Here is a 72089-nt window from a genome sequence, read left to right on the forward strand (position 1 = left end):
TTCAGTTCTGCCAAGGTGCCAACCTTTTGTCGTCTCCCCTCTGATTGTGAGCGCTGTCACCTCTAATTTTGCGCGGCCCTTCGTTTGAATGTGCGCGGCACACCTTTATTTTTTTGTCACTTGCCCTTCGGGGTCACCGTAGCTGTGTCACCATGGCCAACAAACAAACGGAAAACCGAATCCAAAGAGCCCCGTCAGCAGGCATTTCCGATTTCTGTCTCCACTTTTCATTACAACAGTCAGGAACCAAATGGACTCTCGGTGATCTCAAAGCCTTTGTAAAATAAATTGTTCGTAACTGAATTGTGCTCTGCAGTCTAAACGCAGGGGGCAGCGCTCGGGGGGTTAGGGTTTGGGCTTCACTGGGACGGAGCTGGCGCTCCACGATCTCCATTTTAATTTCTCATCCCGTCATTTCACTTCGCCTTGGCTTATGCTGTCAGCCATTTTAGTTCTTCTTAAAACTACACCGCTGTATCCTAAAAAAAATTCTATTAAAATAAAAATACTGTAGACCCCTTAAGATGCAAACAACGGAATTCGTGAATTTGATAGATAGATAGATAGATAGATAGATAGATAGATAGATAGATAGATAGATAGATAGATAGATAGATATGAAAGGCGCTATATAATAGATAGATAGATAGATAGATAGATAGATAGATAGATAGATAGATAGATAGATAGATATGAAAGGCGCTATATAATAGATAGATAGATACAGTGGTGTGAAAAACTATTTGCCCCCTTCCTGATTTCTTATTCTTTTGCATGTTTGTCACACAAAATGTTTCTGATCATCAAACACATTTAACCATTAGTCAAATATAACACAAGGAAACACAAAATGCAGTTTTTAAATGATGGTTTTTATTATTTAGGGAGAAAAAAAATCCAAACCTACATGGCCCTGTGTGAAAAAGTAATTGCCCCCTTGTTAAAAAATAACCTAACTGTGGTGTATCACACCTGAGTTCAATTTCCGTAGCCACCCCCAGGCCTGATTACTGCCACACCTGTTTCAATCAAGAAATCACTTAAATAGGAGCTGCCTGACACAGAGAAGTAGACCAAAAGCACCTCAAAAGCTAGACATCATGCCAAGATCCAAAGAAATTCAGGAACAAATGAGAACAGAAGTAATTGAGATCTATCAGTCTGGTAAGGTTATAAAGCCATTTCTAAAGCTTTGGGACTCCAGCGAACCACAGTGAGAGCCATTATCCACAAATGGCAAAAACATGGAACAGTGGTGAACCTTCCCAGGAGTGGCCAGCCGACCAAAATTACCCTAAGAGCGCAGAGACGACTCATCCGAAGAGGTCACAAAAGACCCCAGGACAACGTCTAAAGAACTGCAGGCCTCACTTGCCTCAATTAAGGTCAGTGTTTCACGACTCCACCATAAGAAAGAGACTGGGCAAAAACGGCCTGCGTGGCAGATTTCCAAGACGCAAACCACTGTTAAGCAAAAAGAACATTAGGGCTCGTCTCAATTTTGCTAAGAAACATCTCAATGATTGCCAAGACTTTTGGGAAAATACCTTGTGGACTGATGAGACAAAAGTTGAACTTTTTGGAAGGCAAATGTCCCGTTACATCTGGCGTAAAAGGAACACAGCATTTCAGAAAAAGAACATCATACCAACAGTAAAAATATGGTGGTAGGTAGTGTGATGGTCTGAGGTTGTTTTGCTGCTTCAGGACCTGGAAGGCTTGCTGTGATAGATGGAACCATGAATTCTACTGTCTACCAAAAAATCCTGAAGGAGAATGTCCGGCCATCTGTTCGTCAACTCAAGCTGAAGCGATCTTGGGTGCTGCAACAGGACAATGACCCAAAACACACCAGCAAATCCACCTCTGACTGGCTGAAGAAAAACAAAATGAAGACTTTGGAGTGGCCTAGTCAAAGTCCTGACCTGAATCCAATTGAGATGCTATGGCATGACCTTTAAAAAGGCGGTTCATGCTAGAAAACCCTCAAATAAAGCTGAATTACAACAATTTTGCAAAGATGAGTGGGCCAAAATTCCTCCAGAGCGCTGTAAAAGACTCATTGCAAGTTATCGCAAACGCTTGATTGCAGTTATTGCTGCTAAGGGTGGCCCAACCAGTTATTAGGTTAAGGGGGCAATTACTTTTTCACACGGCCATGTAGGTTTGGATTTTTTTTTCTCCCTAAATAATAAAAACCACCATTTACAAACTGCATTTTGTGTTTACTTGTGTTATATTTGACTAATGGTTAAATGTGTTTGATGATCAGAAACATTTTGTGTGACAAACATGCAAAAGAATAAGAAATCAGGAAGGGGGCAAATAGTTTTTCACACCACTGTAGATAGATAGATAGATATGAAAGGCGCTATAGATAGATAGATAGATATGAAAGGCGCTATATAATAGATAGATAGATAGATAGATAGATAGATAGATATGAAAGGCGCTATATAATAGATAGATAGATAGATAGATAGATAGATATGAAAGGCGCTATATAATAGATAGATAGATAGATAGATAGATAGATAGATAGATAGATAGATAGATAGATAGATAGATAGATACTTTATTAATCCCAAGGGAAAATTCACAAAATGTACGAGTGGGGTCGGTTTGCCCCACTGGGTGTGTTCATTGCGGCGGCTGTCGTTGTGCTGACATTTAAATAAAGAAAGAGCCCTGCGGACAGTCAAACAAAATGCAATGACCTCACTGAAAAAATAAAATTAAATAAAACTCGATGGATGTACATAATAAATGAAGACACGTGTTTCAATGTAATTGAACGAATTACTTCTAATATACAACTGATGTGCACACCTCATGTTCTCGTCTACTGTTATTACAACGAGAGTTTAGTGAAAAATCCATCCATCCTCTTCCGCTTATCCGAGGTCGGGTCTCGGGGGCAGCAGCTTGAGCAGAGATGCCCAGACTTCCCTCTCTCCTGCCACTTCTTCTAGCTCTTCCGGGGGAATCCCAAGGCGTTCCCAGGCCAGCCGGGAGCCATAGTCCCTCCAGCGTGTCCTGGGTCTTCCCCGGGGCCTCCTTCCGGTTGGACATGCCCGGAACACCTCACCAGGGAGGCGTCAAGGAGGCATCCTGATCAGATGCCCGAGCCACCTCATCTGACTCCTCTCGATGCGGAGGAGCAGCGACTCTACTCTGAGCTTCTCCCCCTATCTTTAAGGGAGAGCCCAGACACCCTGCGGAGGAAACTCATTTCAGCCGCTTGTATTCGCGATCTCGTTCTTTCGGTCACTACCCATAGCTCATGACCACAGGTGAGGGTAGGAACATAGATCGACTGGTAAACTGAGAGCTTCGCCTTGCGGCTCAGCTCCTTTAGTGAAAAATACGTATTCTTAATAAAATAACTAAATAAATTATACATCTACTTAATGAAATGTTTTATTATCTATTTCTATTTCACTGAATTCCGTTTCCCTAACCTAAACCAAGGGTGTACATCGAATGTTCAATGGGTGCATAACCGTTCGTTAAAAAGAAAAAAAAAATCACCTAATCATCACGTAATAATCGTCTTTTTCTTTTTCTTTGTATTATAATTCTCTCCACCTCACAAAAAAACCATCAAAAAGGGGCCGAGGGCGGAGTCCGGTGGTCGATTTCAGGCCAAAAGTGAAATAAATAAATAAAATAAAAATAAATAAATAAATAAAGATTTTTAAAGATTATGACGGCATTCACGTGATTTAAGAAACAGCGCGCACACACACACACACACAATAAGTCGTTAAATAAACTCCATTCAATCTCGGACTGCTGCTCCACACGATGACTTCGAGGAGTTTTTAATTCGATTTTTCCTTTCCAGTTGATGTGTTTACTTTATGACTTACTTACAACAACTTAACTGAATATCTTTGTGTAGAATTAAAGAAACGGAATCATTTCGTTTAACTTCAGTTACGTGTGATTATTAAACGTTGTTTTTTATTTGTAGTTGAAGTTCCTCTTATTTTAAGTCAGTTCCACTAAACTGATTTCCCTGCGTGTGAATGAGAAGAGCGGAGTCGAGTGGATGAAGAGACGCAACGTACAGAACACGCGAGGCGCTCCTCTCATCACCGCATACGTTTATTATAAAAGGACATTTAATCTACATAGTACAAAATACAAGGTGTGTTTAATGTAGAATTGAAGTTATGTTTTGTTTTCAATGTTTCATGTAATTTTAACATTATATTTGAAACAAATTAGAAGACACTTTTCAGATGCACCGTGGGCGACGTGTATCAAAGTGTCCCATAAATCGGCGCTCACGGGCCCACAAAACAACCGGCATTTGGAAAAAAATCAATTTAGTGAAAGTCCCGAACCGTGGACACCCTCGGGGTGAGTTATTGACAAAAACATAGTACTTGACGTGAAATATTTATACAATTATGGGATGGTCATTTGTATAAAACTGGGTTTTTTTTAAGGTAAACCAGCTAAACGAAACTGTGTGTATGTAAGGAAAATGGCGATACCTCCTTTAGAGATCAGAAAAGGGTTCGTTTTGGGTGAGAGGAAAATCAAAGAGCGAGTGATGCCAACAGGCCGCGACACGCATGGCGCTCTGCAGAATAACACAAATAATCGGACTGCTTTGATTCAACGTAAAGTAATGGAGTCAGTGTGACAGCCAGCAAAGTGAAGACAATAAGGTAGCTAGAAAACGTCAAGTGAGGGTGGCAACGTAATTATTAGAATGTACATAAAGTGAACAGAGCCAGTAGTTCATGTTTGTACTGACATGTTGTTATGCAAGTGTTTAATCCACAAATAAAACGAATGAAAACGTCATTAACGGACATTTGGGCTGAACTCCTGCAGCATGCAGGCTTGAAAAGAAGAACATGCGAGTAATAAATAAGACTTTGTGACCAAGACCCTCGGAAAAACCCCACAGCACCCCCCCCCCCTCCTTATTTCTTATATATTGTCTTGGGTCCCTCTAGTCTATCTATCTATCTATCTATCTATCTATCTATCTATCTATCTATCTATCTATCTATCTATCTATCTATCTATCTATCTATGTAATCCTGCCGACTATACTAAATTTAGTTCTATCTATCTATCTATCTATCTATCTATCTATCTATCTATCTATCTATCTATCTATCTATCTATCTATCTATCTATCTATCTATCTATCTATCTATCTATCTATTAGTATTGTAACAATTCATCTCTAATAACATTTGTTCTTTTTGAATGTTCTGCATCCAACCCCCCCCGACCGATGTTTTCTTGTCTTTGTCTTTTTCATTTTACAGTTTTATTTTGCAGTATTTAACACCATAGCGTAGATTCCTGGTGATCTTTTTGAAACAAGTACTCCCCACTGAAAGAGTCCAAGATGGCTGCCTGATTTGCCAGGCCCTCGAGCAGATGGTAGAAATGAGGCAGGCAGGTAGACAGGCAGACTGGCACCCCTGGTGTGCCCGTGCAGATTGGGAAACCCCAGTGAGCTCCCATGGCAGGTGTGTCCTGCACGGTGTACGCGAGGACCCCAACAACGACAAGTCCAAGTGTCGCGATTCGTGCAGCATGTTGGCGACACGTGAAGGACCTGCCGCGCTCACCCACCCGCTCACTCGCCTGCAGTTTTTACTCGCACGTCCATTTCTGGATGTATTTGCGTGTTCATTGGTCACATATCACTGAAAGGAAAAACTTGGGTCTAAGTTGTTTCAGCTTTAAATGAGTTTATTTAGCATCATATATACAGTATATATATATATTTAATTATGAAGTTACTGATGTTTAACAGCTTAAGCAACACAATGTACGGGCATTCATTTTTTAGATTAATAATTACATTGTCTCTACTATGTTTTTGTTTATTATTAATAATAATATCTTTATCTTCTTTATTCTTTACATGTATTAAACACGATTGGGGGGTGCGGGGGTCGTTTTGTTTTGCGCCTGCTCACTGAGTTTGGTTAGAGATTACATTTCATGTCAGTTTCTTTTTGAATGTCTCAGTTCGCTCAGCACAGTAAGTTTTACAGTAAGCTCACTGAAGAACTGACTAAGCTGTCACATAACGTGCGGGTACAATCGCGATGTTTATTACCAGTCATCTTCTCTTCATCTCCTTGTAATCAACACTTGATGGTGAAGTTGTGGTTTTTTTTCCCCTCCGTGCCAAGCGCCATTTTCTTGTTTCGCGATAATCTCCAACTCACTCGATCGAACAGTTCATTATCCGAAATGTATTTAGGGAGTCGTGCAGCTCTTCTTATAAGTTTAAAAAATCTTCATGGAAAATACCTGTGTATTGTGTGTGTGTGTATTTTGAATATAAAATAAAAAATTAAAATAGATCTCAGTAAAAAATAAATAAGTCTCTCATACATCACTCGTAAAATAAAAAGGTGGGCGCTTTCGCTAAGATTTTAAGAAGTGTTCTGTGAACGTTGATTGATGAAAAGCGCTCACCTTTTATTTTACGAGTGATGTATGGGAGACTTATTTTTTACTTTTTAGTGCACTTTTTAACTTAATATAAGCGTGGTTTTTAAAAAAGTTTATATATATATATACTTGTAATATATGTATAATACGTATATACAGTACTGTGTAAAAGCTTTAGGCAGGTGTGAAAAAATGCTGTAAACAAAGAATGTTTTCCAAAATGGAAGTGTTAATCATTTATTTTCATCAATTAACAAAATGCAGTGAATGAACAAAACAGAAATGTAAATCAAATCAATATTTGGTGTGACCACCCTTTGCCTTCTAGGTTCTTCTAGGTCCACTTGCACACAGTTTTTGAAGGAACTCGGCTGGTAGGTTGTTCCAAACATCTTGGATCTTCTGTGGATGTCGGCTTCCTCACATCCTTCTGTCTCTTCATGTAATCCCAGACACACTCGATGATGTTGAGATCAGGGCTCTGTGGGGGCCTTACCATCACTTCCAGGACTTCTTGTTCTTCTTTACGCTGAAGATAGTTCTTAATGACTTTGGCTGTATGTTTGAGGTCGTTGTCCTGTTGCAGAATAAATTTGGGGCCAATCATACGCCTCTCTGATGGTATTGCATGATGGATAAGTATCTGCCTGTATTTCTCAGCATTGAGAACACCATTAATCCTGACCAAATCTCCAACTCCATTTGCAGAAATGCAGCCCCAAATGTTCAAGGAACCTCCACCATGCTTCACTGTTGCCTGCAGACACTCATTATTGTACCGCTCTCCAGCCCTTCGACAAACAAACTGCCTTCTGCTACAGCCAAATATTTCAAATTTTGACTCATCAGTCCAGAGCACCTGCTGTCATTTTTCTGCACCCCAGTTCCAATACTTGAGTCGCTTGGCCTTGTTTCCACGTCGGAGGTATGGCTTTTTGGCTGCAACTCTTCCATGAAGACCACTTCTGGCCAGACTTCTCCGGACAGTAGATGGGTGTACCTGGGTCCCACTGGTTTCTGCCAGTTCTGAGCTGATGGCACTGCTGACATCTTCAATTTCGAAGGGTAATAAGCTTGATGTGTCTTTCATCTGCTGCACTAACTTTCCTTGGCCGACCACTGCGTCTACGATCCTCAAACGTTGCCCGTTTCTTTGTGCTTCTTCAAAAGAGCTTGACAGCACATCTTGAAACCCCCAGTCTGCTTTGAGATCTTTGTCTGGGAGAGACCTTGCTGATGCAGTAGAACTACCTTGTGTCTTGTTGCTGTTGCTCCAATCTCGCCATGACATGAAACTGTCTTCACAACCTCACCTTGGTAGCAGAGTTTGGCTGTTCCTCACCCAGTTTGAAGCTGTTTCTGTTTCAGTTAATGACTGTGTTTCAACCTCCGTGTGACATTGATGATCATTAGCACCTGTTTGGTAGAATTGGTTGATCAGACACCTGACTAGAATCCTACACAATCCCTGACTTTGTGCAAGTGGACCTATAAGAATTGATGCTGGTTTGAAGGCAAAAGGTAGGAACACCAAATATTGATTTGATTTCGATTTGTCTTTTGTTCGCTCATTTTGCATTTTGTGAATTGATAACAATAAACAATCATTATTTATATTTCTGAAAGCATTCTTTGTTTACAGCATTTTTTTCACACCTGCCTATAACTTTTGCACAGTACTGTATATATTATTTTCAATCTTTTAGTCTTGAGTTTGTTTTAGTATAATTTTGTAATCAATATTTTAACACCTCCTTTAAAATTTCTATCCGTTACTAGCGCCATCTATTGGTGAAATCTTGAACTATTCTTCATATGAAAATTTCATTTCTTAACATGGATTAATCGAACAATTAGTGAAATTGATTATTGATTCATGTATTGTCATCGGAAGTGGATAAGTGTACAAAATTTCAAGTAATTTAGACAATAGGAAGTGGGTTAAATATCGATTACAAGATTTGTACCAGACAACAAACAGGTGAAGTTAAAAGAAGTGTGTTAATAATAATAATAATAATAATAATAATAATAATAATAATAATAATAATAAAGAAAAGCCCATTTACTTTCTCACTTTCAGAACCGCGAAGTTAGGACACGTCATCATCGCAAAGTGACAAATGGTTGACTTCAAGAAGACCGCACGGCGTGTGGTGTCTGCGTCATCGACGGCTGCTTTACATTTCCGCACAGCCACTGACTGACAGCCCATGCAGTATAAATGGGATTATTTGTAGGAGGTCTTCATTCTTTCCTATCTGCGTGTTTAAGATTTGCGCTTGGCTGCTGGTACTAACAGATAATACGAGATGTCTGGTAAAGATAAATGAAATCATTTCGAATTCTAAAATGATTTTTGTTATTTGTTTACTGTTTTCATAAACCAAGGACACCGCCACACTTCATACAATAAACCGTCTGTGTGTTTTTAACTGGTGCCTGCAGGGAATGCCAGCACAGTTTTAGTCGCCACTGTAAAAAATAATGCGTTGAAAGTACTTAAAAAATAAGGCAACAAATTACAAGCAATATTTTTGAGTAGATTTAATATTCTGCACTATTGAGTAAACTTAATTTATTAATTTACTAAAATTTACCTAAAATAAATGAATTTGATTAAATATAAGTAGTGGGAAAAATTGTTTTATTTTACTCCGATTTTCATTTAAATTACTAAAAAAAAGAGTAATAATGCAACGCGGGACAGTAATGACTGTATAACAAATAAATGCTAAAATTCCATATATCTTTATTTATTTGAACACACACAGATAGTCACAACAACGGAGTTACATTTTCAAAGTGAAATTAAATTAAATGTCTGAGGATAATTTTTACTGATATTCAAAAGTTAATGCGAATTTTCTTTTTTTTTTAATTACACAAAAAGTATCTCTCAATCAAATAATGTCCCAGGAATGAGAGGTAAACGGGAAGGAAACGTAGAGAGTTGGAAGAGTGAAGTCCTGCGCTCTTCAGACACGTCCTGTTATTGACGCCAGCGTATCCCGTTAAATGAATGGCCGCCTTTTTCACTACTGTTCAGTATGCGATAGCGAAAATCCTGAAATGAAATAGGACGTAGGAAATCAAACATCGCTAAATAAATCACAGTGTTAAAAAATAACCAGAAAATACATGACCTGTGCAGAACACTAATTAAATAAGAGGTCAAATAATACTGTGACGGTTAGGCAAATATCTTTTTATGTTGTTTACAGGTAGGACAAACGCCATATCGTTCTCAAACTTATGTCAAACTGTCATTTTTCTTTTTCTGTGTAAAAAATAAAAGTTTAACACGATAAAAAAAAAATGAACACACGTAACTATCAGAGAAATGTGCCTGCTTTTTAAAGCAAACCAACGAGGTAGGTTGTTAGAAAGATGCTACCTCGCCCACCATGTTACCCTGCACATGAAGGGAAAGGTTTCGTGAAAACAACAACTGCTGACGTCTGTAACTTAAGGAAATGAAATACTAGATATTATTTATTGCGGAATTAATATGCGTTATACTTACACATTCGTTGTAAAATAGCTCTTATTATGGATAAACGTTACAGCGGAATGCGTTGTTGTAAAGACCAAGAAATCGATGTGAGAGGAAGTGCGGCGTCATTAAATTTAACTTAACTTAAATGTGTTCAGTTCACAATGTTGTTTTTTTTACTTACAATAAGTTGTAAAAAATGTTTACATTTTAAGAAAAATAATACATTATTCTTAATTTTTTTATTGAATTAAAATTAAATAATCAATAAAAAGGGTAAAACCCTAATTTTTATTAATTAAAGTAATGATTATTTTGAATATAATTATCTATTTTTTGTTATTATATTTCACATAAGATTAATTTTTTTACAGTGTAGTGTCCGTCTAAAGTGACGTGTAGTGCCCTTTAATGACGGACATCGCGCTCTTTGTATTTGGAAATGTCGCCTTCTCTTCAAAGGCCTATAAGCGCAGCCTTCATCGCATGCTGGCGACGGTGACACTCAACCGCCCGCGTTTATGTCCCCAGATGGGCCGATCTCGCTCAAAATTGTAATAATAATAATAATAATAATAATAATAATAATAATAATAATAATAATAATAATAATAATAATTCATTACATTTATATAGTAAATGCACGCGGGACACACGCATCTCGACATGTCACTCGTTACACTGAAATACATGCATGACAGATTATATATCTATATATATATATATATATATATATATATATATATATATATGTATGTATATACATCGGCTGCACATAATAAAATGTTTTTTTTATCAAAAATAATGTAATTATGCTTATATATCATGAACATATTTTTATATAAAATGAATTAAACTTTTCATTCTCTATTAAGTTAATTATATTCTGTTATGTGAACATGACTCATGTCAATAAAGCATAATATTTTAATAATTGTTTTATAAACTTTTTAAAAAACGCACCTCGCCGAGTTTCTTGGCTATAATCTTTTTAGGCTGTCAATTCTATTCGGTCCAGTATCATTTTATAGTTCATGTTTAAAGTTATTAATAAGAAATAAACAGGTTTGCTTATACCAAAACAAATTTTATTTGGTAAAAAAAATACAAACCAACAAAAATACAAAAGATTAATATTGAAAAGCTGAAATGTCCAAGAGTTGTACAAGAACACCGCTGCTTTAGCTGGGCCAGAACTAAATATGAGCACAAAATGCACCTTGGATAGAGAGTGATATTATAAAATACATTCATTTATATTGATGTAACTTATATATCACAGAATAAATGTTAAATATTAGTCAAATATAAAGTGCAAAAATTGCTGCTTATCCTCTTTAATTTTATTTTCAACGAGCAAATTCGGCGACTGCATTGCATTGTGTTGTCAGTTTTATTGATTTGTTGGTATCTTGATCTGGTTGAGCAGTGTTATGATAATACTGATGAACAGCAATGCATATTGTAATTTCAAGATGATTTTATTTAGTTAATATAAGGCCATCCATATTTGCTTCTCAAATCCTAAAGAATTAAACAGGATTGATTACATTTAGTGTAGTTATTCCAAACTGTTTAGATTTTATTGATCAAACTCCAGTAAAATCATTTCACTTAAACCACTCATTAAATGTTAATTCAATATTTTTAGTTTATGGTAATTTTACACTTTCTAATTATGTGACACATTTCCATCCAATTCTATCATGTCACTCCAACTAAATAAAATTCATTAAGCTTGTTCCACTCACAAGAATAATTCAAATTAACACTTTATTATATTCATTTGAAAAATTAAAATGCCACAAGCTTATTAGCTGCTCATTTGCTATTTTCTACCCTTATTGCTTTATATCAACAATATGAAAAAATAAATAAATTAATTAATTAAATAAATTAAAAAACTATAAAAAGATAAAAAAATAAAAATAATAAAAACCCCCACAAGATTCAGAGGACGAGCCTGAAGCGCCGCTCAATGGCCGACTCTGACTCAGCAGTTCTCTGCCTACGAGTTTCTTGTCCGTCTGCTGACGAGCGATATACGTGATGAATGTGTGACAATTCCTAAATATCTGCTTAAACAGATGTCTTTTTTTTTTTTTAACATAAATCACTTCTTATTTTGCACTCCATAACAGAACTTTCTTGTGGTTTTGTTTCAGAATAACATCTGCAATCTGCTTTATAAAGTGTAAGTGACGGCAGAGAAACAGAAAGTTGCATCTCAATGAATGTTTGTTTGTTTTTCAAGATGTTACATTTATTTACACAAAATACAATCACATAAATTCTTAAAGCATTTTAATCTTTCAGGATGTCTAATAAGCAGGCCAGTAAAGTAAAGATGCTGATTTCTTCTGTGCAAAAACAAAAACCAATTCACAAATTCCATTCAGTGGTCAGAGGCCAAAAGCTGCACAATAAAATACTTTTGAAGGAAGCAAAAAAAAATCTGCCGGTCTAATTTGTGTTTATCCTTTTTGTAATTTGGAAAAATCAGAATGCAAAAGAAAAAAAAAAAGAAGAATATTATCATTGTGTGTATGATGATCAGTGAAGGAGTTTAATTCGAAGAGCTTGCACTTTTGGAGAGAGCTCTGCCCATCCACGTTCAGTTTGAGCTTCTCACTGAGTTCACATGTGAACTTTAAATCAGCAGGACCTCAGCGTGAGTGCCAGGGCAGGCCAGACGCCATGACAGAGTGGAGATGATGTCCTTTGACTCCTCCTCGGTGCCACCTGCACCTTCTCCTCTTGTTACACACCTGGTGTGTCTCCATGGCGGCTTGTTTTCTGTCGCCATTCTGAGAACACAGAAGCCCCAGCAGAAATAAGATTAGCAGTAATCAGATGTAATAAATTATAATACCCTTTACTTCAATACCCGATATGTCTACTGGTTTTCATTTAAACCATTTCAAACTTTAAATGGACTCTAGAACATAAATAAGAATTCTGGTATTTGACAAGTTTGTAGCTTTATGTGTGTGTGTGTGTGCACTGTAAAAAATGTTTTGTTGGATCAACCTAAATAAATTACTTCACAAGGTAACAAGCAATTTAATTGATTTCTTTCAAATTTTAAAAAGTATTTGAGTAAACTTAATATATTTGAGTTTGTTTTAACCTTTTCAAAAACTTGAATAAAAGCAAAAAATGTATTTAGCTCAAACCAAATTTCTTTAAAACCTCAAATTAACTGCGGTGGGCTGGCGCCCTGCCCGGGGTTTGTTTCCTGCCTTGCGCCCTGTGTTGTCTGGGATTGGCTCCAGCAGACCCCCGTCACTCTGTAGTTAGGATATAGCGGGGTTGGATAATGGAGGGATGAACTCAAATTTAAAATGTTGTCCATTATTGTATTCACTGTAATGGCATCTTAAATTCTATATATATATATATTCACAAACTCGAGCAGAGTCATATAAAGGTTTGGGGCAGCCACCCATATAATTTGGTTTCCTGGCTTTTCAAAATACACAACACTGATGTGCACAAAACCGAGTCCAAACAGAACTGAGGGAACAGGGAAAAAAGGTGAGGCTTTTAAAGGGGGAGACAGGAAGTGAAGTCAAAGGGGTGGGGCTCATGTAGGTTGGTCTGCCATTGGTGCGAGCCCGGACGTGACATCAAAGGGGTTGGAGCCGGCCAGGTCTCCAAAGTGATTTTTTGCTTTAGACTAAATAGAAGAAGTGACAGCAAGGTTTTTCAATTTGAAGTAAAGCAAAAAATTATTTTGGGTGAACAAACATATTAATACAGTTTATTACAACTACTAAAATTACCTTAAATCAAAAAGAGCCCTTTTTCTTTTTTTAGAGTGTGTGTTTGGGTCAATCCTGTTGTTAGAAATTAGCTCTGTTGAATGTTTATATGCCAACCAGCTCTCTTTTAATTAGTCCTGAGATTGCCCACACTTGTTATCATGTACTCAGTGTCACGTCAATGCCACTGAAGTGATGCTTTATGGTTTGTAATCTTTGTGCTCTGATCTTTAACTGTCACTGTGTGTAGCAGTAGAGTGTTGTGCCGTGTTAGCCATACCTGATACTGAGAGACACTCACTCGCCTGATGAAGGGCCCTTAGCTGCCGCCTCGAAAGCTGGCATTTGGGATCTATTCAGTTAGCCAATAAAAGGGGTCACCTCATCCTACCTTCTGCTGATATGTTGATTGATAACATCAAAATATGTGGAGATGATTTTCAGGACTTTGTCTTCCAGAAAAGAAAACAGAAGAAACAGGAGATGTTTGGAAAGAGATCGTAGCATCGAGCGCCTTTATATATATATAGAGAGAGAGAGAGAGAAAGAGAGAAAGAGAGAAAGAGAGAGAGAAAGAGAGAGAGAGAGAGAGAAAGAGAGAGAGAGGGAGAGAGAGAGGGAGAGAGAGAGAGGGAGAGAGGGAGGTGTGCACTCTTTTCTATTATTGTACATTTCTCAGATATTCTCTTAATATGCGAGTTCGGGCGGATCGACTCTGTCTCTGGGTTGTGTAATTATGCGGTAAAGAGAATTTCAATTATTTAGAAACCGCACAATTCACACAGTTGTGCTTAATGCAGTAAAAAAGAAACATGTCTGCTTTTAAATGTATGACAGGTCATCAGCAGAAAAGCAGTCGTGCTTGACAGCAAGCGCTGTGTAAAATGACAGCCGTCCTGTTAATTTTAATGGCGAGCCGTCAGCATTCGGCGTGCAGGGTGTGAAGTGACTCCTTCCTTCATCGTCTTACTGCCCGCGGTGATTCCCTGCCGCCCGTTTGTATCCAAGCTGCTCGAGTTTACTCAGATGTGGAGCCACCGATCCCAAAATGGCACAGGAGCGTCATGGCGTCCTGCAGGTTGCTACGTCGGGCCACAATGAAGGACGGTCCGCGGCTGAGTCAGTCCGAGTGTTTGATTCACGTTGCTCAACATGTGAAGAATCAGGAACTCGTTTCGTGTGCGTTTAGGAGATGCAATGTTGTGAGAAATGTTTATGGAACTGTAAGAGTCAATCTGTGAAAATTAATGTTTGATGTTAAATTCACAGCTGGGCGCTGTTGCGGGTTAGACGTTATGAATGTAGTGAGAAGTCGAGGAATGACACCTTTTACTGGCAAAGACTTCAACGAGCAGGCTTTCAAATATGACGTTAACTGAAATAGTAATTTTATTTTGATTTCCTCCACCATAACTTATTTTGAAACAAACAATTTTTTTTACTTTGATAGCGATCTGAAATCAAATATTTCAAGCTACAACACCAAATGACTAATCTTAAGTTGCTTGAAGAGACAATTTACGTTGAATGAACAACATCAATGTTCTGCTTCTTTCAGTGTATGCCATTCATATAATGACATACAGCGGCACTGACTTAAACGTACTTAACACTTATTTGAACATTCTTGAACTTGTTTGAAAAAGCACCAATATATCTATGTGCTGGCATACACAGTCAGTGTATGACATATATGTACAGTATGCCCACTTTATGTGTTTGGGCACCAGGCTCCATATGTGTGTCATCTTTATGGCGTCATCTTAACCATTATGGTCATATTTTAATGATTTCAAATAAAATCAAATTGTTTAAATCCATTTCGAGGGTGAAATGTGTGCAATTAAGCTAAAAGGGGGTCTGGCAGGCGGCTAACTAATATAACGTATTGTGTAAGTGTGGACCACCTTCTCAAGCCAGCAGTATGGCAGTGCCACGCAGTTAGTTCTCTTAGTGGCTCTTTATGGGATGTCACCCTCATCACTTCATACACATGCCAGGGCGCCTTCCATGTGATTGAACTTACTTATCGGCGTCTTCTCCAGTTGCTCTGCCCAAATCCATTAGCCAGCTCTTTCTGATTCTACACTTGCTGGCTTGCTAGGATCTCAAAAAACATAAAATTCATCCCATTTACACCCCACATGTATTTAGATTCTGTCATTAGCCGCCTGACTTCCCACTGCCTGCATGTGGAGGCCTCTGTCGATGGGCGGCTTTTCAGTCAGCCGTTGTTGTAGTTACTCTTCAAAGTTTCCAGAGCATCGATAGACGATAAAGACTCAACGTGTCCCCAGATCCCATAAGTAAAGAGCATTTCTTCATCCATATTTGCGGTAGCCTAGAGTGACATGTTTTGAATGATTCTTGTATTTTCCTGATCTTAGATTCCAGTCAATCCATGACGCCATTCAGGTACTGAAAACGTGTGAAAGTCATTTATCCATTAAATTATTCTGAATTATTAGAGCTTTTCTGTGTAACATGCTGTACCTTTAGAGCTTATAACAAAGCACCGGTGTGATGTGACCATTTCAGGATTGTTTAGGATTCCACTTTATGGTTTGTGTTGTAAAAGTGAAGATCAGCGAGGAGTTCTTGAGAATCACAGCAGTCTGTCTGGTGGTAAAGTCTTCCCAGAATAAACTCACACCGAGGCGCAGGAGCATTTCCATCAATAAGGGAGGCGCCATACAAAAAGGAGTCCAGATGGTGCCAGGCGGGTATATAAGGACATTTGTAGAGAGCTCTAAAATGTTAAATGATGCGGTTTGGTTTCTTTTTCACAAAGCCTCCGTGTTTTAAACAGGACAATACTCTGCACAAGTGAGGAGAGCTCATTGTTCTCCGCTGTTTGATGAACCACCTTAGTGAAAATGTGGAGGATCTGCTCAAAGGTGTGAGGTAAGGGAAATAAAATAATAGGTCTCACAAATAACGCCAATGTAACATAAAACATCGAAAACCCAAGAAAATGGCCGAGTCAAATCTCAAATGGGTTTCAAAGAGAAGCCATTGGTGTCATTTGTTGGGCGATGCCCTGAGCGCTGGAGGCCATCCATCTGGATGATTCCTAATTTGAGGTTTGTTCACAAACACTTGGTGTCATTCAGAATCCATTTCTATTCAATTTTATTGCATCACAATTTGTTTGGCTTTGCTTTGCCTTAAAACCTGAGATTCAAATTCTTCTTAGCCTGCTGTACCAGTGAAGGGCAAGCAACGGTCCAAGTGAGTGTTTTGTGGTGGCATGTTATTGACATTGACATGTTATCAATCTTAATGATGGCGTTTTGTCTTCTTTAGGAGCAGAGAGGATGGCTGGTGTCGGCGCCCTGTGAGTGAAACATGAAGGAGCTCCTGAGGGTGGGATTCTTGAGGGAACTGAGGCTGTAAATAAGGTTTTGTACACTGTGACTGGCAAACTTTCAAAAGAAAAGAAAAGAAAAGAAAAGAATCCATTCTGATCTCAAAAGAAGTCGCAGTGTTAAGAGCCCGAGAGAAAGCTCTGGAAAATAAAGATAAAATGTACACTGCTATTACTGTTATTTGTAAAGAAAAATGTGCTGATAATGTTTTATACATTAAAAAGACAAAACTACACTCTTGTGCCCGTTGTGTTTGTTTTTTCCTTTTTTATGACTTATGTTTGAAACAGGTAAGAATATGAAGTTATGCTTACTAAAAAAAAAAACCGATGCCAATCAACCGCATAACCTTTTTAAAATATATTTAAATTAAAATAGTGTATCAATTCAAAAATAAACCACGAGTGAAGATTTAAACTATTAAAATGAATCTTTTTAAATTAAAAGAGTATTCTAAATTGGCCCTAGTGTGTGCTTGGTGTGTGGGGGTGTTTGTGTGTGTCCTGCGGTGGGTTGGCACCCTGCCCAGGATTGGTTCCTGCCTTGTGCCCTGTATTGGCTGGGATTGGCTCCAGCAGACCCCCGTGACCCTGTGTTCGGATTCAGCGGGTTGGAAAATGGATGGATGGATGGATATTTACAGAAAGAAAGAGTTAATCAAACGATTTCCTATTCCATTTTGTGTTCACTCAGAGAGCCGCGCTACGTTTACATTAAATATAAGATGGCAGGATACGTGCTGCCAGTGGGACGAACTTCAAAAGGGGAACGCAACTGATCGACATGCATTTTGGTTTTTTAGTTTATCCATCAAGTTATTTTTTCTGTGTATATACTGATATATTGTAACTTGTGCATATTTTGTTTCATTTATTGTGCTCCATAAAACGGAAGTCCTTTTTACGCCAGCAGTGTCTCTAGCTGGAGGTCCTCAGTGTGAGGCATGGCGGGCAGGTGTAGCACAGCACCGTATCGTTATCGACAGAAATGACATGTCCATGGGGGAAAGAACAAGCGAAAAGATATTCCAGTGCCGAAAGGAGAAAAAAAATTATATATATATATATATATATATATATTTATATATATTATATATATATATATATATATTATATATATATATATAGGCTAATACATTTAAATAAATTTACATTTGTTTTCACAATATTATATATGTGTGTGTTTTTAACAGCGCGTGTCTGTATTTCAGTACAGCGGAACTTTTACAAAGCAAAAGCACGCAACTCTTCTCAGTACTGTATTGAGACAATTCATCTGTTATTAGATCAATAATGCACAGAAGTCTTAAATTACGAGGGTGAAAACAAATACAGAAACGAAGAATAAAAAAATAATGCAATTATTCTCTGATCCGGTATATTCTACATTGTTCACAAATCTTTGAAACTGAAATTGTAAAAACTGAATTTTATTATTATTATTATTATTATTATTATTATTATTAGTAGTAGTAGTAGTAGTAGTAGTAGTAGTAGTAGTACAGTAGTAGTAGTATCAGTATTAGTATTAGTATTTTTTATTCCTGAAACTCCGGAAATCATCGTGTTTATATGGACGTATCTAATAAATGGAGACCGTTAATAAAGGTGCAGGACTCCTGTCGTTAACCCCTTCAGCCTTTCGTGTTATTTCTCGCCTCTTCACCGCCGTCGTTGTCGTCTGTCGCCGCTTCCGAGCAGCTGGCTCTCCGGGTGGCTGTGTGTAAAAAAAGTAGAGAAGACAAGACGCGGTGACGATTAGGCGGGGCTTGGAGGGGGTTTGGGGGTCTGCCGGTGGTCCGGTCGCACGGACACGGCTGGTGTGCGCAGACGGGTCTCCATTTTCTTCAGCGGGTCACGTCCATGTTTTATTTCTCTTGCGCTAATGTGACTCCATGCCGAGGCCCTCATTTTCATTAACACTTTTTTTTTTACGAGATTACTTTTTTTTTTATTAAAATAAATGGCGTGTGTGGTAATCCGATTCAAAAGCTTGTTGCGTAACGGTACAAAATGAATGATGAATGTTTGAGACATGGAAGTATTTGGATAGTTCTATATTATCTAAAATTAAAAAAAAAAACAAAACCGAAAACTACAGCACACATTCATTTTGGTAACATCTCGTACAGTATACGCTGCAAGCCACTAACTCTCGAAACCCCCGTGATAAATAACCTCCTCACTATATCCCTGCGTTGCCGTCGATGAAGTGAATTTTAATGTCGTTATCTTTCATCATATTAGATGGATGGGGCGGCTTGTGAAGAGGTGCCTTGAAGGTGACACTTGTCTCAGTGAAGATTTTCCTTTTTTATCTCTCTAATAATTTTCAATCTCAAACTCTTTCCCTCATTCAGTAATGGCTTGGAAAGGCGCTATAACTATATACTTTTAAATATGTATTTAATATGTAGCATTTGACAGATGCCTCAAAATGTGTAAACTCATATTTAGGTTTATTTAATTTCACATTTGTACTTGGTAAATTATTAATTAAGTAAAGGCCATTTTACGGGAATCAAGCATGAATGAAAGTTCAACTTGTAGAGTGGAGGAGACCTGCTAGCGCGCCGAGAGCCCAGCGACGAGGACCGAACGGCGAGTCGCACTCCACGGGGAAGCCCGCGAGCTCAGCACGCCCGAGTCCGCCGCTCCACCGGGCGCGCACGTGACCTCCACTCATCCGGACGTCGGTTCTGCTGTTGACAAAACAAAGAAGTGACGCGAAAACTGGCGACTTTCAAAAAATGAAAAAAAAAAAAAGTGGTGGTGTCGCTCTTCTTCCCACGTGAGTGTTACAGAGGCGGGCGGGGCTACGGTGGGCACAGCGCAACGTGCTTTTGAGAGGCTTCAGATAATAAACGACTGACGAACGGAGTACCCCCACATGCAGAACGTTCCGATTAAACAAAAGCATCATCTTGAAATTCGGCGGACTCCTCGAAGAACACAAATGGTGAGTGCAGCATGCATGTTATCTCGGAAAAAAAGTAAAACATGCAATGACGACGACAAAAATGTGTTATGCATCATTAACATGTCCTTTTGCTTTCTTAATTTGTCTGCACCAATAATGGGAGTTAAGAAGCAGCCGAACGGCCCGTTGATTTGCTTCGTTCCTAGGACGTTACTTCTGCTCATGCGCAGGACGTCGCAGGTCGTGTTGGGGCAAGTTGAGAAGCGGCAGCTCCGCAGCCTTTGACGGCCACCGCACGCATGGATGACCACCAGAGACACTTCCTTTCTTGTCGTGTCGTACTCGAGTGTTTTCATGCGTCTGAATTCGTTTTGTCGAAGTGAGAACTCAAACTTTGTTTTAGTGAAGGCAACGAACGAGACGGCAGAACAAAAGACAGGCGCTCGTAAGCCCGTGGGGTCGCGCCGTCCGGCCGATTTGGTGTCCGGACACCTGCAGGCAGGAGGACCGCTGAGTCAAATGCTGATGGGACAGACGGGGGTGCTGTGTGGCGGGCTGAGAAGGAGGAAAAAGTGAAAAAGAATAGAAAAGGAAAGGAACAAAGACAACACACAGAGTTACAACAGCGAGATGTGTGAGTGCGAAGTAATACAAGTCAAGTCGTTATTAGTGTGTGTGTGTGTGTGTGTGTGTGCGCGCCTTGTGACATTCTGCGAATAAGTTCAAGTTCAAGCACTTTATTGTCATTGTGTAACATAACGAAATTACTTTTTGTGACAATATAACGTGTCTGCCTCTGAAGTTCATACACTTTACCATGATGTGTGCTAATGTTTATTTTTTAATAACATCATTGACTACGGCCAATCAAACTGGAGAAATCGTTTTATTACAATATAAGGAGCACTAAATAAATTAATAAAAAGACAAGCATGCAAAGCAAGCCTCGCACTGACGAGCGTCACAGCCCGGGTCTGCTGCCTGAACATCCAGCGCTCATTGCCACGAAGGTCTTGGGCTCAATAGGTGGGCTACAGCTAACAGGGAGGGAGCGGGCGGGCGGGCGAACGGGTGGCTGCCTTCACGATGCTCGCCTATATTTCAAATGGCTTTTCAAATGGTACTTACTGCTTTATTTTTTGTTTGTTTTTCTTTCTTCTTCATCGTCATCATCGTTGTCATCTTTTTGTTATAATATGCAAACACAACAGCTTGAATCTGGAAAACTTAAACACAAAATTAAAGAAAATAGGAAAATAAAAACACTGAAAAAGTCAGGAATTGGTCAAAGGGCGGCGGCCTCTTCACGTCGGTGCCGTTTTCAGTTCTTCAGTCCGTCGAGCAGCAGACCTTCTGGACACAGGCGGGTGGCTCTGAACTTCAAAAAATTCAAAAACCTTTAAATCAGTGCCAGGTCACCCTGTAAGTTAAATGGGTCTGTGTGCGTGTAAAGACACACTGTACTGTACACACTCACACTCACCCTCACACCTAAGTGTATGGATAGACAGTACTCGTATATATGGAATACTGTAAACATCATTGGATCAGTATAGTTTATATCTATCAATATTTATTTTATACACACACACAAACACACGCACATACAAATATAGACATATACATTAAATAAATAAATATATTTATATGCATATCATTACTGTATTTGTGACTGTGAGTGTGTGGCATATTTGTATGTGTTCTCCATGTATGTTTGTGTGTATAGTGATATAAATACATAAATAACTTGTGAAGTTTGCCTGGACACCACCAGTCAGAGACCACATCTTTATCCAAATTCTTGTTTATTGTCTTCCACACAACAACACTACTCAGTCCCGCACAACTCACAGTGCCTCTAGCCCCCGTCACCCTTCTCCTGGGGCCTTCTCTCTCCTCGTCCCTGGGCCACCTGTCCTCTCTCTCCAGGAGCTTCGTCCTGGTCCTGCTCCCGACTCCAGCTCGGTGATTGGAGGGAGGCGGCCCCTCTTATCCTCACCCGGATCGAACTCCAGCTGCTCTACCTGATGTCACGTCCTGGTGTGGAAGAAGCGTCAGGAGAGCACCCTGGAAGGATCGTCCTCCATGGGTGTGGCGGAAGTAAATAAGTCCGGGGCTCCATGAAGCTCGGGTGCCCTCTGGTGGTGTATACAGGCCTACGCACAGACTTGAGTCTCCCTGCCTCCCCTTCCGTGGCCCTCCTCTGCTCCAGGGTGGTTGCCCCCTCATGGCATTGAGGATAAATACGCCACGGACCCAGTCCTTCCAGGCGTCCCGGCCGGGTCTGACCCCAGCCATGTACAACAAACTAAATATGTTACATAGACAAACACATAGACAGCTTATGCATAAATACACCAGAGGCACACTCTTTGTCTGTATGTGCATTTATATATGTGTATATATATATATATATATATACAGTACGTGTGCAAAAATGAATATAGTTAGTTGTGTATTTATATAGACATGACTGTGTGTGATCTCAGTGCATTTCTATTCATTTCTGTGTGTAACATATACATTTAGTTGTTGTGTATATATATATATTTATATATGTAAGTAATACAGAGAGTGTGTGTGTCAATGTGTATTGGTGAATATGTTTATTAGTAAAATGGAACATCCATCCATCCAACCCGCCATATCCTAACTACAGGGTCATGGGGGTCCTGCTGGAGCCAATCCCAGCCAACACAGGGCACAAGGCAGGAAACAAACCCCGGGCAGGGCGCCAGGCCACCACAGCGTGGGGTGCACACACACCAACACACACACACACATTCAAACACCAAGCACACACACACGGGACAATTTAGGATCGCCAATGCACCTGACCTGCATGTTTTTGGACTGTGGGAGGAAACCCACGCAGACATGGGGAGAACATGCAGACTCCACGCAGGGTGGACCTGGGAAGTGAACCCAGACGGGTCTCCTAACTGCGAGGCAGCAGCGCTACCACCCACTGTGCCACCGTGCCGCCCCAAAATGGAACATGTGAATTCAATTTGAATATGTATGTGTAGAGGTGTGAGTTTCTATTTAGATACTGTATCTGAGTGTGTGGACAGCGTGGGTCTCTTTGCCTGTAGGTGTGTTTAACGTACATTTGTATGTTTTGTGTATATATATATATTTATTTATATATCTGTGCATGTACTGTATGCATGTTTTGTGTATTTCTGTATTTAGCTGTGGATGTGTGTTGTATTTTTCCCCATCCTGTATATGAGTGTGTGTGTGTGTAGAGAGTGTGTCTCTTTGTCTGTACACTTGTGTGTGTGTGACATGTCTGTTTATTTGTGGTGTATTTATTTATTTTTTCATATCTCTTTGGTGTGTATATCTGTGAGGGTGTGTGTACGTGTACAGTACGTATGTTATGTGATGTGACTGTGACGTTTCTTTCCTTCTTGTTATTTCTGATTTTATTCCTGAATGTCCGCCCGTCTGTTTTATGTTTCCACCTTCCCAGATTTTCCCGTTTGTGTAATTTGGGGGTCGCACCTCAGTGACATGACGGCAGTTCTGCTGTTTTAATTCTTGTGCCATTATTTAAACATCATTGTCTAACTGGATTATTTTCGATAACATGCCCTCTTTCTTTCTTTCTTTCTTTCTTTCTTTCTTTCTTTCTTTCTTTCTTTCTTTCTTTCTTTCTTTCGTTCTCGACACAAACGTCTGTACTTTGCTGCATTGTGGCAGAATATTTGAGTCAAACGTCCAAACAGGGAGGCCGTGGCTCTCATAAAGCGGAAGTTTAATGAAATCTCATGTTGTGCTCCTTGTTTAAAAAATGTCTCTGAGAAAGCCAACAGCACTTGTCATTTCATTTGGTCTTCTCCTGGTGGTCACTCTGTCAGCCCTCGACTGGGGGTCTCGGTGTCAGGGGTCTGTCACTGATCCCAAAGCGGTGGTCCTGTCTTTGGCTCTCTGTAATGACAAACATGTCAAAGTGCCGGGCTGGGCAGCCAGCGGGTGTGTTGTGTTTGTTTGAATTTCCTGCTCATCCTCCATTTTGTCCCTCGGCTGAAATTCTCTTTTTAAAGTGACTCGTGTAATTCAAGCTGTGGGAGTTTATTTCAATTTGGTGAATTCCTTTGTAGCTGTCGGTGTGCCACTTGTCATTGTGACAGGACTCTTTGGGCTTTTCAGTGTGGGAGGACAGCAGTTACATCCTAAGTGATCCTGGTAAGGTGAGGAGTTCACCCATGGTGGGATTTATGAAAATGAGCCATCGGAAGAGCTGCGTGTTAGCGGCAGTCATTTTGAAACCCCACGTTGCTCTGTGAGCTTGAAAATGGGTGACACAGAAATGCACCACAAAGTTTGCTCCTTCCAGAGTAATATCTGCTGAATTCACAGCTGAACCAGCCCACCATGAGGCCCCCAGTTACACTGTGCCAGTATAAAGGTGCCAGGCCATCTGCCAGCACGTGTGGAGAAAACCTGAGTGGACACACAGGGAGCGAGAAGGGCAGGGAGCTCGGGGGTCTTGATGTGACACAAACTGCTGTGCCACCCGGCTGCCTCCGGGACCCCTCTGTCTGTGCCTCAGGCGCTATATAACAGAGAGATACTGAGAAATGAGAGTATTGTGCAATATGACTTTATCTGTCTGTGGCCTTCGGAATGCGTCTCTTCTTGTCACAGTGGAAGTGCTGGCAGTGAGGACTGCAGGGTTTGTGTCCCTGCCTGGGCATTATGTGTCCTCCCCGCGTCTGAGTGGGCCAAAGACATGCAGGTCAGGTGGGCTGGCAATCCAGGGGACTGGCCCAAGTGAGGGCTTGGTGTCTGTGTGTGTGTCTTTGTCTGTGTGTGTGTGTGTGTGTCAGCCTTCTGATGGACTCTCTCCTCCTATCTAGGGTCTGCCCCCCCCCCCTCCATGAGCCTGTCCACTCAACTAATAAAATAAAAAGGTGGCCGACGTTTTACTTTTCTGTCAGGCTTCAGGTTAAAATGAGACAACCCAAAATGTCGCGTCTTTTGCCTTCTGAACTTTTCACCGTTTTCATTAATCACAAAGGGTCTTTTAAGCACACAGGATGGAGTCACCCCAGAACAGCCTTTGGCGGGTCCTCGCTTGGTGGTCCATTCTGGTTTTTCAGGTTTGGCGTACACTTTATGACTAAAGTGGGCATCCTCACCTTGTTGGGTGCCATCGACATTCAGGCCTGACTTCTGTTGCTTTCTTCCCTCAGGGACACCTGATTAGATGTGAAGTCAGGTCAAGGAGCCGAGACCCCCATCATTTCTCAGGGTTGGCCCCTCTTTTCTCATCATCTCCTGAGAGATGGAAGAACAAGAAGTGAGGCCTCTGGAGTCTTGGGGTCTCCTTCTAAGACTGACCTGAGTGTCCCAAGCAGACGGAGCCTCCATTACTAGAAGTGTCTGTGAAATGGCGAGAGTGAGAGGAGCGAATCTTCTGTACAGCGCGGCTCTGAGGTCCTCGTCTGTTATCGGCACTTGCTGCTGTTTTTTCTATTGTGATCTCAAACGTGATGTCCTCAAGTAGATCATTTGCTTTTCTTTCTTTCTTCTTTCTTTCTTCTTCTTTCTTTCTTTCTTCTTTCTTTCTTTCTTTCTTTTCTTTCTTTCTTCTTTCTTTCTTCTTCTTTCTTTCTTTCTTCTTTCTTTCTTTCTTGCCATTAGAGCACTGAAGGGTGAGTTGGCAGCACCGAGAGTGTCGTGGGGTGAGACAGAGAGAGGAGTGCGCAGTATGAGTGACGTTTGGGCGAGTGACGTGGATGGGCGTGGCCAAGGCTGAATAACGCAGACACGGCGGAAACCGTTTTTAATATAATAGAGAGAAACATTTAAAAAAGAACAAAGGGTTTGAGAAACGTCTCTCATGGGTCACCAAAGCCGTCCACAATCCAAATATTCAACGCACCTCAGCATGGCACTCAAAGCTGAGGGCGGACCCCTGGGGTTCATCACACCGACTGCAAGGCCACATGAGACCATAAAAGCCCCCCGTCCAGTCTGTCAAGAGCAGAGCTAAGCCAGCAGGCATACTGAGGGCGGGGTACCCAGACGTCACAGGGTGAACACACACACACTCACACTCCCATCACACACTTACGGTACCTTCAAGTGCAAACCCATTTCCAAAAATGCAGTGCAAGATGTAAAGGAAAGAAGAAGACTGCGCTGATTTTAAGATTTTATAATTTCATAGAAAACAGTGCAAGAGCGACACGTCAGACGCTGACACCGAGAACTTGTGTTGTTTTGTGAGAAATGTCCGCTCTTGTTGAGTTTGATGCCAGCCATGCATTTCAAGAACACTGAGATGGGGCAACGAAAGCCCAGAAAAGTCGTGTACTGCGCCGATTGGTTAGCAGTGCCACCCAGCAGATCTTCAAAGCTGCGTCCTTTGTGTCACATCTGAAGGAGCAAACCGAGACCCTCTCAGCAATTTGCTAAGGGGAGTTGGTGCCACCAGCTTTGGGTTCAAACAGGAGCTGACCTTGTCCAGCTGGCATCGAGCCGCTTCCCCTTTTCTTTTCGTTTCTTCATGTTGACTGTCTGCTTGTGGTGACGTCTACTCCTTTATCTCTTCCCAGGTGTTCGGAGTCTTCTGCCATTAATTTTCCTTGGATGCTGCACCAGAGCACAAGGTCAGTTGAACTGTCACCGTTACGTTTGATTTTTTGTATTCTTTTGAATCTTTGTGAAGTTCCTCAAACCTGAATATATAAAACGCCTTGCTGTGACTGTCATTATTGACTGTAATGACCATCACGCCACTGCTCCGGTGACCCCCTTTACACCAGCGAGTGACAGCCAAGTCACCCTCGAGTCACAGAGGGGGTGGCCTTTATGTTGTGCCTTTCCATGCTGGGTCCCTAACATGGGCACAGCAGGACAATTCAGTGGAGTTCCATTCAATTTTATCTTATTGTCCAAGGAGCGAGACTCTGGGTGAGTCGATGGAGGGTCTCGAACCTGTGGCCTCATCTCTTCATGTCAGGTAGAGGGGTCCTTTCAGCGGATTGGCTGGCCCAGCACTGACTCAGCTGTGGGGAGGCGGCTTGATGGCCGAGGTCTCCAGGACTCTGAACAAATCCAAATCCTATTATGGGATGTCATCTGCTGTTGAATTCTGCTCTGTCCTTGTCATATTTGTGTTGTACTGAGGATGACTTGTGTTCTGCTCTGTGTGTTGTGTTGTACTGACGTCTTTCTCTTTGACACCCACTGGTGAGGGGTCTCTCCTTGAACTGCCTTTCCCGAGGGTTCTTCCTTCTTCCTTGTCTTCTTAGAGATTCAAGGCTGGGGGGCTGTCAAGAGGCAGGGCCTCCTTGTGTGATTTTGGGCTACACAATAATAAATTGTATTGTATTGACGCCAGGTGCCTCAGTGTTTGTCATGTGACAGAGTTACAGTGCCCACTGAGCCCCTTCTTAGCGAGGAGTGCCCCACACAAGTCCTGTGCCCATGCAGAATGGTGCATTGCCCGCTTCACAAAAACATTTGATTGCCTGACTGAGGAGATTACGACATGAACTGTTGAACGTGAAAGGCACTATACTGAAGAGAGCCTTCGGCACTCAGCACTCTGTGATATTACCATCATCATCATCGTCATCATCATCAGAAGCAGCTTTCTGTCTCCTCATGGAAACAGCGAGTCAGACATTATAAGTACGAACCTTCATATTCTGACATGTTGTAATATTGTTCTTCTGTGGTGGCCGAAATGTCCCCTCTGATTAATCTCAGCCTTGATGCTCGCTCATTCAGAGCGTCCGGCCCCTTCAGGTTTGAGTGTTGACTTTATGAGTGTTCAGTGCATGCAGTCATGCATGTCATCAAACCGTTGCTTGTAATCTAAAATGGCAGGCGTGTATTTCGGGAATATTTTTGGTTGTATTTCTGACTTGTGAGATCTGCTTTAGAATGACTTGAAGTGCGGCCGCCGTTCTTCCTCACTGCTCCTCTGTTCAAATGGACTTTGTGAATTTTATTTGATTTGATTTCCATTCTTCCAATTTCCGAATGACCCTCTTGGGACCCTGGCCACGGTTGACCATCCAGCCATTCTTAACCCCATTTGTATGAGGTGGGTACAGCAGAGGAACACACCCCTGGATTGGGGCAGCACACCAGTACAGAGTGGTCCTCTGGCCTCCATGGTGTGTGTCTGGGATGGGAGAAGATGACTGACCTCCTCAGAAAAGATCTACATGTCCACCGAGAGAACATGCAAACTCCAGACGGACGGCAGTTGAACTCCTGCTGTGCCACCATGAAGCTCCCATTATGTCCCAAACAGAAGTCTGGCATCACAGATAGCTAAGCACAAATAAACCCATTTCTGGAGGATATCAAATATGAAAGAGATAAGTCACAAAGTCAGAGGCCAACACTGACCTGCCTGACTCCAGGTGACAAGGACAGCCTTTGAGCAATAAAGAAAACTCCACGTCCGTCGGCCTTTACTTACATGCTGCTTACGTGTCTCCTGTATTGAGCACAAAATGAAGCAAAGAAAGAAATGTTTGGTGAAGACACACAGGGCGGCACGGTGGCGCAGTGGGTAGCGCTGCTGGGTTCGCTTCCCGGGTCCTCTCCCTGCGTGGAGTTTGCATGTTCTCCCCGTTTCTGCGTGGATTGGCGATCTTACATTGTCCCTGGTGTGCAGGTGTGTGTTGGCTGGTGCCCTGCCCGGGTTTTGTTCCTGCCCTGTGCCCTGTTGGCTGGGATTGGCTCCAGCAGACCCCCGTGACCCTGTAGTTAGGATATAGCAGGCTGGACACACACAATGAGCATAAACGATGACAAATCATCAGTAGAGGAGGTGCTCACATCCGGAATGTGACAGACGAGAGAAGTCCGTTCAGCCCATTGGTGGCTCAGCTGTCCCCAAATCTTCTCCTCATCCTTCCTCAAGGTGTCTGCCTCAACTCCACGGCTCAGTACTTTGCTCACAATTCTCACCCACAACCACAACTTGGCAGACGCCAGTCAGCCACAGGATCCCAAGGCAAACAAAGCACCTTGTGTCCAGTGGGGGGCGCTACTGAAGTTCTCAAACCCAAACAATGCCAAAGAAACCAAAAACAGAAGGCAGGGAGAGTTTTATTACAATTGAATAGAGAAAGTCAGAGGGCTTTGGCAGTAAAGCAAAAGTGAAAAGGCCCTCCACAGCGGCCCCTGTCCACGTCTTCTGTCCTTCTCCCTTCTGCTTCCTGTCGTCTTCTCCTTCCACCTGCCAAGTGAACTCTCACCCACACTCCACCCCATTCCAAGCTCACCATAGCAGTGGCCACTTGCCTCTTAGTGCCCAATCTCCAGACCACTTCTGAGGTCACGTTGTGGAGGTCACTCCTGTGAAGGGTCCCTGGGTCAGATGTAAACCCCCCTAGAAAACTCCTGGGGTTGTCCACCCACAGCTCCCTCTGCTGGCCGTGCCAGACTGCTGGCCCATTCGAACCAAATGGCCTGTGAAGCCTGCAGGGACCTCAACAGCAGCCTCCTGCTGGCAGCAGTTACAGGCCTGGGGGTCCGTGGGCTCTTTTATTGTGCCCTCCCCATATTTACACCCCAAGTGTGGCCTCTCCAGCTGGTGTCCCCGCTTGACCAGGATGTGCCCCCAAGTCTAACCCTGACCACCTTTCTCACCTGGACACGAGCGTAAGGACTAGCTGGCCACAATGACAGTGCGCATGTGACATGTGCTGCCTGCCCACCTGTTGGCCGATGATCCACCAATCGAAACACAGAGCACTCACTAGAGCCCGCCCCTCAGCCCAGACAGTTTGAACTCAATGAACGCAGAAATACGCAAGCAGACACGTATGTGAGGACCCTCTGAGTGGTCTCTGCTCCTCGTGTTTCCATTTGTGTCTTGTCCTTTTAACCCTTTGTGCACTGATTTCATTCATTTTGTCTGCCGTAGGTACCCCCCCCCCCCCCCCCCCCCCCCCACACACACACACACTCTGTTGAGCCTGGTTAGGGTTAGGGGCTGCATAGCCTTTTTAACCCTATAAAGCTTGACATATAAGATAAGAGCCAGAAAACTCTCATTTTTTTGAAACTAAAGTGTTTATTGAACCCTTTGGCAAAATGAATGAATAAAATTGAAAAAACAATCATTTGCATATATGATAAAGTTTTGAATTGTTTTTAATTTATGAGAAATTATTGGTCACAACATATCTTTTTTAAGAAGCAAAAACATGTATTTTGGACAACATTTGGGACATTTGAATTAAATGGCTTGGTTATTTTTTAAGGGGAAATTTTTAGAACCTTTGTTATGTTTGTTACATTGTGGTTAAAAAATGTTTCTGCTTTTGTTTGATCAAAGATGGACGTCTCATTTCCTATGGCAGACCTATGAGAAGTAACTTCCTGTGCAGGGCTTGCACTGTCTCGGGTTTCCTGTGTCATCCTTTTTTCAGGTGGCACTCTCCAAGTTGGCCTTCTGCAGGGTGGTGTTGCTTCTGGTTCTGGAGGGCATGGTGGTCTCCCACGCTTGATCTTGGCCGGTCCTGGCCTGGCGAGAAAGGTGCCAATGGAAGGGCCAGGGGTCTCTTTGAAGGCTGCAGTTTCTGAAGTGCAATGAGTGTCACTTGTGCCACCAGATGAGCATGTCTGGGATCTGAAGGTGAACGTGTAAAGTGCAGACAGCAGCAGCACATCAAGGAGGTCAAGGAGGACTTCTCGGCCAGTTGTCTCTGCACAAGTTTATCTGTTCCACAGTTTGATCAGTAACAGCGTCCAGTCTGATGTCTTGTTCCGAGGCTTCATCTGCGCCTCCTCTCCTCTCCGTTTCACTTTGGTGTTTTTGGGTCCTCAACCTCTGGGCTCGTCTGCTCTCCACTCTCATCTTGCTGGTCTTCCTCATCACCAGTAGATTGCTTTAGGAGTCCATTGTATGTCATCGTCCTCATCCTCCCCTGATCTTACAATCAGGTGCAGGGCGTCCTCAATGCTGTACTCTTTACACACCAAAATCAGTTTACTGTACAACACTCTGAATTGCTCGATGTAACACACAGATTCAAAACAATGCAAATTATTGAAAATTGATGAGAAAAATATTAGCAAGTGAGCCACTGCAACATTCAACTGATTATCATCAACAGGCTGCATTTGTCGAACATCCATAGAAATGTGTCAGTTTCCTATCTCTCTCTCTCTCTCCATATCCAAAAATGACATTTGAACCCGTGATTTAACAATCAAAACTTGATTTATATGTATTGATATAATGCAATAAAAATGACGACTGAGGGATTTATGGCTAAATGACGGCATACATCTGCAGTATCATATTAGAGACGGTCATTTTCAGAAGAATTTTACAATAAATTTGGCTATAAAATAAGACGGATTGATTTGAGGCCGCTAACCCTTCATCTTGAAGTATCGGTAACAACATAAATATTCTTCTCCCTGTAGCCTTTTCAAGCGGAGCAGAGATTTCCCCCCAGAATGTTTCTACGCCTCCACCTCAGGGATTTTCAAAATCTCATTTAAGTGCCTGCAGTGCTCAGACATTCCAGCAGGTGGCAGAAGTCACGTGTCTGCTGGCGTACCACCGGCTTCTCAGGAGCGTCTCCATCGTGTTAAAGTCGTGGAGGTCTGAGAACAAACTACAAACGGCGACATTACACAACTTCTAGTCAGACTTGAAGACTTGTCCCCTGAGGATGTCATATCACACAAACGGTAATCGCAGGACATGTCAAACTGTACGACATTTCCACAGTATCGCCGGCTCGTCCCTTTTTCTGACAGCCAGTAACGTCCTGTCTGAAGGGTCTACTGATACGGCGAGTTCCGCCACAATCTCTGTCCCTTTAGTTTTTCTCATTTTCATATAACACAAAATAGACGAGGTCCTAAACTCCCACGTTCCTTGGTCCTCGTTACTGCATTCTGTGTCAATGGTGGCCGTGTGTCACACACTCAGAGCTCACAGACTCAGGCACTGGGGATGTCACACTACATGACTGGCGGCCACAGGAGCACCGTCACCGCCTCAGGCTCATTCTACACGACTGGTCATCGCTGGCAGCGGCGTGCAATGAGACACGGCCTTAGCCTATGCCAGCGTTTCTCAACCTTTAAGTATTTGTGACCTGAGTTTTCATAACAGTTTTAATTGCGCCCCCCCCTAATGTTTTTTTGAAATGAGCCCACTAATACCAATTTGTTTTTTTTAATTAATGATATATCATAGATGTATATTTTATTCTACCTACTTTTATTGACATTTATCTAAGTCTTTATTTATTTTTCTAGTATCAGAATGTAGTTTAAGTTCATTTGTTTTGGTTTCAATAGATTCATTTTTTCCTATTTTCGATTCTTGTTTTCTTTTTTTTAACATCTTCGCGCCCCCCCTAGGGGGGCCCGCCCCACAGTTTGAGAACCACTGGCCTAAGCCATTACATGTGTGGGCATTAAAGAGCCTTATGAGATGAGGAGCCTTTCTGATGCCCTCTTAATAACGTTTGGTTTTCCTTCAGGCAGCTCTAAACTGTCCCCATGTGAACGTGTGTGAGACTCCAGAGTGGAGGTCCAGTGTTGGGTCCTGGTTTGAGCTTTGGCTCCGTCCTCAGTGACCCTAAGCTGCTAAAGCAGACTGTAAGGTTGTGTGCTGTGTTGTGGTGTGGTGGGGGGCACAGTGCCCACCACCCTCAGGGCTGTGCGGAGCCTGCATGTCCCCTGTGTGGCTTTTATCCTGAGGTGTCAGGGCACCTGGGTGGGCACACTGGAGTCCCATCTGAGGTTTGGTTTAGGCCAGCTAGTGGGTTCATAAAATGGATTTGTGGGTTCAGTAAGAAGACAAAACAGAAAAGCAGCCTTTGCTCCTGCCTGGCGGCGCCCATATCTGTAATCCGATGATTAATATTTAAGGAGAAAATGAAATTGTGTGCTGTCGAGTCTTTGTGAGGCCAGCAGCTCAGAGGTTTGTAACGTCTTTCTGTGCTTTCTTGTCATTTCAGATGTGCATGTCTGCAGTCACACAACAGCACTACTGAAGTTCCCTACCAATGGCATTCGTAACGATTGGCTAGTCCTCTACCACAACACCGATGTCATTGTGCATAGCACAAAATATAGTGAAGTGCCATTCTGTGCAGAGCCACAGCCTGAAGAGCACAAGATACATCTGTGCAAAATGGGAGATGGAAAAACACTGCATTGTGTCATAAAAAATGTAACAAACACTGACGCTGGAAACTACGAGCTGGAGTACGGTGACTCGCCCTACATAGCCAACCTAAAAGTTCAAGGTAAACCTTAAGGGGCCACGTCTTACGAGGGAGGGCATCGTGTTGTGCTGTCACCTCAGTCGTGACTTCCTGCCAAAATATTCAAAACTTTACATTAAAGAAAACTTCACTTGAGCCCGGGACAAAACACAGGACCACCCACAACAACCTCAGCAGCTGGGGTGCCTCCTCTGTGGAGCCTGCATGTCCTCCATGTCCGCCGGGTCGGGCTGCTGGGCTCCCTGGCAGTGCTGGCCATGTAGGTGAAACCCCCCCCCCAAATCTTCGTCTTGTAATAAAGTCACACATCCGAGGACAAGTTGCTAAGGCCCTGGTGGTGGGCAGCTGTGAAATCTGACACTGAAAGGCTCCCCCATGGGGAGATTTGGGGGGGGGGTATAATGAGTGCTATGTGTACGGGATTGGATAGATAGATAGATAGATAGTAGATAGATAGATAGAAGATAGATAGATAGATAGATAGATAGATAGATAGATAGATAGATAGATAGATAGATACTTTATTAATCCCAACGGGAAATTCACATATTGATTGGACACATTCTGGTAAAGTCTCGATGATATGGAGTATAAAAGGGGAAAGTCCTGGGTGACCCTCTGACGCTCTTTGCTGTCTTTATTATGGAGATGTTCCCACATTCCTGTACACATAATAATAATAATAATTCTTTACATTTATATAGCACTTTTCTCACTACTCAAAGCGCTCTCCACACAGGGAGGACCTGGGAAGCAAACCCACAATCTCCTTACTGCAAAGCAGCAGCACTACCACTGCAATGCCACCTGTGAGGATTACACGTAACACTCGGCACCTCCTCACCTTTCCCTTCTTTATCAATTAGACAGAGTAATGGAACAAGCAGGAGAAGGAGCTAGACGCTTAATCAAGAATTTTAGATAACATGTCCAAAATATAAGCCACGTAAGATACAAGTGTGACAATGACACCATTACAGCCTGACCAGCCATAGGTTGCTCGCGGGTTTTCTTCAGTCCGGCTTGGTCTTTGCTACCACATGGCCTTTGAATGGAGTATTGAAGTGGGCCACACGCCTGGCTCAGTATGGCTGCCCAGATGTCTCATCATGCTGAAGATGGCAAGAGAGAGGGAGGTGGTCTTCTCTTCATGGCCTTTGCAGACCTCCCTGTCTCTGTTGTCCCTCTGCAGCTCCTGACGCACACACACACACACAAACACACACACGTAGACCTCCAGGACATTTCCTCCAACATTCACTAATCAGGCCAGCTAAAGCCACCAGTCTGGTGCTCACCTCATCAATCAAACTCTGGGGGTAGAAAACAGGTTTGTCCAGCTTGCTGACTCTTTAAGATTGCAAATAAAGTCTTACACAACTGGTATCGACTCACATTGCTCTCTTAAACTCAGCCATCAGGGGGGCTCTTTCTAAAAACCCGTCCGCAATGAGCTCCAATCTGTGTGCAGTAAATGTTGAGGGTACAACAGAAAACAGGAGCACAGCAACATCTCACTAGTGAGCCACATTCACCCAATTTGTTAAGGCATCTTAATGGGTAATGTTTCAAAATGGAGCTCTTAAGAGTAACGTTTGATTCACGACTGCAGTTTGTATGGCAGGAATTTTAATGTACCTTATTATTCACTTAGATGTACAGTCAGAACATGGGCATCTTTGGCACCACATTGGCTCTTTCATGTGTGTTGATCACAAAAGTCCTCATCTCCTGTGGCACTTCAAAGTCCCTCGGGTGACCAAAACCCAAGCTGCCAGGTTGAAGGACTTGCCTGCTGAGCTCACCCTGATTCTCATGCTGCCAAAACAGTGAAGCCTTTTGTAATCATGAAACTCGTAAATTGAAGTCTTGAGTCTCAGGGGATGCCTGTGATTCAAACAGAGAAAATTCAGAAAAGGCACAAAATTTGGAAGTAAATAATGTATATTATATAATATGTCAAAAGAAAAAATCAAAGGAGCACACAATTCAAATAAACAATACAAGAACATATACAGCCCTGTGATGGACTGTCTCTGTTCTTCCTGCTGTGTGCCCCCTGCTGGCTGGGATGGCCTCTGTTGTGATGTGAGATTTTACATATAACTTGATGAATATTTTGTATTGTATATCTTTATTTGTAATTTAGACAAAGCACTGTAATTTAGTGTTTATCACCCCCCCCCCCCCCCCCCCCCTTAGGAATGGGTCTGTTTGAATTTTACGACAGGATTTGGGGGATGTGTGTTTTAAACCAGTTTGCCGAGTGTTTCTTTGCTAAAGTCATTTCTACCCCCGCAAATGGGCTAAGGTGTACTTTAACAGATGGTTTGGGGGCGTGGCAGGTATTGTGTGCCCCCATTGGTCTGAGGTATGGCTGTTTGGAATAATGGCTTGTCTCAGAGGCCTTTAAGTACCATGATGTCCTATAGGCTGTAGGGGTTGGACAGCACATCTATAAATGTATGTGTTTAACCTCACACTCTCTCTCTTACTAACCAACATCTGAAAGAAGCATCTCTCTTGCTAACCTGATGATGAAGACCACACAATGAAGAGCACAGCTCAGCTGCCATTTTAAACAGACATGTGGCTGAAAGCTGAGCACCAATGATGCCTTAACTAGAGACATTTAAGTAACTACAAGTCTGTGTGCCGCCTGAACTACATATCACCATTTAATCAGGTTGTATGGTTGCCAATATTCAAATGTACTTTGCATTTTGTTATTATTTATGAATATTATCAGTAATACATTATTTTATGTGTAACTTAAATACTGCTTGTCATTTTACTACATCTAATTGCCTGAGGTTATAGATATAGAAGGGAAGGTGGGGATAAGTTATATACAATAATACCTTATAAACAGTGGTAAGTCTGCGAGATTAGGCATTCTAAGGCTACATATTAATAATACAATAGGGGAAAGTAGAGCAATATATATTACTCTACCAAGACAAAACAGCCTCCAAGAACGGTGACCCTGTTCAGGACTGTAAATGACTATCTGACTCAATATAATGAGGGATGAAATTCAATTATTTTGAAACAAAAGGTTAAAAAACAGAGAAAGAGGAGAAAAGTGACAAAAGTAATAATACTTTTTATAGAAGTCAAAAAGCCAGAAAATGTAAACTGTAAACTGTTTAGACCACCAAAACCAAAACTTAACTTAAAAGAGGCTCACAGGCAGTGTGAAAAGAAAGCGAACTAAAGCCGAAGCACACTGTTTGGTCTCGGTGGAGTCCTCTGTGACTCCGCTTTCCTCTTTTGTATTCTTTGTTGTGTGGCCTTTGTCAGGATGCCTCAAATCCCATAGACGTGCCACTGTTTATCAGGTGTTGGACTTTAGAACTTCTCCCCATCTTCACTTCTACATCTCTAACCTCAGGCAATTACATAGAGTAGAGGACAAGCAGGAGGTAAGTTACACTTTAATTAATGTATGATTGATAATATCCATAAAATAATAACAATAAGCAAAGTACAAGTAAACACTGGCAACCGTACCACCTGATAAATGCTGATGTGTAGTTTCAGGCGGCACACAGACTGGCAGTGACTTTAAATGTCGTTAGTTAAGTCATCATTTCTAGTCAGTTTTCTTCAGACCGGGCCGCATGCCTGTCTCAATATGTCTGTCGAGTTGTGCTTCTCAGTGGGGTCTTCTTTTCAGTTGATGGTCTGTGAGATGCTCCTTCATCATGATGGTGAGACACAGGGAGGGAGGAAGGGGTAAAGCAACCAAATTTTTACATTCACTGTCCAAATTCTTACACCAATGAGGTGCCATGCTACAGAATGGCCTCTGATTCAAACCAATCCCAAACAGCCGTACTTCAGTCCAATGGGGGCACACAATACCTTTCACACCTGCCCCCCCCCCCCCCCCAAACCATTTGTTGAGCTGATACTTGCCAATTAGGTGGTCTGTCTTTCCTGTGGGGGTTGATTAAGAGGGTCCTGCAGAGAATCACTGGCCAAACTGGTTTGAGGGTCTTCCTCTGATCCTGTCGTAAAATTACAAAGACTCAGTCCTTAAAGGGGGGGGGGGGGGTTCTTATACATCAAACCATTGCAGTTCTTATCAATGTTATAACACTAATATGACATTTACTTTGTCTAAGTTACAAATAAAGACATACAAAATATTTATCAAGTTATATACAACATTTCACACCACAACACTCCACCCGTGATAAATCTTTTGTCCAATGTCTTTATAATATAATGACACAGCCTTAATTGTTTGAAGGGTCTGTGGCACAACTTGTGTTTTGCTTTGCGGTGATTGCTTTTCCTGTGTTAAAAGTTGTGTGTGACCATTTGTCCATTACATATCTTCTTTATTTCAAAGACAATCCGAAGAACTTGGATATGCTCCTGGTGTCTTTTATTTTCCTTGATTTGCTTCATCTGTTCCTTTAGCTTTTTTCAGTCTTCATATGTCATCAGATCTGGTGGCTTAAAATGAGACAAGTGCACACCTTCCACTAAGCTAGGCCACTGAAATTTAAGTTTATTGTGTGAACTTCTTTTGTTCACTTAAACGATATTAATCCTGTGTCTAAATGTTAGTTGGGCCCCTGTCCCAAACTATTCATAAAAGCATATACAGCTCTACTATTAACTTCAAAATTTGAACCTACCACAGGTGCCAGTGCCAACCACCTCGGCCCAAGTGAGAGCACATGTGCCACTGCATAAGCTGTTCACAAACCAACATTTGTGGCCCCTCTTCACACAATTGGGGTTGGCTTAGTTGTCTTTTGTGCTTTTCCACCTATGGTGTAACTCTTGACTGCCATCAGCCTTTACCAGTTTAGGCTGGCATCACCACCATGAGACATCATAGCTATACAGATTTCATCATTCCCCCTGTAGGCCATCCCTAGAGTAGTTTGCTCACCATATGCATACTTGATGTGCTAATCACCTCGGTTCAGAATTGGTCCACTGGTCCACTGCCTGTCCCACAGCTGACAATCTCAGCAGGGCTTCCGTGTTTTCCCAATTAGACTTTACCTAAACATCAGAGCCCATGTGACTTGAAACTTTACCAGTTGCACCTGCTCTTCTGAAAATTTTCACCCATTTGCTCAGTGAAGCCTTTCCTTAAAATTAATATTAATTGTATTAATTACCACAATGAATTAACTAACGCCCAGGTTCTACACTTTATGAGCCCAAAATGAATGTCCTTATTTTTAACATTCCTAGCTGGTTTGTTCAGTTTCCACCCCTTGGAATATAAATTTGCTGCAGTAATGAACAAATGTTTTTATTTTAAACTATGGTTATTGTGACTTGTCCTATTATTGTACAATTGTGGACTTGCTACTCACTTAAACCCCAGGCGGTGTCTCTTTCTTGCTGTCTCTTCAGTTCTTCTTCATGTCTTTGTCTTTGGTCTTTTCTGGACAGACCTCACAATCACCTGGAGATTGTGGTGCAGTGGAGAATAATTGAAGGAAACACCCTTTGTGTTGTCCCTTCCTTTCATCTTCTGCTTCTCCTCACACTCACAATCCTACTCTTTATCTGAGCTCTCCTCTGTTTCAGGTAAGTCACCCACCATGTTGTAGGGTCCCAGTCAGATCCTGTTACTACTGCCCTAACTTTCACCATGGATGGTCTACACTCCTGGCCCCCACTTGTTATCTCTGCTTTCCACTTTAGCATTGGGTGATCTACATGCTAACACTTCATATGTTTCATGCCAGCTGTTACATCTCTCAGAACTTCACACAACATGCCACCTTTACTTTCAGTCACTTTGCTATTTTCTTTCTTATTCTGATCTTCCTTATTACCAATAATACAAGATAGTAAACCTCTTATAACAGCAGCTGTCTTCTTTATACCTGATCTCTGTTTTCCTGATTGTAATCCTTCCAGCCCCCTTCCATTTTATGGCAGCTCAGCTTCTGCTTTCTCTACCTGCACTACAGGTTTGCATTTCCTAGCTTTAGCCTGCTTGCCTCTGCCACTCCATTGGAAGATGGCTGACTTTAATTTGAATTTAGGTAATTCTGAGTCCACAATGCTGCTCTAATACAATCTGCAAAATTCATTATGGGTTGGCCTACTTTTTCCCACTACCACCAGCACTAACCTCGTGACACACATGAAGTCTCAACACTTTCTTGCTTATATACCTTTTATCAAGCAAACAATATTTTACTTCCACTGCCTTTGTACACTGGCTGCCCTAAAATTCACATACATACACACACACATACATGAAAACAGTATTTGTAAACAGGGTGCATAACATGGTTACCCCAAAATCCTGCCGACTACGCCAATTGTTTTGTCTTGGTAGTGTATTATTTTACTCTCCTTTCCCCCTTTGTATTGTTAATATGTAGCCTTTGTCAGAATGCCTCAAATCTCACAGACTTACCACTGTTTATAAGCTATTGTAGTATATAACTTCTTCCCATCTTCCCTTCTACATCTATAACATCAGGCAATTACATAGAGTAAAAGACAAGCAGGGGTTAAGTTACAACTTAAATAATTTATTATTGATAATATCCGTAAGTCACCATTTTGTGGCTTTCTTCAGGACAGGCCGCATGCCTGTCTCAATATGTCTGCCAAGCTGTGCTTCTCAGTGGGGTCTTCTTTTCAGTTCATGGTGTGTGAGACGCTCCTTCATCATGATGGTGAGAGAGAGAGAGGGAGGGGTAAAGCAACTTTCTATATTCTTTGTCTAAATCTTTACACCAATAGGGTGTCGTGCTACAGAATGGCCTCTGATTCAAACCAATCCCAAACAGCCAAACTTCAGACCAATGGGGGCACACAATACCTTTTACAATACCCTTTGTTGAGCTGATGCTTGCCAGCTGGGTGGTCTCGCTTTCCTGTGAGAGTTGATTGAGGGGGTCCTGCAGAGAATCACTGGCCAAACTGGTTTGAGGCACTTCCTCTGACCCTGTCATAAATTTACAAAGACTAAAGGGGGTCTTAAACATCAAAGCATTGCTCTTCTTATCAATGATCTGTAACACTAATATGACATTTGCTCTGTCTAAATTACAAATAAAGACAATTCTCAACTTTTATACAAAATTTCACACCGCAGTGTTTGTAGCCCCCTGGTGCTGCCATTTGACCTTAAAAAGAAGACAAGTCAAGCATCCCTCAACATGGGTGACACACTGGGAGCAAAGCACTAAAAGAAGACACTGAACCAAAACGGGGGACGATAAGCAGGAGAAACTGCACACAAAAACAGCAAAGGGACACAATTCAGAGAGGGGCCTGGGATGCGGTTGGTGGTCTTCTCTGCACATTTCTAAAGCAGCTCTTTATCAACAAAATTTCACTGTCTGTATGGAAAAAATTAAGCAAGACTTGCATAGATGGTCAACCCTTCATCTCACTCTAGCTGGAAGAATTAGCATTGTTAAGATGAATATTCTTCCTAAGCTTCTTTTTTATTTCAAAACAATCCAATAAATATATATATATATATATATATATATCAATAAATAATTTTTTAAGCAATTAGATTCAACAATATCCTCATTTATTTGGAACTCAAAACCTCAACGTATCCAAAGAGCAACTCTACAAAGACCTCAGGCAGAAGGTGGCATGGCTCTACCTAACTTTCAGTTTTATTACTGGGCAGCAGACATACAAGCCATAAAAACCTGGACACAAATAGATGAACAGACACAGGCCTGGGGCCTCATGTATAAATGGTGTGTACGCACAGAAATGTTGCGTATGAACATTTTCACGCTCAAATCACGATGTATAAAACCTAAACTTGGCATAAAGCCACGCACATTTCCATGGTACCTCATACCCTGGCGTACGCAATTTCTCCACTCGGTTTTGTACACTGGCGGCACCCAGCGTCAAAGCAGTGCTACTGTTCCTGTGTGGTCACCCTTTCTTTCTTAGACCCACATTCCTGACGCGGCTTTATAAATACACTGTAACTAACTGCATATTGTTTATTAGTGTAATGCATCTGATTGTAATTAACCTGCAGCAATATAATGGTCCAGGGAATAGCCATGGTATTCCAAATACCAGAACTGCTTTAGCGTTGTTACGCTCACTGCATCTTCTTCTTCTTTTTGCTGCTCCCGTTAAGGGTTGCCACTGCGGATCATCTTTTTCCATATTACTCTCACTGCACCACTCAGAGTATTTATATCACTGTATCTGAGTGGGGACTCACAGCAGCAGCTGATCGGAAAGAGAATTATCGGTATACAGTTTCAAGTACACACTACCTCAACCACGGCAAAAAGCGTCAAAGCCTTTCCTGTACGGACCTCGCGTTTCAGAAACAGTTTCATCCCAAGAACTATAAACGCACTCAATCAGTCCATCAAGTGCTCCTTGTAGAACTGTCTGTACTTATAAGTACAATCACCTCACTGTAAACTTGCACTACAGTTATAATATTGCACAACCTGCGCCACTTTATAAAGCGTGTACAATGTCATTTTTAAGATGAAATGCAACAAAATATGTTGCTTATAGTATACAGATAAAACTTTAACTTCATTTAAATAATCTGCATTGTTAATAATTAAACATGTGAGGACACGGTGCTAGCTAGTTCACGGATAGCTCCTGCCTTGCACTGTATTATTGCTGGTGCTGACGCGACACTGGAAGGATAGACAGATAGAATAATTAAACACGTACTACGAAGATATTTCAATGTTCTTTAAAAGTTTTGAAGAATCGGCGTTCTAACCTTACAAATGGCTTCATGTCTATTACAGAGCTGATTGTGTGGCGATTGGCTATTTGGAGAAAGAAAAGTAAGGACAGGAATTAGAGGTTAGTACGTTTGAAAGAGACAGTACTGCTGTGATAAATTATTTCATCGAAGGTCGCACACGGCGCAGCAAGCCTCTTGTGTGAGACATGAACAATCACTGCGCCACCGTGTTCCCATGTTTAATAACATGCTTTAACTCCTACCATCATGAAAATGATATCAAGTATACATGTCAGTATTTTAATTATTCAGAGAGCTGTAATATCTCGAATGTAATGGATTCTGTGTCCTGTCGGAGAAAGAGAGAGAACAGAAGCACGTAGTGATTCACACACACATAGAGCACATAGAAGATCAAACACGGAGAAAAGCATTTAATGTGCTACTTGAGAAACTAGTAAAATAAACGATTTTAAGATGAAGTTTATGATATTCTACTTTAATGACAAAATAAACTACGTGATTAAAGTGGAAATTTCAAGGTTAAAGTTGACATTTCGTGCTTTTTTCCCCACTGTGTGCCTATTTTTTTTTGTCTGTACCCTAATAAGCTTTCATATAACACTCAGACGGTGGGCTACGACTCGCCTTTTCACGCCGACTTTGATATGTGATTTCTTTTTTATTTCGGGCACTGTGTGACTTTGTGAATTTGATCTTTCGAGTTTTTCCGACACTCTCACTCGATCAACTTCCTTTTGTTGATTACACCACTGTTTAAACCAACAAATAGTACGTTTTTCCTTTGCCTCCACTTGGTATTCACTGAAATTCTTATATTTTTCCCCGTGCTTTTCCCATTGTCTTTTCACAGAAGGCTATTTATATCGATTTGCATATTCAAAGAGGCGTAATTCTGGGAGGATTTGGGGCGGGACAGAAGGCGCGTGCACGTGCGTTACTTTTCACGCTGATTGGGATTTATGTAGTGGAAGAACGTGAAAGTTTGCATACGCACAGATTCCTGCATCTGGATTTTTCTGTGCGTACGCACAATCCCGTTTTTCTGCTTACACCATGTTATAGTGTGAGTTCTACGCACAGCGTTATACACGAGGCCCCAGGCCCACAATAGAAGTAAAATCCTGCAGTACTTCTTTATACTCCCTGCTTTGTGCCCCAATAAATGCAAGTTATCGGCATTATACTAATAACCCAATTGTGCTTCACTCACTCAGAATATGGAACCAATGTAGAAAGCATTTTAAGATGGAGAAGCTTTTATCTGTGGCACCTCTGCAAGAGAACCACCTCTTTCAACCCTCGCAAACACATGCAGTTTTTAATATTGTGAGGTACAGCCCAGACACAGACAGGTAGACATGATGGTTTCACCACACACACATTTATTCACAATAAGTAAAGTGCACAATCTCAGTGCCGCAGCACCAATCACCCCTTCAGTCCTGGCCTTTCTCAATGCCTTTCACGTTCTCTGGTCTGCCTCCACTCCTCTCCTCCGAGCTCTGTCCTCTTCCACCCGACTCCAGCCATTGAACAGATGGAGGTGGCCCCTTTTATGCACACCCAGATGGGCTCCAGGTGCTTCCTGACACTCCTCCGCTGACACTCCCCTGTGACGGACTCCGGGTGTCCCCGATCCTTTTCCAGGGCTCCCAAGGCATCAGGGTGCCCCCTGGCGGTGACCATGGGCCCCTACAGGATTGAGCTTCCCAGCTCTGTACCCGTGGCCCCCAAAGGAACCAGGGCCCAAAGGTACCACCCCAAGCCGCATGCCACAATATCTGGAAAAGATTTGGGATTATATTGCTCAGAGATCTTTATATAGACAACATCTTTGCATCCTATGAACAACTACACTCCAAATGTAACTTTCCAGCCACACATTTCTTTCACTATCTTCAAATTAGGAACTTTGTTAAACAGAGCCTTCCCGATTTTTCTCATCTTGCTCCCTCCTCCATGCCAGAAAAATATTGCTCAATTTCAGGGACTTAGACACCATCTCTAAAATATATAAAATTATTTTACAGTCCCTCCCTTTTTAAAGATCGAAGAGGACAATGGGAAAAGATCTCTTAATCAATATATCAGAAAAGGAGTGGAAAACAGCAATGCAGAGACTTCACTCGAGCTCCATATGCACAAAGCATTCAATTATTCAACTCAAAGTTATATATCGAGCTCATCTGTCTCGCCTAAAACTGTCCAAAATGTTCCCAGGGCAAGACCCAACCTGTGAACAGTGCAATCAAGTCCCAGCCTCACTGGGTCACATGTTCTGGGCCTGCACCAAACTAACATCATTTTGGACCAAAATGTTTAAGTGCCTTTCAGACAGCCTTGGGGTCACAATCCCCCCTAACCCACTAACAGCTGTGTTTGGTGGGCTCACAGATGGACTTGAAGTGGAGAAGGACAATCAAACTGTGACTGTATTCACTACACTTTTGGCACGAAGACTTATTTTGCTAATCTGGAAGAATCCTAACGCTCCTCTTTTAAGTCAGTCGGTAACCGATGTTTTATATTATTTGAAATTGGAAAAAATCAAATGTACAGTTTTTTTTAAAACCTGGCAGGATATAATCAATAAAATTTTAGAATAAGCTCTTAAAACACCAAGGAAGCAATTATCTCCGCATCTCTTTTTCATTTCCATTCATCTCTACTGGCCTATTACAGTAAACTCATCAGTTTAGGTACAGTATGTCTACAAACATTAAGTTTTACTCTGCTGGCCTTGCTCTCTCTCTCTCAGGGGTGGGGGGGCGACTTGTTTTCTTTGTTTTTTTTTCAATCCTATTATTTGTAAAAAATTGATTGATTTGTATGAATGATTACAATAAAATTATAAAAAAAATAAAGCAGCTCTGTCCTATTTTGAGACCTTTATGAAAATCTCCCACCTTGTTCTTTGTTCTTTTTCTACAGAGTGTGCCACTCAGAAGATCAGCACTAAAACACGTAAGTCTTTTCAGTGATGGTCTTGAGATTACAGACAGCCCTTCTCAGTCAGTCTCCTCCATTTTGTGTTCTGGTTCAGTTAGGACCCCCCGTCTCTCTGTTTTCATTTCTTAGGTCTGCTCACCTTTTCTGGAGTATTCTTGGTTCTTGTTCTCTGTTGTAGTTTTTCTTAGGTTTGGTTCTTGTATTTTTGTTTTGCATGCGTATTTTATTAATGGCAGGCTCTTGATATTCCACCCAAAAGCCTGGTTGGGCGACACTGGCACTGAGGACCCCCTGCTGCTGCTCTGTTCCCCTCCGTCCAGTGCTGAGGCAGCCGCCCATTCCTGCACTTGAGCCCCTGGTTGTGCTTTTTGATTTCATTTCTGGTTTAAGGATCTTTTTACTTGACTTAGGATTTCTGATTGACTTTTTGTTTACTTCATTGTCTACATTTTTGCTATTTTATTGCATTGTGTTCTTGTTCTAGTTTTTTGTTTTTTCTGCTTCCTATTATAGGAAGGACTGTTGTGTTCATTGGGTTTCCCAGGGTTCTCCACTCCCTCTTCAAGCTGTGTTACCTCTTGAGAGCGCAGGCCCCACGCCTCTTTAAGAGTTTGTTTCGACATCCCATTTAAATCCTGAGGCCTAGTTTTCCAGCTGAACCTTTTTTTGAGTTTTGTGTGCCCTGCAAATCATGAAAGGTCCTCAGTAATGCTAAGTCCCCCAAGTCTGAGTCTGACATCTCAGGAGCGATGTGTAGTCGAGAAGGGGATGTTGGATGTCTCCTTTGTTCATTTGTAATCCTTATTAGGTTGATAATGCGGTTTGTGGTTTTGTCTGTGTATACAAACTGCATGTGTGTTGTGGGTGGTCCCCCAGGAGGCGGGGCCACCTAGTGATCACTGCCAGGAACTGCCCTCTAAATGCAGTCATTCATTTTGGATGTGCTAAGGAGTTGCAGTTGGTGAGTTTTTGGGTTTCTTGCTGTGCTTATGCGTTTCCTCGCTGTTTGGACCCTGACTACACCTGGCGTGGGATTGCTGGCTCCACGCTGTGCACTCACCTGTTGTTTGTTTCTTTTACAGCTGATGTTCTTCAAAAAGCTCAGACCAGTACTACAAATTCAGGTAAGCGTCATTTACAATGCCTAGCTTGTGTGACCATGATGGTGCAATTGTCAGACTTGCCACAGACTGTGGACCCCCTACCTACCTACCCACCCCATCCAAAAATGACATATGCTGTGTAGGCGTACTGGCTGTTTAAAACGATGAGAGTGTTGATCTCTTAAAGACCCTCATTTACATGTGTGAGTCCACTTATGGCAGGACGCTCCAACGTGACAAAACCGCACCAAAAAGAGTTAAACGACCTCATCGACCGCCATGAGTCTGACAGAATGCAGTGGATGTGTCCCGAATCCTGACGTGTAACCTGCTTGAGGGTTTACATGGCTGCCACATCTACATGTGCTGAGCTGCAGTCTTAGAGCGTCCCTGACTGGAAGGGAGGTTCACATGGCAGTTTTGAAGCCAGGGCCTCATGTCAAGATGGGAGACGGGAGTCGTGAAAACCCTGGACATGAAACAGAGTTTATAATAATAAGAATTCAAAACTGTAAAAGACAGTATAACGAAAAAAGGTCCAAGAAGTCACTAATGTATGCCTTTAAGAGGCAATGTGAAGCAAAGAAACTCAAAGTCCAAAATAATCAAAAAACACAAGAACAAAAAAAAACAAAGGCAAGAGTAAGCGTAACAAACTAGAGAATCAAACAAGAAAATGAATTTAAGGAATTCAGGAATGAGAAGCACAAGTGGGAAAGCTGAATACAGCCTCGGCCCTGAACTGAGGCCCACAGGCACTTTCGACCGGACCCCCTTAGGTCACACCTGAAGGCCCCAGTAGGTTCATAGCAGGGAACACAAGATTACAAAAAATACAAAAAGACGGAACAAAGAATTAAAGAAGGGATTTGAGGGAAAATAGAAAGTAAAGGCAGAATCTCAGCACACCCAGTATCTGCAGGACTTCAGCTCGCCGAGTTCTCCTTTGGCTCTACTGGAAGGCCCTGAGGTTGAGGATAAGCGGCAGAGGGGGGCATCTCTCTGTCAGGGGCGCCAGCTGTGGGCGTCTGCATGTACTGAAGTCCCAGCCAGGGTCTGAACATAAGAAATATAACAAGCGAGAGGAGCCCATTCAGTCCATGTGTCGCTCGCTTGTTTAGCTGATAGCCCACCTGTCCCATGAGCTTCTTGAAAGATCTCAAGGTGTCTGCTTTCTCCCATCGGTGCATTACGACAGTTTTGATGAGGACAGACCATTCATCCCAGCAGGCTCATCGGTCCTCTCCGCTTCATGATGCTGCCCAGGTCAGTTTTAGGTGGTCCTGTATTGTAATAAGTGGTGTCAGAGGATGAATGGACACTCCATGTGAAGGTGAACTCACAGATCTGTTTTTATGTTACCTGACACAGAGTGTGCCAGAATGGAGCGGGCTCTTGATGGGCAGCCAGGAGTTTAGTTCAGTACGGCCTTACTGTGGCTCTGATCTGACTCATACATTTTGTGACAGGTATGTGGTGGGTTTTTGCCTCTGAGTCTCGTCTGGTACTGTTGTGAGTGAGTTGGTCGCCTTTGATCTTCAGACCACAGGGTGTGTCTTTCTGAAGTTCCTCACTAAGCTAAAAGCCCACAATGTTCTCTCTGTCTCTGCTTTTAACTAATTATAGAGCAGCACGGTGACGCTGCACACGCAAATCGTTACAAAAGGCATCAGCTGCCACAAGGTCCATGAACCTGGAGCTGTCGATGACAAGGCCGGGCTGAGCTGTGCCATGAGGACACATACAGTCGAGAGCAGCTGCAAAGTGCGTGAGGGCTTTGATTTGAACCAAACAAAGTGTTCAAAAAGTGCAGTGCAGAATATGCATAATCCACTAAAATCAGCTATTAAAATGGAAATTAAGGTCCTGAAAAACCTCAATAAATAATCCACAAAAACAGGATCAGGGCCTGTAAAAGCCCAGTGCCAGCTGCTGTGATGTCTTTCTAATGTGACGTCTCCTCAGCTTGAGGCGACCCTTCTCATGGGCTTACACCCCGGCCACCTCATCCAGTCACCTCTGGGGTGGCCCAAGCCTGATGCGTGTCTCTCACCGCCATCCCTTGACGTCTACCCCACGAGCCCTGCTTCGTTCCCATGGCTTTAAAGTGGGATCTCACTTGGTGTGGTGGGACACTCCTGCTCCCTGGTCACTCAGAAGATGCGTCCCTGTCCCTCAAAGCGCTGTATGCTCGCTCCTCTTGGGTTGAAACTCGGCTCCCTGCCTGCACCCTGCAATGTCGCCATCTTGATCCTGCTTCTGTATTCGCATGTTTCTGTTTCTTTTTCCCTTTTGTTCTCGTTGACCACACTTGGCTGTCTGCTTGGGCTGCCTAATGACTCATAGGATGTGAAGGGGGAAGAGCCGAGCCTATCCCACTGGCACGTAACCCCACCGGGGACAGCATGTGGCCGCGCAGCAGAGCGCCATACACCCACCAGACCATTTCTGTAAAAGCCACAGACGTCATCACGACTGCATTTCACTTGGCACATTCATGTTAGAATATCATTGTACTCTGCACACACATGACAGTAATGACCCTATCAACTTGTCTAACCCCGCCCAGTCATCTGCCACTCAAACAACTAACCCCACCCAGTCAGCTGCTTCCCTAACATTTGACTCCGCCCAGCCAGTTACCACTGGAACATTTAACTAAGCCATCTGCCACTCAAACACCTAACCCCACCCAGTCATCTACCACCCAAACACCTAACCCCACCCAGTAATCTGCCAATCAAACAACTAACCCCACCCAGTCAGCTGCCACTCAAACACCTAAATCTGCACCACTCATAGCTCTTTTCTTGCCCCTCATAATTTACTTTTAATTTACATTATCTGTACTTTTGAGAAGTACGTTTGGTTTGTCATAAATGCATAAACAGATTTTTCAGGTTTGGTGGCGAGGTACTTATTGAGACCAGTTATAGTGCCAGAGAGTGGTGACGTGTTGATGAGCACCTGAAATGAGAAGGTCACCAGACTGTGTACACAGCCTAGAAATGTCTTATAAATTCCAGAGGTAGGGGCTTGTAGTCATCAGAGGGGTCTTTTCATTTATCTGTCTGTTAATGGAGACTCTAAGCAGAGGGCAGGCTGTCATGTGTAAGTTTCCTTTATTGAGTTTAAGCCAGTATCATAAAGACAGAGCCACTTAATCCAGTGAAGGGTGCCAGTCCATCACCGAGTACCGTCAGGGGCACACAGGGCAGTTTAAAGTCACCAAAGCTGAAGGAGAACATGCCAACTCCACACAGGCAGCTAGCTGCCAGACATCCCATGATGCTCAGACTACAAGGCAGGCGCGCTAACCACTGTGCCACCTCACTTTCCTGGCGTGTAATGGAGTCTAATTTTGAAGATCTGTGCATAGAAAATCTAAGAGTGAGTGGGATCTTTATAACAAAAAGGCACTAAAAGAAAGTTTTGCTCCCACAAGTGAAAAGGGAAGAAGCAGTCAGTGCCGATGAGGGGTCAGTCAGAGGTAAGCATGCAAAAGTACGCTGTGGGAAGCAGACCACTACACACACAGTGACTTCAGTAAAAGTCCCCACCACTGGGTACCATTCAGCAGAGCCGAGGGTGGCACACGTGGGATTTCCCAAATCTTAGCAGAAAGGCAGACCGCAGAACACTTTTATACTGGCAAGAAACAATGTGGAGACCCTCGGTGGCTTTCTTCACAGCTGAAACAAAGTGGCAGAGATGAGCCACCATAATCAACTCCCAGGCTCTGCCCCAACATTTCCAGGCAGGTGTCCAGTGTACGGCTGCGGTGCCAACCTCGGCATCCCTGAGTAGAAATAACTCTGGACGGGACGCCAGCTGTGACGAGAACTGCGCTTGTCAAGTTTTCACCATGGCCAGCACTGGTGGGCAGGAGTTAAAAAGTATTTGTGTTCAGGACAGCAGATGGAGGTCTGAGGCGCAGTCCGGCACACTTCTGCTCTGCTTAGCCGCCCTGCACGCTTACCTAACAGCCGGGCCGGCCTGACCACCTCACTGACCACCTTCTCCTTAGAGATGTGCGAGTTTAGTTGAGTGACCTGACAAATGTCTGCACTGATTGCTTTCCCCGTCTACGGCTGTGGCATTTGGGGTCTTTTACAAATTACAAAATTAAACTGTACATCTGAAGCTGCCAGTCACCCCAGGAATGGCGGCTTTGACACTGGAGCACAGGATGAAACATGAAGGAGTCATATGGGTCCATCTACACAGAAACTCAATCCGAGCGGTCAGTAAAGTCGAGGAGGCGCTCGAGAGCGGCGGTGATGTGCCCTGACCCTGACCGTCTCCACTGAACGTCAGCATCATTTTAGTCTGAGTTGAGATTTTTATTTTTAGGAATTGGGTGGCGACAGTCAAAGTCCATCTAGTAGACTGGCAGCCGGTCACTATTGAGTACACACTGAGTCTACTGGTGCCATATCGCTGGCTCATGGGGTCCCTAATGTCACATGTGCAGAGTCCAGTGAAAGGCTTCCAATTACCTGCTAATCAGCAAACACCACTCAGTGTCATAATCAGTGACTAGAAATATGTCACCTAACTCACTACCTCAAGCCAATGTCACGTTATGAGACTGCTAGTCACTGGGCACCTCAGACTTGTCCACTACTGTTGCTGATCTGCTTGTTTTAATGAGTGAAAAATCGCCAGGCACCTCAAATTAGGCGACGGCATCCCGATGTTCCAGCAGTTGTGCTCGACCCCTTCTCTGACATCCAATAGTGTGCTGCCTGTTGAAGGGTGAACAGGTACAGCGAGTTCAGGCGAGACATCAGACAAACGAGCCTCTCTTCTGCTTGGGAGGACCAAAACACTCGCGTCCCTCATTCCTCATCACTGTCTTATAAGCAATGCACTTCAGGATGAGCACCCATGGGTCTGCGAGAGTCACCACGTATGTCACCAGATTGGTCTACTCCCGCACCCTACAATTAACACACACACACACACACCCACTCACACAGATCCTATCCAGACAATTCTCAGGTGATGCCAATTGCCAGACCCCCTTCACTTAAACACCCAATGGATGCCAGATGCCTGTCACTGTTGGTGCCCTACATACTGTCACCAGCACTAACAGGTATAGCTCAGTCACTTTGGTTAGAGGGACAGTGTCATACGTTCTACTGCACTTGCTCTTCATGTTGAGGTGTGACCTCTCAGCCTTGAGACCCCAGAAAGGGACGGCCCTCCCATACCAGGCGCCGTAATGTTTACTTCACTCACTCAAGATGTACGTGGTATTTATTAACATATAATATTAATAACCAGATAGAAAGAACTAGAAAATAAAACAGATGGCAAAGCCTGGATGGACGTAGTCTGAGAGAAGCTTACTGAGATACGTCAGGAGTGTGTGTTGTCCTGGGCGCCATTTTGATGGAGTGATTGCCGTTATTCATAAGTTACGTTCCCTGATGTGTGGATGAAATGGTGACATGAGTCTTGATCTCTGATGTCACTTCCTATGTCATTGCTGCCTTATGTTGTTGCCCCTCCTGGTCCCCCAGACCATGTGACATTGCATGTAAACGGCCGGCTGTCCGTCTGATGAATGACTTTGCTCTAAATCTTTGCTCACTTTATGTTTTCCTTTCCCAGGCTCTAACTAATTAAAGCCGCTTCTCGTCCGTAACTTCCTTTCCATTCTCAGGTTATAAATGAATTGAAACAGCTGCCTTCACGATGTAAGTTACTGCTGCAATGCAGAAAGAACGTACGAGAGAGAGATGCCCCCAACGTGAAGTGCCTCTGTGACTAAATGACTTTTAAGAGTCCTGTAATTCAATTCTTTAGGGTTCATTCGGGCAAACATTAAAACTTGCATGTAAAAGCTGCATGTAAAACTGAAGATTGTCCACTTGAGGACAGCGGCCACGTCTCACGCACGCAGAGCCACCCGTAAGATTAAAGACAAAGTCCAGCCTGCTAGAGGGGCGAGTCACAGAGAGGTCAGAGGGAGTCGGTGGGCACGTCAGACTAATATGACTGGCATTGCCAGGCTGACTTGCTAAGATTATGGAAATGAAGGCTACCACTGAAAATTCAGCAAATGTGATGTGGCCATTACCTGAAAGTTAGAATTGCACCTGAAATATCCCCTTTGAGGACAAATAAAGTACAATCAATCAATTAATCAATCAATCAATCAATCAATCAATCAATCAACCAATCAGTATAAAGCCTGCAACGTCGATACTTGAACGTCCTCCACAGATTTGCTGTTCGTCAAATTCCGCTGGTCCTTGAGGTGCGGCTGAGACGTCTGCCTGCATTTCCAGACACGTTTCTGTGGTATTCTGCTTTGTCTCCTTTAGTTGCTGCAGATGCTGGTTACCAAGTTCATAAGTTAGGAAGACTAAGTTTTAACGTCAAGCTCTTCAGCATGCAACATGTCAAAATTCAATCCTTTCTTCCAGGTTAGGTCCACCCCAAGTTTAGTTTCCAGACGTTCCCCACTTGGTATCAGGCAGGTGGTCTCACATTAATTCAGTTCCCACTCCATATCAGCTACGGAGCTTGAGGTGGGCAGCATGATGGCCAAAGTCAGAACTGACAGGTGGACCTGCTGTGAGGTCATCATGAGAATCAAGTGAGAGGCAGGAGGTCAGTAAATGAGGCTGAGAGGCGGGCGCCTGCCTAAATCTGACAGGACTGCCCCGTATGGTTTATCGGCGGCGGGCATCTCAGATAAAGAAGCAGGCTGATAATAGGCACGTGTGGCAATGGAAGCGCTTGACGTCCTAATCACATGCATAAGTGCACCCAGCTGTGATGGCTGCCCTGCTGAACTGAAGACGTCACGCCTTCAAGTCATCTCCATAGCTGTAGCTGCCCACCGCCTTACTTTCACATTAAACACTCAGCGTTTTACACGTTAGCGTGCAGTAAAGTCCCTCATTCGTTCATGTTAGGATTCATTCAAACGCAGCGGGCACCACGGTGACTACAACATAAGCAACACGAGCAGGGCAGTAACCACATGGCAGCAAGGAGTCGACATGAGAAACGTCCTCCTCTTCCTCTCTCTGCCCACACACAGCGCCTTCAGAAAGTCTCCAGACTCCTTCACTTCCTTCTCCTTCTGAGCTCTTGCAGCCTTGGGATGAAATTCTTTCAATTCATTTTTTTTTTCTGTCATCAAGCAACACTCAGCACCAGAGAATGACGAAGCAGAACGAGGATCTGAGAAATGTTTACAAATGTATTAAAAGTAAACGACTGAAATATCCCATTGATCATCACTGAGATGTTTGGTGTCCACCTTTGGTCAATTCAGCTGACTGGACGTGATTAGGAAAGGCACCTACCTGTCTATAGGAGGTCCCACAGTGGAGCAGAAACCAAGTCATGAGGTCCAAGGAAGTCCTTGCATAGCTTTGAGACAGAAAAATTATGCTGAGGCAAAGATCTGGGGAAGGATACATTGAAAGTTGGACATTCCTACAAGAATTCGGCCATCCTTCTCTACAGATCCTCTCAGGCTCTGTCAGGTTGGATGGAGACTTTCAGGTCCCTCCACAGATGTTTGATTGAGCACCGGTCAGACCACTCAAGGACACTCCCAGAGTTGTCCCTAAGCCACTCCTGTGCTGTCTTTGTTTGGCCCTGTTGGAAGGTGAAGCTTTGGGCCAGTCTGAGGTCCAGGGTGCTCTGCAGTGGGTTTTCTCTCTGCTTTGCTCTCTTCTTCTTTACCTCAGCCCTGCTGAATCTCCTGGTCCCTGTCACTAAACAGCAACCTCACTGTACGATGCTGCCACCACCAGGCTTCACCTTTGGAATGTTATGGTCAGGTGCCAAGCTGCGCCTGCCTTCCTCTAGACATGACGTTTACTTTGCTTTTATCAGTCCTGAGAATCCTTTAAATGCCTTTGTGCACTATCTATCTATCTATCTATCTATCTATCTATCTATCTATCTATCTATCTATCTATCTATCTATCTATCTATCTATCTATCTATCTATCTATCTATCTATCTATCTATCTATCTATCTATCTATCTATCTATCTATCTATCTATTCCTGCCACCTATGCTATCTATCTATCTATCTATCTATCTATCTATCTATCTATCTATCTATCTATCTATCTATCTATCTATCTATCTATCTATCTATCTATCTATCTATCTATCTATCTAGTGCCTTTTGTGTCTGTCTGTCCGTCTGTCTATTTCAGACCTCTTGCATTTTCTATGGCACTGATATTAAAGGGATGGTCGGCCACTGCTAATATTTAACTGCTTTCTTGTTTTTCAGGTTCCCACACTACAGCCAGCCAAAGAGGTGCGTGTTTAGTGACAGCAGGATGAATTGAATATAAATCTTAAGTTCAAATGTCCTTAACTAGTGGTAGTTGAAGAGCGCTGTTAGCTGGTCTACTGATGGTCTCCTCTGATGCCCCTCCAGGTACCCTGGCTGCTGCTGTTGCTGTGCTGCTCATTTCCTGGCTGCTGTGGACTTTACAGTAACAGTAAGTTCTTATCAAGGTTATTATTGGACCTCCGCGCCGACTAACCTGGGCTGTACCTCGCGGCCCCGCGACTTGATCAGAGAGCAGCAGTGAATGTTCGTTTTCATTCTTGCCTGGCCGATTGAGTCCTCTTTAACTCCTTAGATGGCTCGGCCACTGCTGGCCACACTGACTGTCGTACCCATGTGTGCCTCCGAATCGCAGTCTCTGTGTGTCAGAGTCTCAGTGACTGGCACAGAATTAGCCAGGGACTCGACTAGAAGTTGAATTTCAGAATCTAAGATCCTTCAGAGAACGCAAGTCTAATGAATGGCGGCTGGTGTAGAGCCGTATTACTGAGTCAGAAGCGGATAACGACTCTCAGCTACTGAAGCGACCGTCTCCACGCCGAGGATATGAAAAACGGTGGTCAGTGTGTGTGTTGGGACTCAGGAACACAAATTATTTTCAGATGGAAGTCAATGGCAATTGGGTTTGCAAATTAGGAGAACTCGCCGCGTGACACGTGTTCTAATTCTGCTTAATCCATTTCTTGTTTTATCTGATAAGCTAAGCGACAACACGCGGAGCTCAACAAAGGTGAGTGCTAAGTTAAAGTCGCCGCTTTATTTCAATTATTTGGTTTTCTCATCTGTCTTTCTCTTCTTGCTTCTCCAGCTCTGGCCTCCCACTTCATTACGACTTTCATGGCTCTGATTGAGCTGCAATGACAAGAAAACAAGATGGCGAGGGGAGAGAAAGGGCAGCGGGAGACGTAAACGACGTGGAAAGATCAACGTCTGAACACCCACTGACATTCTGGGAGAAAAACGCTGCCATCGATGTTTACGTTTTGATTCTTTCATTTCTTTTCACAAACTCTTCTTCATTTTTGGGATTTCTAAAAATGTGGAATTCTGTTTTTGCAACCCTTTTTCTTTTTGGGTTGTCATATAATTTGTTTATGTTTGTTTTTTTTTTTTTTATCTCAACGCACTGCCATTTTATGGGTGCAGTCAGCTGCATGGCTTAGGGTTCAGTGCACGTTGCTACCATATGACAACAGGAGGTGGCGATTTGTGATGTCACTAGCGTGATGGCACAAGAGACTGACATAGTGCATCTCCCCTCTAGATCTTAGCAACCCCAGCTTATTTTCCTGTTTTGTTTTTTTGGTATTTTTGTTGTTCTGAATTATAAATTTCATATTTCTGTGTAATTTAGTTAGTTAGTCAGTCTCTTATACAGTATTTGTTTACTCTGCAAAAAATGGCATTGCAGAATAGATGAGGCGCTTTGCTTTTATTTAAGAAAAAGTGTCTTAATAATGGGCGGCACGGTAACGCAGTGGGTAGCGCTGCTGCCTCGCAGTTGGGAGACCTGGGGACCCGGGTTTGCTTCCTGGGTCCTCCCTGCGTGGAGTTTGCATGTTCTCCCCGTGTCTGCGTGGGTTTCCTCCGGGCGCTCCGGTTTCCTCCCACAGTCCAAAGACATGCAGGTTAGGTGGATTGGCGATTCTAAATTGTCCCTAGTGTGTGTGCTTGGTGTGTGGGTGTGTGTCCTGCGGTGGGTTGGCACCCTGCCCAGGATTGGTTCCTGCCTTGTGCCCTGTGTTGGCTGGGATTGGCTCCAGCAGACCCCCGTGACCCTGTGTTTGGATTCAGCGGGTTGGAAAATGGATGGATGGATGGATGTCTTAATAATTCACTAATTCTTACAAAGAGCAGAACACCTGCTTAGGTTTCATGTTTGGCAGCACAGCGCTTTTCTAGCCTTCGCAAAGTGCTTTACACAGACAGTGGGGAGCCACCTCAGGTCCCACCGGATGTTCTGGTCAAGCCAGGGGCTCCTTTTCATTCTTTTCTGCTATTTTACATGTTACTCGGCTCATGCTTTGTTAAAGACACATACAGCGCCACCCCGCTGCCTGCGCTTGGGAAAGCAAATCATAACCTGGTGCTGCTTCAGCCTCACTACACACCAAGAGTTAGGGTCCTACCTACAACCACACGCTCATTCAGGAAGTGGTCCTCAGAGGCAGAGAATACTCTGAGAGAATGTTTTGGAACTACAGACTGGGATATCCTGCAGGGATCACATAGTGAGAACATTGAGGAAGTTGTTGACTGCACTACTGACTACATCAACTTCTGTATGGACACTGTAGTTCCAGTAAGAACTGTACGCTGCTATGCTAACAACAAGCCATGGATTACAAGTGACATCAAGGGCCTTTTGAACCAGAAAAAAGGGCTTTTAAAGGTGGTGATCAGCATGAGCTCAAGCGTGTGCAGAAGGAACTCCGAGTCCAGCTCAGGGCGGCGAAGGAGCAGTACAGGAGAAAGCTGGAGCAGAAGTTGCAGAGTAACAGCATGAAGGAAGTGTGGGATGGGATGAAGATCATCACTGGCTGCAGCTCAAAGCAGGGTGCCACCATCGAGAGAGACATGAAGAGAGCAAACCAGATGAACAACTTCTTTAACAGGTTTGACCACCCTAACCCACTCTCACCTCGGAGTACTGCACCTTCCACCCATCCTTCTGCTGATACCAGCATAGGAGAGACATCCCCACCCATAATTACAACAGCGCAGGTGAGCAGAGAGCTGAGGAGACTTTGTGCCAGCAAAGCAGTGGGTCCAGATGGAGTATCACCACGACTGGTGAAGGTCTGTGCATCGGAGCTGGGGGGTCCTCTACAGCGCATCTTCAACCTGAGCCTGGAAAAGGGGAGAGTCCCGAGGCTTTGGAAAACAATTAAACAATGTGATGCGCAAAATCAGAGAGGATACGCTCACAATCAGAGGGGTGATGACAAGTCAAAGTTTGCGGAAAGGGTAGGCACCTTGCCCTGTGAACTGACAGGCCAACCTTGCCACCAATCAGTGGAATGACGTACCACCCTTTGCCACCAATCAGTGTTTTCCTTTAGTTTTGCCAAGCTGCCTACCCTTTCCGTACACTTTGACTTGTCATCACCTCTCTGATTTTAAGAATATCATCCCTAATCCTGTGCGTCACCTCGTTTGAATGTGAAGATACAACCTGAAGTCACTCATTCGGGTCATTTGGGTAGCTATACCCAAGTTGATCCCCAGGAGGCGCTACCGTGACGGTTGGAAACTTGAAAAGAGTGTGTGTGTAGTGACAGAAGCTTGACATTCGCTAGGCCACTAGGAGGCAGCATGCAGTTTTCTCAGCCAGTCCGGCCCTCTCCAGTGCACCTCTGCAGTGACGTCAACTTGCAGGAACACCTGGTGCCATTAGAGGACATTAGAGACCCCAGAAGTGCTTGTGCCGGGGTACCTGGAGGAAGTCTGGGGCACCACATAATAGGACCTCCCTTCCTTTGGTCCAGTGAGTTGGGAGGCAGCTGGTGATGATGGTGAGCAGGAAGAACATGAATGACAGGGAGGGCAGGAGTTGCTGCTGTTTAGCTAAACCCAGAGGGCACAGGAGTTTCTTATTGTTCTCTTTTGTTGAGTTTTATTGTTCCCTTCTATTGCTTATTCAATCTTTTTTAATTAAACTGTGTTGGTGTTTGGGGTTCGGCCATAACTTTAGAGCGCCTACAATCCGATGTACAGAATACATCTAGAACCTCGGATAACCTCGAACTTTACACCTGATGACATCACGTGTTGTAACTTCCTGTCCTCACATGGTAGCGACCGCCTTGGCAACAGTAAACAGAAAAGCAACAACAAAAAAACAAAAAAACGCAAGAAATAATCCATCAAATTAAACTGACAGCATAAAAACTAATGTTACAGTTCAATTCCCAGCTTCTCAATACATGGGATGAAAATAAACCCAAGTGACCTGGGAAAATTCTTCATTATTCATCTTCACTACAGGATTAACAGTTTAGGTGCCGAGCAACGGTCACCTGGTGCTGCAGACCCTCTGCCCAACTCCATGGCTGGTGGTTTCATTTCTACGTGGTGTGCCGCACATTTCCAACTGTAATATGGTTACATCTTCCGATGGACAGAGAGCTGCCTGTGGCCCCCGTTGAAGCCCAGGTCTGACTCTCTGTTTTCTTTCACAGAGCTGAGGACTCTGAGATGTTCTCTCCCGTGCCTGAACGGTCAGTCCATCAGCTGCCAAGTATAAGCTTTTTGTAAATGTAATCACAGATGTGTGATATGTTTCTATTGATTGAATTAAACATTTTTTACTCGACTCTCTTGTCATTTGGGCGTCTGTGTTTAGGTTCCTGCTGTAAACATGTGCAGACATTCTGGCCGTCCTGAGCTTCGGTGGTCCCCACTTTCTGAGTGTGAGCCACACGTAGGCCGATGCACACAGACGGGTATCACTGAGGTAAGTGACCACTTACCACCCAGCGGCCAGTATTGTCAAGAACTCATTTGGTGTCATTTTCTTTTCATTTTGGACATCATAATGGAGGGGCTGATGGGAACTGCAAGTGCAGCACAAATGAAGTCAGCAGGGCGTGCATGAAGTTCATCTGCTACTTGTCAAATATGGAGCTTTAGCAGCGTCCAGACTTGGCTAATTCCAAGCACAGATGTTGACCTCTGCACCAATGATTCCCCCATTGACATTAAATAAAGCTAAGAGAAAGGTAAACGGACATTTATTGTTAAGTACTTGAAATAATACAAACGCACAGCCCTGATTATAATGCAGCAACCTGATAATGGAGAAGAAACGGCTGAAGGTCACCATTGGCAGTTTATTAAGACATCTGAAAGCAGAGTCCTAAACTGACTGCCAGGCCTGAGCCTAACGCTACAGTCCACAGGTCACCTGCATGTTTAATGGACTTGAACAAATCAGGAGGCCTTCTGCCATTTTTTTAATGTCCTATATTTTTTCTATTTCAATATTTTTTTACTAAGTTATACTGTATGCCTGCGTGTTGCCTCATCTGTTATAGGACTCTCAACAACAGCAGTGCTAATATTTCCAGTGGACCATCTGTTAGAATGTAAACTGCAATGCACTTTATGACTGCGTGCAGCACAAATCCATTCCAACAGAGGGTGCACTGCAAGTGTTAACACTGAATACGCCCAACAGATGGACAGAAAGTTACGTAGATAACATCTGCAGTGCTCTCAGTCAGCTATGTGAATACAAAACACATCCAAAGAGATGGGTGCTGTTTTCCTCTAGGGGGTGCTGGTTGGAAAAAGTTCTTTTTAATTTTGGCGTTTTAAGTAACCTGAACCTAAATAGATATATTATAACGAGGCGATACCCCTCCCATAGTAAATCACATAACAGAAAGCAACTTAGCTTTCTTTAATGACGGTTTACGTGACATTACAGATGAGGAAGCCATGACAAGCCCATGTGTAGAGTCTGCCATTTTCGTCACTGTGCTGGAAGGATTTTCAGGATCAGATGACGTTATCTCCCATCCATCCATCAGCCTCAAAGGTGTGCCAGGCAATGTGCCAAGGCTTTATACCCTTTCTCCATGTGCAGGCCCTCACTTAGGTAAATCATGCCATTGCAATCAAGGCAAAGAGGGGAGTCCATTTCATGCACACAGAAATAGTCCACGTTGCCCATTTCCGTAGTTGTCCCTTTCTAATGCTTGCCTAGAGTTCTAAATGCTGAGCCCCTGTGTGCTAAATCTGGCCTTGTGTTAGCTGTGCATGGGAGTGGATTTATCAAATCTTTTTGTACAGAGCACAGTGACACATTAAACTTATATTCTGACTAAGGTGCCATTTCTCGTAGTCAGCTCTCTGTCTGCTAGAATGTCATTAATGACAAACACCACACCAGTCATCTGACCGTCCACCACCATAGCTCTGATGAGTTGTGATACTGGAAATGAGTATCATGGTGTCTGGGTCCAGTGAGAGAATGTGAAGTGCGTTAGAAATTCTAAATGTGTCTTTGGATGGATAGAATAACTGGTACAGCTGTAATTTGGGGGAGTTTGGCAGAGACCAATAACAGACCTCCTTCATGTAGCCACGCTATAAGATGCACCGGACCATGGGCAGGACCCCCAATATGCCAATGTTAAATGAAGATCAAAGGAGATAACTACACAGAGATGTTCAGGGGCCAGTGGAGGGAGTGAGGGGGGCGCAGTGAGCCCACCGAGTGCACAGATGGCAACAGGGAGGTCCTTTAGCCTGTCCATGGCCTGTGGCTACCCTGATGGATGGGTGTCCTGGAGTTGGTCTGGCGTTTTCAGAGAGAAGGTCCTCGCTGCAGCCTGAAGAATTGGGAGCAGTTAAACATGGGACAAGTTCAGCGTCTCACTGCACCTTTAACTCATAGACGTCATGTGTCCATTATTTGAGTCCCATGACCTTCCCACAACCCTACCATGAGCCGTCGTGTAGCCAGGAGTATCGCCCTTATGGTGGCCGCAGCCTGACAACTGTCACTAGGGGTGCAATGCCATTGGATTATGGGTGGAGTTGAAGGAGGATCATGGGTGGGGTGAGATGTTTAAACACGCTCAACTCCTCAGGCCATGTCGAGGGGAACTTCTTGTCAGAGGGATTTGGGGGCCCAGAGGTGCAGGGGGCTCTAGTAGGACAGCTGCAGGATTTCACTGACTCAACACACAGAAGGCAGGGTGAGGACCTCCACCAAAGACTCACTAGCTGCCACCTGGGCTGTTCTTCACTAGAGAAAGGTGCGAAATACGGAGAAAGTTTAATATGTGGGTAAAAGATAAACATCGATTGCCATCAATGAAAAGTGAAAGACATGGAACCTTTGCCATCAAAGCTCACTTTGTACATCACACATGCAAATCGAGAGGAAGTCTCAGAGCTGGGAGGACTGGTGAGGTCCAGCGGAAAGGAGCGCAGATGGTTAGAAGGGCTGATGGGAAGTGAAACTGAATCATGTCACCAACACACCACTTCAACATCCCCTGAAATGTCAAGAAAAGTGCTGAGTAATGCTCACGGGTCTCAGGCTTTTGATTTCACAGCACCTTCTTGTTTTTGTCCAATGAGAACTCAGCGAGGCCTGCTTGTCCAGCTTAGGTGATGTTCATCCCATCCATTTGTAAAACCTCCCCAAAAAGTGAAAATCATCCTCCCGTGACCTCGGTTCATCTGCAGCGGTGCCCCATCTCTAGTGGTGTCCCACTGGGGTCTACTGGTGGTGTTCTTCGTGTTCACTGATACTCCATATGGACAAAAGCATTTAAAACATCGGAATAAAAATGAGAAATCACAAGAGGTACACCTGAGCCATTTCAGTGCTAACGTTGCGTGTGAATTTACACATCGATAAAACGGACGGAATGACTGCGAGATTCTTGTTTAGAATTAGAGAGGCAGATGGAGAAGCAGAGGATTGTTGACAGCTGGATTCTTAGGGCATCTCCAGGCTCTTTGGGTGCTTCCAGCCTTTTTCACTTCATGAGCAACAAGAACCCTCAGCCTGACCAATGACATTAATGAGCCCTGGGTGGGCTGCACTGCACTACACGGTGAGGGACACTCATTAGAACATTAGAAGGCTTTAGATGAGAACAAGCCATTCAGCCAGCCCTATCCACCAAGTCGAATTCTGAAGGTCCCTAAACTCCTGCAGTCCACCACACCACTTGGTCACACATTCCATGTGTCTGTGGGTCTCTTCCTAAAGTTTTTGTGAAATTTACCCTTCAGAAGTTTCCCACTGTGTCCCCGTGTTCTTGATGAACTCATTTTAATGTCACCATCTTGATCCACTGGACTGACTCCCTTCATAATGTTAAACACTTCAGTCAGGTCTCCTCTTGATCTTAAACTGTAAAGGTTCAGCTCCTTCTCTTGATCCTCACAGCCCATTCCCTCTCTAATCAGCCGAGTCGCTCTTCTCTGGACCTTCTCTAGTGCTCTTATGTCTTTATGGAGACCCAAACTGCACCCAGGACTCCAATTGAGGCCCTAACCCTAACCCTAACCCTCCTGTGACTTGTACTGCACACATCAAGGCGCTATATAACGTGACATTCTGCTATCCTTCTTAATGGCGTCTGCACACTGTCTGTCAGTTGATAGCGTCGAGTCCATGATGACTCCTCATGACCGTCCTGCGTCACTCACTGCATGTCTTTGGGGTGTCCGTGGTAATTTGAGTAAAGTTGGAAGACAAATATTCAGAAGCAGTGAAAACCTGCAAGATCAGAGCTGAGATTTGGGCACACGGGACACTGAAGGTGCTGGCTGGCAGCTCGAACCACTGAGCCGCTCATCTTCATGCACATACCTGAAGTCTGGGTAACATTTTAAAATGTACTGCTTGGCATTGTTACTAAAGCCCACAAAAGCTGTCTAACAGAACAGCCCCCCTGTTTGCCAAGACTGAAATAAAAAATGGAAAGTCGCAGTTGTTGTAAAAAAACAAAACAAAAACTCCATCAGAGTTTGGACGTCTGCCTGCCAGTTGAATGAGAGTCACTACCTGCAACTGGGCGATGGCACACTGCCTGACTGGGAGGGAGGAGCCGGGGGCGTGGCCACCTCTGATCTCCATTCTACAGAGGAGGCGTGGCCTCCAATGGGTCCTCATGTGTAATGTTTTAGCACCCAAGCTGCCATAGACAGTAAATATGAGAAGACCACCCTTAGTCATTTATTTTGTGAACCTGGAGAGTCAGTCGGTCCTTAGCAGGAGACGCACACTGGCCATAATGGGCACGCTGGTCCACCTCCAAACAGACTGCTGGATTAGAAAAGGAAATCTGTAAGAAGGCTGGGAGATGAACGAGGACCCGAGCACAGGGAGGTGACGGCGACTGCTGCTCAGTGTGCCCCCTTAGTAATGTCTGGCTTTAAAATGTGTTTATGTACATTACATTTTGTAAGTTAATATTCGTGAAAGGTACCGTTAAACTCAACACGCGATACGCCAGAATGACAAAGCAAAAGCAACATTTGAGACAAGCGCATTAGAAATAAAAACCTGCGTCTGTGTTTGCGGACTCAACACCTTTTAACTTTGTGATTTCTTGTCAAGCATCGTCTCATTACTGAAGTCCTTTGAGGTTTTTCTGACCTCAGGTTTTAGGTACACCCTTGTTGGGTGTAGCTGGTCTCTCAGCTTTGACATTATTTTGATTTCACTTGCGTCGTTTCTCTTTCATTGCTAGTTTGCCACATTAACGTCTGAGGAGCACTTCTGGGTCTCCGCTTGTTCTACTGAGACTTCATGTGCTGACTCCAGACGAGATGATAATAGATTTGATTAAAAAAAACCAAAACAAATCAAAATAAAGAAATGCACACCAACGCGGGGACACTCCGGAAAATAAAGTCACACCTTGAATACTCCCATGGGATTCTGAGAAAGACCACTGTGCCAATGGTTAATACTCTACTGTTCTATAAATAATATGGTGATGAAAGAAAATGAAACTTTATAAATATTGAACAATGTAAGAAGTTAATACAAAAAACATAATCATTGGTGTCCAAAAGCCCACGTCCCATGTACAACATGCAGTCAGACCTTGTAGTGAAGGCAACAGAAATGAACGCAGACAGCACATCCTAAGACTACACTTCCCAGGAGTCTCTGCGGCACTCAGCATCACTGCATCAGCACACTCTTGCTGCCCACTAGTGGCCTGACTGCATGTTGCTACCAAAAGGTGCAACCCCTGCAGAGCTGTGCCATGCCAGCCAGATAATAATATCCCGTCCAGCATTTATAGTGCCTTGCAGTTTCCTCTGTGTTATGACATCTAATGAGCAGGGCAGTTTTTGTTTGATTGGGTTCTTCCAAAATGCATTTCCTTAAACCTTAAAACATCTCCTCGGTTCTCCTGCAGTTTTTAACTGGGAGGCCCTTCATGAATCCCCTGATCTGTGGTCGAGAGCTCCTACTGTCTTCACATTTCATGGAGTGTGGAGCAAGACCACCATCTTGTATTGCTCAGGCCCCCCATGGCAGTGTGGGCCGCCATATTTGCCTGTAGTATAGCAGTGAACCGTAAACCACTGACTGGCTTTGTTCCAAGACACTTAATGTGGCTTTACAGTCATTCTCAAGGATGTGTGGGTTTACGGCAGAGTTGTGGTGGCAGCCTCTCACCAGAGGGTCCGCCTCTTTTATTCACTTTTCCAAAAATAGTGCCTGTGACACCTCCTCATATGAGTCTCATGTAAGGTCACCAACATTATAGTTAATGTTGACACTTCACTAGGCACTTCAGTCCAGTTCAGACTCACAGGGTGGGGGCCGAGCCCACCCTGGCAGCATCAGGTGTAAGGCAGGAGCCAACCATGGAGAGAATGCCAGTCCCTCCATCACAGGGCCCACCAGTATCGCCTTACAAATGGAGTGATGGGTGACACCAGGGCATGACAAGGACAGGCTATTCAGCCCGAATGCGGTCACCCTAGATGCCCGCCGCTATTTTGCTCACAGGTTCAGCTGCCTGTGGATGACGCAGTAAGAAGGAAATCCATGCAGCCGTCGACACTCAGCGCTTCTATCAGTCGAATTTTCTTTATTGTGTGCACAGAGCCAACCATCAGATGGCACTTCACAAAGTGGACGAGGGTCCATCTCAAGACAAAAGTGTCACAATGGCTTGGTACAATTAAAAGGCCACAAAGTGTCCAGATGTAGAGAGCAGCAGAAGATGGCCAGCTGGAGTCAGGAGGTGACAGCCAGATGGACCCTTGGGCTTCTTCTTCATCGCCGCACCAATACCTGCAAAGACAGGGTGAGAAAAGGAAGAAATGACGCCGTTTAGGGCATCTCAGTACCAAAGGCATGGAGATTCCTGAAGGTGCCCATCGCCTGTCAGACATTTTAGAGCCATCAGGTGTTGGCCACAGCGGCCGCAGCGGAGAACACAGTCGGCTCAGACATGACTTTCAAAGCGAGAGACCTGCTGTGGGGCGACTGTCGCTCCTTTTCAAGTGACGCCTCCAAAGTGAGTTTGGAAATCGTAAAGTCAGACATCCATCTCTGTGATTTGAGTTTAGCACTCGGATAAAGTCGTACTCACCGCCGACTCCTGACTCAGCACGGTGCGCCCGCCACTAGCAGCATCGCCACTCCAAACACAGGCCCAGAAATGAAGAGACGGACCCCCGTGTGACCTAAACATATGAGAAAAGAGGGACCCTGTTAGGACAGTCTGCCCAGCTCGGGCACAAAGAGAAGACATCAATGTGGGCAGGAAACCTTGCAGGAGTGAACAGATAGGAGCCCCCATTGCTCACCTTCCAGTGCCACCAAATCACCCCCTGGCCTTCTGTGCTCCATGTTGATTGGGGCACTCCGCAGTTAATACCTCCCAACCCCAAGCTTTCTGACCCAGGGGGAAGAAGACGTCCCTTATAATTAAAGCCCCCCGGACCCCCTTCAGATATCCGTGTGGAATTACTACCTGGCAACAATTTATTTGTGCAAATCCGAGAGAGACAGGCTGTGGGCCGAGGGAAGGGGGAGGCGGGACTTCAGGAGTAGGGAGCTGGGCGTGGCCTCAGGAGTAGGGAGCAGGAGGCGGGACCTCAGGAGTAGGGAGCTGGGCGGGGCCTCCTCACTCCTGTGCCAGCCTCCGTCTGAGTCGCTGTACCACACGCCACGTGTTGCCTGCACTTAGCTAGTGACACCTGTGTGTTCATCTCCAGATTGTTAAGGAGTAACGTGTGACATTTTTGAGAGAGATCAGAGCTCCGTGTGTTTTAGAGGGTAGCTGCTGATTGGCAGAGATATCACAACCACGTTCTCTTCTCCCCACGCGGGGGACGCTCTCCCATCAGAGCTGAACACCATCAGACACAGTGCCAACGCTTGACATCAGAGCGTACTCGCCTTCTGCTTGGCCAGAGAGAACTTGCTAACTTTTTACATTTTCAGCAAAGAGATCACAGCTCCATTCTCACCCTGATAGCAAAACCAAAAATATTGGATATCAAGAGGCCCTCAGATATGAAAGCTATCAATATCAATTCTTCTTAATGCAAACTCTTATATTTTTTACATTTTTTATTGAATTTTAAAGTTTGTCCTGTTTCACTAGTATGCGAGCAGAGCCGCAGGGGACAGCAAGTATATACAGTATATCTATGTACATATTGTAAGAGTGGCTGGGACGCCCCTGAGATGGAAGGATGGAGGAAGGCAGCTTTTCGAGGACACTGCCCCCCCCCAAGACGCTTGATGGCAGCCTCCCTGGACTGCAGCGGTGCTCCAGATTCCTGCAGGGCACTATGGAACATGGAGTTTGTCAACACAGCCCTGCTGGGTACCATGGGTGCTGTCAGGGGATGCTGTGGGAATTACTAATGGATCACGAGGATGCAAACCCCAAAGTACTTCTGGGCTGAAGGAAAAACTCAAGTTCTCAAGTGCTGGTAAGTCATGTAGAGGAAGAACAGAAGCACTTCTGGGTCAAGGACAATTAAAGGGCTGCTGAAGACCCAGCAGGTGAGCCAGAGTCGGGTGGAGGTGGACTAAGCTTACTGGGAGGTGTGGAGGAGAAATAGAGAGACAGAGAGAGAACTGGGATTCGTGTACTAATTACCTGTTACTTGTGGCTGTGGGGCTTAGGGGCACAATTTATGTTTCCTGGGTGTCTGTCTGTTAGCTTTAAGGGGCAACAGTGACCCCTAGTGTCCACAATATATATGTATATATATTCATGGCATTCGTAGGCTGAATCACAATCTGATTGTATGGGTGGTAACGCTTGTGGTTGGTCAGCAAGTTGGCTAACATCCACCACGGTGCCCTCTTTCAGTTGCGAGAAGCAGATCATAGAATGGTTGAAAATAGTTTTACTGTGAAATAATGCAAAGAGTACGCGACACGTGTTTCGCCCTAATTCTGGGCTCATCAGGTGTACACACTCACTGCACCCCCTCTTGGGAATCGAACCTCGGACGTCAGCGGTGAAGTCTCTTTACGTTGTGCCACGGCGTGTGGTTTGTTTATTTGACAGTATGTAGATCGGGGTAATTACATTCATGGCATTCGTAGTCTGAATCACAATCTGATTGTATGGGTGGTCGCCTACCAGGTAAACAGTGTGTGTGTGTGTGTGTGTGTGTGTGTGTGTGTGTGCGTGTGTGTGTGTGTGTGTGTGTGTGTGTGTATGTAAATGTCACAATATAATATGTAACTTGTCTTAGTATTGCTATTGCTGTTATTAAGTGTGCAGAGTGCAGACTGATGTTTACTTGCTTATCTGACCGCCATACAACACATCATAACACTCTGGCAATGTAATATAGAAAGTCAGATATGAAAGACATATCAAAAGAATTTAGATTAATCACTCACAAAGGAAAGGTACTTTATATTAAAATGAGTCATAGAAGAGAATGGCACTATTAAAGTTAGATGGACAAACAGATAGGAAGGGACTACATCATAGACAGCAGCATTAGTAGCAGCCATGTTGTCACATGTACAGAGCACAGTGACCAACACATGACACATCAACACAGTCCTGGTGGCAAGCCCAGCGTTTACGTGACATTTATTAATAATGAGACCTGACACTTGGATAACGAATGCTGCTGTGGTGTGTCATAAAGGTGCCCGCCTGTACGACTGGTGACAGACCCTGCCAGCATACACATCAGAACTGTGCCCACAAAAACAAACCAAAAAGAAAAAAGTTCCAACAAATGAGAAGACAATAACAAAGCACAATGAGGGCGGCTCTGTGACACCTGCGTCCAGGTCCGGTCTGACAGGCGCTGGGTGACAGTCACAGTTTGAATGAATTAGGGAGAAGCCACAAGATGTCACTTACTCTTCAGTGCCTTTTCTGTGAAGGACTCTGTAAAGAAATGAAAAGAAATGTTGAAGTAGCGGGCAGGTGAGCAGATTGTACCCCTATAACAAGTCATCACTCGTTTACCAGAAAGCAGTAAGTCTGCATTTCCATTATGACTACACCTGGGGACTTTCCTTAATAAACTGACAATTAAATAGCAGAAAAGAATTTATGATAGTAAACTGTCCAACTCCCCTGCACGCCCCCAGAATTCATGTAAGGCCATTTGAACTGAAACTGAGTGTTAGTCAGCTGACACTCGGGGTGTGTGACACGCAGCGGCTCGCTCTGCCCGACTGCAGCTTCATGTTGTGAGACGTCACTGAGGGTCTCGACCCCACCTTGCCGTCATTGCCAGTGTGGAGTTTAGATGTTCTTGACTACGTCTGCCCACAACCGTCACTATCTGCTACAGAGATGACTTGCTGGTCACAAAATGGCCCGAGAGGGAATGAGTGCCCCTGCATTCAGAGACAGGCAGTGCTGTTGGGAGAGGCCCTGGTCCTCACGAGCCTGCCTTCTTCTTGTGCACAATTTATTACTCTTGAACAGTCAAGTTCACACTTCTGAGCAGGTGACATGAATTAATGCAATGACAATAAAAAGACACAAACACAAATCACAGAGAAGGCAACATGCATACACTGCACTGCATGCAATTACACATTACATACAGGATATGATATGATACGATATGATATTATATTAAATTATATAATTACACATATACATATTACATACTGTATATTTCAGAGTACTAATCATATATATATATATATATACACACACAACACATGTGTGGATAGGGGACGTCTTAATGGCTCTAACACTTCCACCCCAGACAGACAGAGGGCGCTGTTACTGACTGAATTCTTTTTTGGCCTCGGCCCTGAGGAGGGTCAGAGCGCTCGTGACAACTGGACAGAATCTATAATGGTGTTTGGACCCTCGTGTGCCTGTTTTAATATTTTTGCTCTTTTTTCCACCAAATAGACGGGTTCTCCACCTGCTGCCCCAACGGTCTTTGGCTGTAATGTTATTCCTTTTGAACCCTTCACAGTATATTGTCATGGAGGACATGGCTTTCCTGACATCTTGGCCGGGATGGATGGTTCCTTACCTGTCCACAAGGCCTTTATAATGGAAGGGTGGAAAGTGACTGCCTCTTGGGGCCCAGTGTTTCCCCCACCACAATAGGTGGTCTCTCTGGTGTGCACACCTGCAGGGCTGCATGGGAGTTGTAGTCCGATGAGTGGTACTGCAGGAGCCACCAGGGGGAGCTGCAGGGAGGATGATTCCTTATTTTAAGGCGGCTCCACCTGACCCAAAGGTGAGTCCTGGGTGCAATGTGGTGGCACTGGAAGTCCTCCTGGGTCCAGGATAAAGAGAACAGCTCTGCCTCACCTAGGTGAGTTGGACCTGAGTATGGAGGAAAGACCAGCGCTAACCTGGGAGGTGAGGAGGAGGAAGAGAGAGCAGACAGAGTTTGAAAGAAGCCTGTTTAAAAGGGTTTCTTTAAATAAATTAAAAATGAATTTGAACCCAGGACTCGTGTCAGTGCAAGTGCATCTGGGTTTGTGGTGCTCTTACGCCCCCTACAGTTTTTATATACAGATGTATGATCAGTGCCTTCAGAAAGTATTCTGATTTTGTCACATTTTGTGGGGTTGCAGCCTTGTGCTTAAATCACTGAAATTCAGTTTTGCCTCAGCAAGCAGCACTCAACCCCCAGAGTGACGAAGCGAAGACGAGATTTTAGATTTTGTTAACATTTTTGCACAGCAGACAAACACACAAAGACCCCTTCGGCTTTTTAAATTAGACTCCACGTGCTCAGCCAATGAGCAGAAAAAGGCTAAGCAAGCAAATGCGGATGAGAGACGAGCGCAGTTGGTAACGGGTGAGGGTCCGAGCAGAAGGACGGACCACCAAGAACAAAACCAAACTGCTAAACCAACGGCCGAGTCCACGGAGACGCAGTCTGAGGCGTTCGACCTCAAAAACCAGCAAATCCTCGCACACTGCGTGACATTCACCTGCAATCTCAGCGTCCTGAGAGTAAAATCAAAATAAGAAATGAGGAGAATCACAGAGAGAGAGTGAGAGGGCGTGGGAGTCGAGAGGATCGAGTGTCAAAATCAAAATGAGGGCAAAACAACAAACAAACGGGAGCAAAGAATTCAAACAGAGCAAAAGGAGTTTGGTTTTAATTTGAGCAGTGAAACCAGGATTTACCTGTCAAACCGTCGCTCTGATGACATCACTGCAGTGCATTCTGGGAACCAATGTCAGGGAAACAGCCGGTACAAAAATCTCTAAAACGGTGGCACCCATCGGGGAAACAAAATGGCATCGCAGCAAGATGTGCACTTTAAAAACATGCCAGCTACAGCACAGATATTCTCAACTCCTGCATGTCAAAACTCCACAATCCATACAGAGATGAGCCAGAATGCAGTTAGCAAAGACATCAGTCATTCATGAAAGACCACCGTCACACACGTGCACTGGGGAGGCAGCCGAAGGGTCCGAATCAGGGTGTTGAGACGCCGCCGAGCACTAAGGCCTCGCCTTCTCTATCCACAGAACCAAAGAAGAAAAAGCAACTAACCCATCAGTTCTGATGACCTCACTTCCTGTTCCTTCTGATGACCTCACTTCCTGTTCCTTCTGATGACCTCACTTCCAGCTTTTTCGATGATCTCACACAACGTCCTGCCCATCAACACGCCCTCCCTGTTTTCTCCAATAAATCCAACCAGTTTACTCACTCAGTTTGTCCAAAATGTGACTTGGGGTCAGTCTCTTGAGATTACTCTCTTGCAATACACGGGGTGGACCCCCAAAACTTTATCTTTGCTTTGTGCTTCATTTACACAGTGTATAAAGTATCACACAAACACAACCTCGCAACTGATGGCCACGTCACAGCAACAGAGCCACAAAAACAAAACAGCAAACCTTGTAGTGAACTGGAGTCCCAGCTCTGGTGGGACGAGCCATGAGGTCCTCTAAAAAGTCCCACCAGACCATCACTGGCCAGCCCAGGAGACGCTCACCCCAATCCAGCCAGCTGTCCAACTGCTACCTGCAGGCCTCAGCCTGAGTGGGCCCCGGAAAACGGGGAAAATAGTTCTGAGGGCTCAAAATATTCTTTAAAGTTCAGAAATATTCAAAATGCCTGACAGGAGGGAGGAACTGAAAACTCTGGCTTCAAGTAACGAGTCCACATGCCGAATCTTCACCAAATGAGAATATTTACTCAAAGAGGAAAAATCAAACAAAAATGTGAAGAAGAAATGGCGACCAGTGCCTGGAAACAGGACAACACAATCGGTAAGAAGAACCAAAGGGAGAGCAGAAAATAATGTGACAGGCAGAAAATCGACACGAGACACAAGACGACGAGGTCCGAGGGGTGTGGTGGGACTTTCTGAGATCTCAACGATAAAAAAGAGCTGCAAATCGACGAAAATCGAAAGGCAAATCACAAGAGTGCCAGGCAGGTGACGAGTCAGAGGACGAGAGCAGCAGACGTGACGCATCGGTGGCGGATGACATAAGGAAGAAGACGTCAGACGTTCACTTACCGTTTCTGAGCTTACAGACTGAAAATGAATATAAGAAATAAAACGTTAGATGCTGGTACAAGTCCATGCTGTCATTTTCCCCAAACATTGATGGCAAAAATCACACCGTGTGTGGAAAGAAAAACAAAACAACAAAAAACAAAACACGGCATTGTCTTCATTTAAACTCAACTTCCTGAAATTCCCATCTTATCCCAATTCAGATTCCTTTCGTTTAGTTTTTTTTTTTCAGTTCAATTTTCACTTCCTGATAGGAATTTGA

The 72089-nt window shown here is 43.7% G+C and overlaps 1 protein-coding gene across 1 annotated transcript; it reads left to right on the forward strand.

Annotated features, from left to right (window-relative positions):
- Nucleotides 1-19961: 19961 nt before the first annotated feature.
- Nucleotides 19962-46335, forward strand: LOC127526176 (uncharacterized). The gene is made up of 7 exons (XM_051920769.1): nt 19962-20030; nt 24131-24185; nt 26564-26617; nt 32966-33256; nt 44895-44927; nt 45995-46036; nt 46238-46335. The coding sequence occupies exons 1-7, from the start codon at nt 19962-19964 to the stop codon at nt 46333-46335; spliced, it is 642 nt and encodes a 213-aa protein (XP_051776729.1).
- Nucleotides 46336-72089: the final 25754 nt, after the last annotated feature.

The sequence above is a fragment of the Erpetoichthys calabaricus genome, chromosome 17 (assembly GCF_900747795.2).
Source record: "Erpetoichthys calabaricus chromosome 17, fErpCal1.3, whole genome shotgun sequence".
NCBI classification, from domain to species: Eukaryota; Metazoa; Chordata; class Cladistia; order Polypteriformes; family Polypteridae; genus Erpetoichthys; species Erpetoichthys calabaricus.

Bases quoted from the DNA above. Each gene is read 5' to 3' on its own strand.
- LOC127526176 (XM_051920769.1), top strand. From the start codon at position 19,962: ATGCAGAACGTTCCGATTAAACAAAAGCATCATCTTGAAATTCGGCGG. The intron at 20,031-24,130 runs GTGAGTGCAGCA...TCATTGTGACAG, and splicing joins CTCCTCGAAGAACACAAATG to GACTCTTTGGGCTTTTCAGT. The intron at 33,257-44,894 runs GTAAACCTTAAG...CTTTTTCTACAG, and splicing joins AGCCAACCTAAAAGTTCAAG to AGTGTGCCACTCAGAAGATC.